Source organism: Primulina tabacum, chromosome 3, assembly GCF_025594145.1.
Source record: "Primulina tabacum isolate GXHZ01 chromosome 3, ASM2559414v2, whole genome shotgun sequence".
NCBI lineage: Eukaryota > Viridiplantae > Streptophyta > Magnoliopsida > Lamiales > Gesneriaceae > Primulina > Primulina tabacum.
Genome location: NC_134552.1, coordinates 13,938,511 through 14,010,599, shown reverse-complemented (window position 1 = coordinate 14,010,599; position 72,089 = coordinate 13,938,511). Strand labels below are relative to the sequence as shown.

At 35.2% G+C, this 72,089-nt stretch overlaps 4 protein-coding genes across 4 annotated transcripts in view; 3 read left to right on the top strand and 1 right to left on the bottom strand.

Annotated features, from left to right (window-relative positions):
- Positions 1-1,126, bottom strand: part of LOC142538459 (uncharacterized) — a 1,224-nt gene extending 98 nt beyond the window's left edge. The window contains exon 1 of the mRNA XM_075643775.1: positions 1-1,126. This exon is cut by the window's left edge and continues 98 nt beyond it. Coding sequence (XP_075499890.1) covers positions 1-1,126 — 1,126 coding nt within the window.
- Positions 1,127-4,416: 3,290 nt separating this feature from the next.
- Positions 4,417-4,776, top strand: LOC142538458 (cysteine proteinase inhibitor 1-like). The gene has a single exon (XM_075643774.1). It carries the CDS (start codon positions 4,417-4,419, stop codon positions 4,774-4,776), a length of 360 nt encoding a protein of 119 aa, XP_075499889.1.
- A 40,893-nt stretch (positions 4,777-45,669) lies between these two features.
- On the top strand, positions 45,670-46,029 carry LOC142538457 (cysteine proteinase inhibitor 1-like). Its single transcript, XM_075643773.1, has one exon. It carries the CDS (start codon positions 45,670-45,672, stop codon positions 46,027-46,029), a length of 360 nt encoding a protein of 119 aa, XP_075499888.1.
- Positions 46,030-54,179: 8,150 nt separating this feature from the next.
- LOC142538456 (cysteine proteinase inhibitor 1-like) lies at positions 54,180-54,539 on the top strand. The gene has a single exon (XM_075643772.1). It carries the CDS (start codon positions 54,180-54,182, stop codon positions 54,537-54,539), a length of 360 nt encoding a protein of 119 aa, XP_075499887.1.
- Positions 54,540-72,089: the final 17,550 nt, after the last annotated feature.

Here is a 72,089-nt window from a genome sequence, read left to right as displayed (position 1 = left end):
GTTTACAGGCCGAAAAGCACACATACAGCCTCTGAAATCTTGGCCCATCTTCTTCATCAGTCAGTTTCAGAATCACAGAAGCATCTTCATCGGACCTTTTCAGTTCAGCACAATAATTTCTTATTCGGCTAAATTGTTCCGCTATGCTACCATCAACTAGCTTCAATGCTTTTTTGCGACCCAAATAAGCTTGTTTATATGTGAGGACTACATTCAACGTAGATTTAACCTCTTCTCTAAACTCTCTGGTACCTAACTTAGGATTTGATTTCAATTTATTCACGAAAGTTTCAACTAACCAGCTTGACTTGATGTTTTTGTTCTTAACATTCCAATAGCAGTTTTTGTGCTCAGATTCAAAAGTCTTTATCTGCCAGCAACTGTCCTTACTCATTGGTGACACATGAATAACCCATTCACATTCTTCATTTTTGCACACGCCTCGAAGCCTACTTTTGTCATTCTTCACAAAGTTAACTACCATCCCTCGTCTGATACAATGACTTTCTATAGCAAACTTTGCCTCTTGTTTTGAATCAAATATCATACCAAGCTTCGAATCAGGATTTTCCGAATATTCATACATTTGGAATTTTTGTGGATCTTCCTCTTCAGAATCAAATGCACTCTCTAACTCATCACTTTTTGCACAATCATCATCTCCTTCATCACCTTGCATTCTCTCAAACAAATCATTGGAAATATCACCATCAATGACTATATTTTTCCCCTTTCCCTTATAATTTTCTCTTTCTTTGAAATCAAATTCACTATCGTTAAATTCTACATCAGCTTCACCATTGATTCCAACCCTTGTTTTCGGTTCAACTTCATTCGGTTTTTCTAAAACACAGGATGCATCTATCTGATTTATTGAAACACATTCAACATGTTCAATATAAATTTCCACTTCATAGTTTTTGGGGACATGGTTCCTAATTTCAACCACATCAGCATCACTTTCCAAATATCTACCATCGGTCAAAGATTTACCAATTTTGTGCCAAAATCTGAACCTATCTTTGTCCAGGCATCCTAATTCCTTAGCATAACCCCATAGTTCAATCAATCCTATCTTATCCATGTCCACAAAATCAAAGAATTCAGTACTCCCACCTTTGTACATTTTCCTCTAGCGATTGGTTTCCATTGAACCGTTGTAGTACAATTTAATTGTAACAAGAGTGGGTTCTCGCATCCAGCCTAACAAACAGAATATTAACATCCCGTAAATGGGATAAATCTCAATAAATTTATCCACAAAGTCATCACATTTAAAAAGGAAACATTATCGTAATTCGGGGTGAATTCAATTGAAAATTTACTTCTTCGAGCCATTACCGCCTTCCACTTAAGCGAAACTACCAATATACTATTTCGAAAAAAAAAAGTAACATGAAAATTTGAGTCAACAACTGCAACAAATTAATCAAGGACAGCTTGCTTACTTCTTATGCGCTGAATTCTTTCTTATCGAGCTGAAAGCTTGCCATTACCGTATTAGGTGCTGAAAGCTTGCCATTACCGTCTTAGGGGCTGAAAGCTTACTTCTTACGGGCTGAAAACTTGCCATTACCGTATCCAAGCATTCGCACTCAGCTTTCCTGCCATCGTTTTATTTGGGGAGTTAGGGTTGGTGTAGGGGTAATGGCAAGTACACTGATTTGGGGGGGATGAGGATTCTTTGATTTGGGGATTTAGGGTTCTCGTGGGGGCTGGCAAGTAATCTGATTTGGGGAGAAATCGAATGCCTTCTTAAATAAAAGATCACGTGACATGCACATGATGTGGGTCAACGTTAATATTAACGTCTAGTTAACGACAGCGACCAATTCGGGAAGATTTTAAATACATGAAGGATTAATTAAGCAGTCAATAAAAAAGAGGTACTGAAATGGGAAAAAGCCGTAAACAATAAGGACGAAAATGGATATTATCCCGAAATATTTATAAGCTTTGATTCATGATCAAATCAAAAATCCTACTTGGATCACGATACTTTGTTTTCATTATTTACAAAATTTCATATATAAATTTTTACTCTTGAAAATATCATGCATAATTAATTTATTATCAACTTATGATTATTCAAATATACACACACACACACACACACACACATATATATATATATGTATCTATATATTATTTATTTTTAAATTAAGTGACTTTTATTTAATCACTCAATTAATTAATTAGTAGATTCTAGATTCTTCTAGAATATTTCATGGGAATTTTGCACTTAGTAGTCACCACTATTAATATTATTATTTAATTAGTATATTTTAAATTTCCTCAATAAATAATTGTGAACTCGTTATAACCTTGATCGACGATCAGACAACGTAAATGTGTCGAGGGTATAAATCACATTCATATAATGAAAAATGAAAATTTCGAATATTAAAATTTACACTAATCTTTTTTTAGGCCTGTGACAGTTTTGTGAACTCATTCACTAAAATACGCAATTCCACTATCCTTACAAAATAAGCAATTAATCTAATTTCCGCAACTTCCAATAATAGAATCAACTTATAAACTTATTTATAAATAATATGTTTGATATTCATCAAATTACAGTCGCCAAATTCAACTCCTTGAACTTAATTATCTCAACGAGAACACAAAATCCAATACTTATGTGATTCTCAGTAGTTAGGAGATGCAGTTAGTCATGAGTTCACAACATTATATGATTCAAAATAATATTTATTCTTATCCGAGCTTACCCTAGTTAGGCTCATTCTTTTCATCAACCTCTTGGTTAATAATGTTACAGCTCAAGTCTGATTGCATTCATCGGTTCATGGTAAGAACGTTAGTAGCATCGCCCCCACGATCCCCTATGTATCATTGATAGTGACTACAAGAACCTTAATAAATTCGATAACTGATGTAATGTATTTTTTGAGTAATAACAGTGACATAAGATGTGCAACTAGGAAAATATTTTTCCTTAAAACACATGTCTTGCTTTGACCAAAGATTCATTACACTATTAACTCATCAGATCACATATGATATCTCCAAGAGTAGGCAAACGATAAATCCTTGACTACAATGTATTGACTCTTACGTATTTCGAAACTACATCCAACCTCGCCACATGATGACCTAAATGGAGTCGGTAAACGGATCAAAGTACATGCTAGTACGTAGAGCTTCTACGCGATGTCCTGGGTCTAAAGAATAATGGTGCACTACCATAACCGCGAACTATTCCACTCGATAAGTGATAACCACTTGAACAGTTTAAGAGAGTTGTTCAGCATCATTATATGATAATCCACCCGTTTAGAAAATACGTTACACTTCTTAATGAGTTTCATGATCTTACAGTTGCAAAGCAGATCTCATTATGTTTATAGTATATTCAAAGACCTTATCTATACAGCTTGCATAGATAGATAGATAACATAAATGTCATAATTGGATAAAATAGCAAAATATTGTTAAAATAAAAAAAATTTTTACACAAGAGTCAATAAAACTCAAGTCACAAGTTGGTTCGCTAGACACCTACTGTAACAGAATGCTTAATTCTCAATATAGCTCGAAAAATTATTTGAACATATTCGAAATAGTCTCGAATTCAATAATTTTAAATATGGATTAAACTATATAGAACTAGTATGAGTCGTTTGCGCCCTGATGGATAGGTTTTATTGATCGAGTGTAAATTGCAAGTTGATTTGGTGTCTAGAATTAGAAATTTTAAAAGAAACTTTGAAAAAAAAAATGGAGGTATTTTAAGTAAATAATTTTTTAATCAAAGTTTTTATTCAATACAAAAAAAAAAAAGCAAAATCAATATAATTATCTACTAAACAAAATCATCAATTCCATATATATGTGAAAGATTAATGAGTAGGTCTCTTGTGAAACGGTCTCACGAATATTTATTTGTGAAACGAGTCAATCCTACCGATATTCACAATAAAAAGTAATACTCTTAGCATAAAAAGTAATATTTTTTCATGGATGACCCAAATAAGTGATATGTCTCACAAAATACGACCCGTGAGACCGTCTCTCACAATTTTTTGTCAAGATTAATTATGAAAAGCACAATAAATAAAACCTTTAAAATCTCTAAATTTTCTGTGTGTGTGTGTGTCTAATTATACTTAACTTACGAAAATATTACATGCATCTCTAGATTTAAAGCCTTTAAAATCTCTAGATTACATAGATATATATATACACACACACGTAACTTACGAATATATTACATGCATATGGGTAAATCTGAAGTCAACCAACCAAAAAATGAGCCAAAATATATCAAATGAGACGCATGCAAAGCAGTTGTGTTGCTATATAAACACAAAGCATTACTCTCCATTTCCTCACCAACAAGAAAGAAACTAAGACGAGGCAACATATATATATATCTTCACAGAATAAGAAAAGATGGAACTCAAATCTTGCCCTCTTCTCTCCGCGGTCCTCCTGGTCCTGGTGGCTTCGTTTCATTACCAAGTCTCCGCCTCCTTCGTCGGCATTTGGAAGCCAATCGAGGACCTGAACTCACCGCTTGTGTTGGAGATCATCAGATTCGCCGTGTCGGAGCACAACAAAAAGGACGGTGCGAAGTTGCAGTTTGTGAAGGTGGTGAAGGGCGAAAAACAAGTTGTGGAAGGTTTTAATTACAAATTGGTCATCACCGCGAATGATGGAGCCTCTGGAAACGCGCCGGGAAACTACGAGGCTGTTGTGTGGGACAAGCCTTGGGCGCATTTCAGGCAACTCACGTCATTTACCAAAGTTTGAAGGGAGATGATGTGCAACGCTCGTGTCTCCTGAATAAGGATGTTTTTTTTTTCAATAAGACGTATGAAATGAAGACTTGAGAGAATCTAGATTTTCTTTTATCACCATATTAATATATATAATTGGATTTATCCAGCCTTTTGAATTCCATCTTTTTCTTTTTTCTTTTATTCTTTGGAAATAATTCTATCTTTTTCTACAATCGTTGGAGTAATTCATTTTCACAGTGGTGAATATAATCCCCTTTTAGCTTGTATTATTTTATATTTTAATTTTGAAATACTCATGTACTTTATTTCGACAAAATTTGATATTTCATCATATATTTATTTCAAAACACATTTTCTTAAAAGTCAAATAATTTTTTTAAAAATCCATTGAAAGATCGTCTTTTGATTGATGAATTTGAGATGATACGTTTCAAGTTTCTTGACTTGTTTTGATGAACAAACTTGAACTGATATTCGAAATTTCAATATAATTGTAGTGAATTTCAAATACGTCCAAGATATGTCGTCATTTGAAATTTATCTTTCAAACCTTTACCAAATCAAATCATAATCCAAGTGCAAGAATGTGATTCACTTTCAAGACAAATGGTAACATCCAGATAGGATCTGGATCATCATGTGTTAATAGATTTATAGATTTATAAGTAATTCTTCTAGTGTCTTGTATCAAGCCTTTTCGTAAAGTAAGAACTTGTGTGTTTAGTAGTTGAAATCCATAATATAGTCTTTTTTTTTTTGGGATCTTTTAAAATATTTCACATGGTGCTAAACATTATTTATCGATAAAAAGTATGTTTCGTGTGAGACGGTCTCTCGTAGAATTATATCCGTAATATAGATTGACTCGCTCCATATTTATAAAAAAAAAAAAATTTGACAAAAAATAATATTTTTCATAAATCAGGTTGAGTTGGATATCTGTATCACAAAATTGATTTGTTTGACGATCCCGAAATTATTGTCATCATAAATTTTAGATTTTGTATGTCTTATTATGTTTATTTCAGGAACCTCATATGAGACATCATATACAAAACTTTAAATATTTGCAGTATTAACTCCTTTAATAATAATGTACACTTTTTTTCATGTCCTTTTGGATATTTTGTCATGGAACATGAATTATGTTTATTTTGTTTTCTCAGAATGTATCTTTGATCTTAATGTTGCTAGTTCATATTTATTTAATTATTTTTTATAATTAACTTGATTTCCTAAATTTTTTTATTAAAATTAACATATTATATTAAAATATAATATCACAATAATTTATTTCATACAATAATTGATTAGAGATAAGCATTGTATTTAGAGGAATTAAGAATTTGTTTAGATGGATTTATGTATTTTGGGACAAGTGAAACATAAAAATTACAGCTGATATATCAGGACATAAAATTTTCTCCCCTAATATTCTCAAATCTGGTTTATTTTTATATAAAAAAACTCAAATATAAAATTATGAATATGTCTATTGTGGAGTAGAATATATGTGAGACGAGTCGACCTGACTCATATTTTCAATTAAAAATAATTGTTAGAGTGTATTAATCATAATTGCTTGTTAGAGTAATCAAAACGCGATGCTTGAGCTTCTGTACGCTTTAAAATATTTGAGTTGCACCGTTACTATCAGCTACAACTTTTGACAAACGTTAATTCCTACAATTAGTATTAGAGCCAAACACCAATTTCTACAATTAGTATTAGACGCAAGATAATGAATTTGATTCTCATTTATTGTAAGGAGTGCAATTATTGGTGTTAAAGTGCGGAAGAAATGAATTTCTGGGAATACATTTTTGTTTATGCATTAGTCTTTACAGAGACAAACACCACCTATTTATAGCAGCTAGACCAAAGGAAGAAACGTAATAAGGCAAAACACGTTTATTGTGATGATCTAACTCTGACTACTAACACTAGCTAACACACCCCCGCAAGCTTGGTATAAATTGCAAAGACCAAGCTTGGACAACAGAAAAGCATGTTGTAATATTAAAACTCATTATTTATAGGTCTTATTGTCTACTTATCCATATTTATTTTTATCTTACATAAATAAATACATTTCAATTTTATTTATACAATTTTAATGATTATTACTTAAAACAAATATTATTATTATTTTAAAATTAATTTATTACTTAAAATTAATTTATCCTATTTTACGAATGTAATTTATGTAAAATTAAAATATTATTATTAATTTGAAATGTAGGAGCACAACATAGGAAAAAAATCACACTTGCATAAAATTAAAAATAAACTGTCCAAAACATGTAAAATATTAACAAGTATTGTTATTGTATTATGCTCAAATTTGCTCAACTAAGTCGATACGAAGTTGATGATGCACTTGACTGTCACGTAATTCAGAATTTGTCCAAAGATAATCATGAAATCCTCGTTTTGAGCCTTTGACGGGTTGTACGATTGTCTTCTTTATTTAGGTCTACATCTAGACTCGTATCTTGGTTGGATGAGGTTTTCTTTGCCCCCGACTCATAGGTCCTCGCCCTCTTCATGCTAACAAGATGATCAACGGACTATAGAATAAACATTAATGGACGACCTTTTACGATTCTCGACACTTGCTCGATATTAAATATAATGATATATATATCATTATATATATATATATATATATGTCACGCCCCGAAACTCGGGATTGACACCGGCGTTGTTTAACAATCACACAATCGAAACAACAAGCCTTTCGTAGCACAGTATAAACCGAATCAGTTTATATATCATAATCTCCACGAAATAAACATTGTCTTTACAATAACGAAATCCAACGAAATAGTAAATAATGCGGAAGCGTCTTACAATTATTAAATCATAAATTCGAACATAACTACTACTGGTCTCGTAAATCACCATCCCCAGAACTATTCGGACTTCTCTTCCTCAACCTGTTCTTCGGACTTATCTGGGAAGGGTTGTAAGGGGATGAGTATTTTGGGAATACTCAGTAAATGGGAGACTTTGAACACAACATAACCAATTTAATAACATTTTCAAAACATATCATAAACGTACATCATGCTTTTCATAAACGTAACGTAAATTTCATAACATAATAGCACTGCGATTTTTCACCTTTAACGGTTTACTGACGTCAGACCCTAAGTTTTAATCCTCTAAGGGGACGAGGCCATAAAACAGTTATATCCCACTGTTAAGGGCCATATGTTGGAATTCCACCAATTTTCAGGGAATCCTCACAGTGTCAAACATAAACGTAATAACTTTCGTAAAAATGTATAGACAAAACGACGGTATTCGACCGTATTTTTAAACCACAAAATCGAAATTTTCATGTGCATAAAACAAAATTTAACACAGCCCACTTACAGTGTTTGGATGTACTTAAAAAAACGTGGAGTGAACGGCTTGGTTTGGATCACTTCGCGCTCCTCGTCCGGGTAGCGCTCTGGATCGATTTCTTTGACGATTTTCGGGACGATTTTTGTGCAGTATTTTGGCTAGGTAGAGTTGCTGAATTTTTCGAAAATTTGCAGCAAGGACTTTCGAAAATTAGGTGTGGGGAATGACTAGGGTTGATGCACTATTTATAGGGGAGGAGGGTGGAGCTAAATTTGGCACTAAAATCATACCAAAAATTCATGTCAAATCTCCTAATATTGACTCCAAATATCCTTGCCATTGCTGATGATTTCTCTTCCTAATTCGTGAGATATAAATCCTTGATTGATATGAATATCCGAGATTTTCTTTATCTTGTTTCCTTGCATCTTGTATGATATACTAATTTGTAATATTTCCTACCCCAAAATTCGAAATTTGCTTGGCAATAAAGATTTCAACATAGGCCATCTTATTCTAATACAATAAAAAGAATCTTATGCTAATAAAATTTCCTTCCAAATTTTAATTACATTATTGCAAGATTTTCGGTTCTCACATCCCTCCCTCCTTATGAGAAGTTTCGTCCTCGAAACTGGAGTTGGCCTGGTCTCCAAATAGTTAGGGATATTCCTTTCCCTTACAATCTACTACCACATTGTTTCTTGCTAACCAATCCATTCCTAAGATGATATCGAAATCGACCATGATCAACTGTATCAGGTCGGCTCTAAAAATCTAATTACCAATACTGATTTTTCAATCTCTGTAAATTTCGTCAGTTTCAATGGCTCTACTAGTAGGCGTGGCTAGTTGGAAAGGTTCGGTTAGCTTATCGGGCTTACGTCCTAACTTCTTATCAAATCTCTTAGATATACAAGAATGTGTAGCGCCACAGTCAAATAACACATAAGCAGACACTTGCTGAAAAATATGGTACCTGACACAACATCGCTTGCATCATCTGCCTCCTCCTGCATTATGGCAAACACCCTGGCATTTGGTTTGTTCTCCCGTGGTTTATTGGCATTCGCCCCTGAGCTCGACCCGTCTCTTTTACCTGGTCCAGTTGTTTTGTTGCTGGCGGCTGGACAATCTGTCATACGGTGTCCTGGTTTTCCGCATCCAAAGCAGACGCCGCTGGCTCTACGACATTTTCCCAGGTGTCGTAAGTGGCAAGTTGGGCAAGGCTTAATGGCTTGGTAGTTGGTGGCGGGTGAAGGCCCCTTAGGTGGTTTGCCGGAGTGGTTCGGTTTCTTGAACGACTGACTGCCATGAGAGGACTGATCATTCATAGGCCTTTTGTTCCTAATTTCCTTCTCTCTGCGCTGGATATCAGTTTCAGCTCGGATGGCTGCGCCCATCAAGTCTGAGAAGTTCGCAGGTTCGTAGACTGCCAAAGCCGACTGTATTCTGCTGTTCAAACCCTTTTTGAAGCGGTGTAATTTTAGAACTTCGTCCGCCATGATTGCCGGAGCATAAGATCCTAAGGCGTTGAACTGGGAGGTGTATTCTACAACTGACATATCCGGAGTTTGAGTGAAGTTTTCAAACTCACTCAGTTTCTGCAGTCTGACCTCGGCTGGATAATACTGTTTCAGAAAGGCTTCTCGAAATCGCTGCCAAGTCATTGGTCCTGCAGCTGTCATGGCTGGCGAGATTGCTTCCCACCATTTTCCTGCTTTATCTTCCAGGAACGGCACAGTCACGTTCACTTTCAGTGCCTCGGGAACTTCCAATAGGCGATGTTGAGTCTCTACACCTTTCAGCCAACTCTGGCTAACTTCAGGGTCAGCGGCTCCACTGAAGGTTGGACACCTATTCTTGTGGAGTGACTCATAGTGGAACTTGATTCCATTTGGTGGTGGAGGTGGTGGTGGCTGATTGGCGTTCGGGTTTTCCAACCCTTGCAGTGTTGTCGCCACAATAGTGGCTATGGCCATAAGATCAGCTTGGCTTAAGTTGACTGCCGGCGGGGGTCCATTTCCTTGCTCGTTCTCCTGTCCGCCTTCACGGTTGATATTAGCATAACGCGGGTTGCGGTTCTGTCTTGGGGGTCTGCCGGCCATTTCCTACATATTGCAAGTTCTAAGAATTTGTTGTACGAGTAAAGTTCATACAATAGGTTGTGCTGAAATAAATTGAAATCAATGAACCAAATAGAACAAATTTTTATTGATTTCTAAAAGAAAGAATATGACCAATCTAAAGGAAATAAAAGTCGTACCGAATAAAATAGCAACAACGGAAAAAGAAAGGTAAAATAAAACTCCTAGAACAAAATCACTAAGACAGAATAAAATATCAGGATAGAGTAAGATACTGAAAATTAAAATTTTTTGAAAATTTCGAAAAATGGAAAGTTTTGAGATAGGCATATGGATTCGAAGAGTATGTCGAGAGGATTTCAGATCAGTTGACGGAACCGAATTCGAAGTTTCCTACGAAAAATCGAAGGACACATGCAGGCGGGTTGACTCGTTGACTCGTCCGAGTTGACTCGCCGGGTTGACTAGCCGGAGTATGGTCGGAGGAAAGGCGTGCGTCGGCGAAGAGGTCAGCATCATAGAACCGGTGGTGGCACGGCCAGAATCGGTCGGAAAACTACCTAATTGGCCGGAACTCGCTCGAACTCGGTTAACTCACTTGAAATTGGGCGTTTTCGATTAGTTGATCCGATCTCAAAATTGATTGTTGGAAAACGTTACCCATGGATAGTATAATGTTTGGGTAAAAGGAATTGAAAATCGGAGTAGGATTGATAGGGTAATTGGACGAAATAAGATTCGGCGTTAGGGTTCGTACGCCAAATCCGTAGATCCGAAATTCCGGTTGCACCCGAGCACGAAATCTGAAATTGTTTGAGGGCTTTTGTTTGTCTCGTCGAGGCGGTCCTAGATCTGGTCTCCGATCAAAGAAATACTACCGGAAACGGCCGGAATCGGCGAAAAATGCGGCGGATCGCGCTAAGGGCCTGTTTGGCCGGAATTCCCGATTTTTTTTTTTTTAAATCGATTTTTTTTCCCACTCGGATTATGAACCTGGCGGCTCTGATACCACTTGTAACGCCCCAGATTCGACGACTGTCCTCATTGTATCAAGACGTGTCTTTTCCAGCGTGCTTATGTCCTCACTCACACGTACCCTGGGAAACTTCCCAGGAGGTCACCCATCCCAAAATTTCCCCAAATCAAGCACGCTTAACTTTGGAGTTCTTATGTGATGAGCTACCGAAAAGAAGATGCACCTTCGTGATATGAGTAGTACAAATCAAATCTTTTAAGCCCTCTTTAACTGTACAGTCTATTACATTGAACAGTCTCGGAATCCCTCTCATTCCCGTGTGGGTCGGTTCATTCATGTTCCCTCCACCTAGAAGCCTGCCAGGAGCCGCTCATTGTCCGTGCAACTGATGGCACCGGCGATCACCCCCCGCCCTCTTCGGCCCCGGGCCTCACATGCCCACCAGCTTCCGCTTGGTTCGTCCCCGAACCACACCGTACTAAGAGAGGTCGGCTCTGATACCACTTGAATGTTACGTCCCGAAACTCGGGATTGACACCGGCGTTGTTTAACAATCACACAATCGAAACAACAAGCCTTTCGTAGCACAGTATAAATCGAACCAGTTTATATATCATAATCTCCACGAAATAAACATTGTCTTTACAATAACGAAATCCAACGAAATAGTAAATAATGCAGAAGCGTCTTACAATTATTAAATCATAAATTCGAACATAACTACTACTGGTCTCGTGAATCACCATCCCCAGAACTGTTCGGACTCCTCTTCCTCAACCTGTTCTTCGGACTTATCTGGGAAGGGTTGTAAGGGGGTGAGTATTTTGGGAATACTCAGTAAATGAGGGACTTTGAACACAACATAACCAATTTAATAACATTTTCAAAACATATCATAAACGTACATCATGCTTTTCATAAACGTAACGTAAATTTCATAACATAATAACACTGCGATTTTTCACCTTTAACGGTTTACTGACGTCAGTCCCTAAGTTTTAATCCTCTAAGGGGGCGAGGCCATAAAACAGTTCTATCCCACTGTTAAGGGCCATATGTTGGAATTCCACCAATTTTCAGGGAATCCTCACAGTGTCAAACATAAACGTAATAACTTTCGTAAAAACGTATAGACAAAACGACTATACTCGACCGTATTTTTAAACCACAAAACCGAAATTTTCATGTGCATAAAACAAAATTTAAAACAGCCCACTTACAGTGTTTGGATGTACTTAAAAAAACGTGGAGTGAACGGCTTGGTTTGGATCACTTCGCGCTCCTCGTCCGGGTAGCGCTCCGGCTCGATTTCTTTGACGATTTTCGGGACGATTTTTGTGCAGTATTTTGGCTAGGGAGAGTTGCTGAATTTTTCGAAAATTTGCAGCAAGGACTTTCGAAAATTAGGTGTGGGGAATGACTAGGGTTGATGCACTATTTATAGGGGAGGAGGGTGGAGCTAAATTTGGCACTAAAATCATACCAAAAATTCATGTCAAATCTCCTAATATTGACTCCAAATATCCTTGCCATTGATGATGATTTCTCTTCCTAATTCGTGAGATATAAATCCTTGATTTATATGAATATCCGAGATTTTCTTTATCTTGTTTCCTTGCATCTTGTATGATATACTAATTTGTAATATTTCTATCCCAAAATTCGAAATTTGCTTGGCAATAAAGATTTCAACATGACCATCTTATTCTAATACAATAAAAAGAATCTTATGCTAATAAAATTTCCTTCTAAATTTTAATTACATTATTGCAAGATTTTCGGTTCTCACAATATATATATATATATATTCTCAACACTTGCTCGATATTAAATATAATGATATATATAATGGACATGAGACATTCTCATTACAACAAATATTTCATTCTACTCGATGTACGAATGCTCGTTATTACATCATCATTTTGTATTCTGATGGATATATTTTATTATAATTTTTTTATATATTTATATTAATTTTTTTTATATATTTATTTTAAAAATGTGTTTCGGTAATCCAGCAAACATAGGATACCAAACATTATGATGTGTTTCGGTAATCCAGCAAAATATTCTCCAAATCACATTCTAAAATAAGCTCCCTATAAATAGAGAAGTAAGCCATGCACATACCACCAATCCCCAATAAATAACAAACTTTGATTCATTAGCTCAAAAAAATGGCTAACAAGTCACTCACTTTGATTTTGGTTCTCTGCTTCGTATTCGTATTCATCTCCGCCTATGCACGTCCCTCCACCAACATGCTCCGAGGCCTAAAACCCGTAGCTACCGATACCCAAACCCCGAGTTCTAAGGACCCGGGCTCTCACTTCAACGTCGCTTTAGACCCTAAGGATCCCAAGGTTGTAGAACTTGGAAAATTTTCTATCGATGAAGAAAACAAGAAAGCCGAGTCCAAGTTGAACTTTGGTGGTGTTCTCAAGGCTGTGTACGGCAGACATGGTGATGCGCAAATGTACGCACTTGTTATCGGTGCATCGGACGCCACCGGCTCCAACGAGTACTATGCGTACGTGTCGGTCGACCAAGATTCTAAAGAACTCGTTGCCTTCATAAAAAAAATTAAATTGATGTTGCCAAAAGTATTAATTAAGAAAAATGAGTCAGTCGTTTACGACATTTCTGTAGTATAAGTTATTGAATAATGTAATATGCATGAAGCCTTGCATGAGTTTTTTTTAATGTAAAATTCGTGCAAATAATAATTATGCAGTAATTATACAATAATATATATAAAATGTGTTTCTGTTAATTTAGAGCATTTTATATTTGTTTAGTTGTCTAACTAATTCCTTTTTCTGATTATATATTAATGTGTGTGATTATTTTATTATTGAGTAGGTCTCTTATGAAACGGTCTCACGAATATTTATCTGTGAGACGGGTCAACTCTGCCGACATTCACAATAAAAGGTAATACTCTTAGCATAAAAAGTAAAATTTTTTCATGGATAACTCAAATATGAGATCCGTCTCACAAAATACGACTCGTAAGACCGTCTCCCACAAGTTTTTGTATTTATTATTTGGTTGGCTGCTCAACGCGCTTGAGAAACAAGGAAACTGAAAAAAAAAATTGTATATTTTAACAAATATGTAATTTGTTGGAATCATTTTTTGGGGGTTAATCACTAATCAATTGTCCTCCCCAGAGATCAATAAATTTGAAAAAAAAAAAGGTTATTTCACTTAAGTCTCGGTTGAAAAAGTTTGTCTGTGTGTGTATAATCTCTAAAATTATAAAAATATGATATCGTTGATTTTAATTTCTTTCCTTAGAATATATTTTATAATCATTTCTACATCTCTTAAAAACTATTATTTTATTAAAACCTCAAAATATATTCCTGATTGCATCAAATCTTAATTCAACATATTATATTTTGAATTTTTTTGGATCTAATCTCTCAAAACAAATAGCTTATCATTTATCCAAATGGACCGAATTTAGGGTTGCAAGAGAATCGATTCAACTTGAAAAATATTTGATTCATATTTAAAATTATCGAATTTGGGCTAAACTCGAACATATTCCAATTTTTTTTTAACCGAAGTTGAATTCAAATTATTTTGTTTGATAGTTGACGAATTTTACTACTTTATTAATATAATATAATTATATACTAAACAAATATATTTCCAAATTTTTTAGTATTTATTTTCGACGGATAGTTCAAATATCTCACGAAACATATTCCCATGCTTCAAGTGAAACTTGAACTACTACAATTAATCGAGGAAAACAATTTAAAATTCCAAACGTTGTCAAATATTACAAGTTTTCTGGTTCTATCCTGTAGCCTGGTGCATATATTATGTGCTCTACGGCTCTACCAGCCAAAGTTTCGTCGATCAATCTCAAACCTGATATTTCAGCAATATCTTTCTGAAGTTTAAGCATCTCAATTTGTTGATCACCTACAACCAGTGACGGAGCCAGAAATATGGCTCTGTCCGGCCTAGCATTTTAAACTCTAAAATCTTTTAATATTCTAAATTGATCTACCCGGATTAATATCATATTATTCCAAAATTATACAAAATGTACATATAAATTTTTTTAAAAAAATTGAGCCACCTGAGCTAAAGCCTGAGTATATTAGAGTGTAGCTCCGCCCTTGCCTACAACCACCTGCACAACCTCGTCAAATAATCTCCTCTCACTCTATCCTCAATTATTTCCACCATTGTAACGTCCCGAAAATCGGAAAGTCCACGTGAACCACATGCATGCAAATTATTAAATTCTTTTAAAGCATAAAATGTATTTTTATTTTATTAAATTGTGTTTAATTATTTTTATGCATTTTATGCATAATTCATGCATGGTAGAATTTATTCCATACATTTTATAAGTTCCTGCATTAAGATTTTTAAGTTGCATTTCGCTCTCGAACGAGGAACGGAGACCGGGAAATTTTAAAGAAAATTATTTTTATTACACGATTAATTTTTATTAATTAATATAAGAAGTTTTAAATGTATTCAAGAATTGGGATTTATTGGGTATTTTTACCCGCATGATTTTAATTTTTAACGGTGTGAAAATTTTATCGAATCGGGGGACTTTTTGAGGGTTCGGCTAATATTTTCAAAATCTTTCCAACACGAAATATTTTTCGGGATTGTGTTTGGATTTAATGACCCTATTTTTAAGCTTATTGGACATAAAACTTGTTTTTAAAATTTTTAATTAACAAGTAGGTCCCCTTTACTTATTAATTAATTACCTAGGCTCCACTAAACTTATTATAAGCCACCCCAACAGCCGACATCCCTTCATTCAGATCTATTCCCTCGGTTTCCTTCATCAACAACCTCTAGGTGCATTGGTTTCGCTTGTTCTTGCAAATAAATCAATCTGACGCTTCTCTGTTGCGTTTCTCTTCAACCTTTTCGCATAAAAGATCAACAGGCATGCTTTGTATCTCCTTTTCTCGCATCATACACGTTGTATATTGATGTTTGTGTTCATGCATAAAGATTTCCGATCCAAGCATGTTTTTGAAAGAATTTCGGGTTCCATGTGTTTTTCTTGCACTCTTTTTGTGTTACTCACGTTTTTTTCTGAATTCTTGGGCAAGGGGCTGCGGTTCTTGAGAGTTTGGAGGCTGCTGGTGGTGTCAAGTTGTTGTCATGGGGTTTAGAAAATTTGCTGGAAGTATACGAGTGAAGGGACGTGAGGTGGGTTCTTCGGGGGTGGCTCGATCTTTGGTGTTTCCGCGTCCAGGTTTCAACCAGCATTTCAGGGACCTCGCCAAGGCTTAGACCAGACCCTGGTGGGTCTGAGACAAGGCTTGGAAGGTCTTGGCTCGTGCTGGAACCACCCCAAGTGCTGTGGATCGAGAAGGTAGAGGATTTGCTTCGGTTTAGCCATTTTGGGAGAGAATAGCGGTTTGTAGGTGCTGCAGCTTTCTTGGGATGATTTGCGTGGGTTCAGTAAGTGTAGGGACGTCCTAAGATGGGCTAAAGAGGGACGAGTTGGACAAGGGTTTGTAGTGAAGGTAGGTGCTAGATTTTTCAGCAGCAGGGCGGAAGTGGTCCGAAGGTTTAAGAGCTTGGTTTTGGGGTTTTTAGGATCTTTTAGATGTTTATTAAGTGTGGTAAAAAGTTGGGAAAGTTTTGGCTAAGTTTCGGTTCGATTCGGTTTAAAACCGGGACCAGGGTCCAAGTTTTAAAACAATTCGGTTAAGTTATGAAATGAGCTCAAGTTTACGTCTAGTAATGCTTATAAATATGTTTTGGGATATTTTTAGGAGTTTGGTAAGGTTCGGATCAAAATAATGAGTTTTAGATTTATCCGGGATTTAATCGTCGCACGAAACATTAATTAAAGGATTAATGGAAACGTCTAGATTTAAGCTTAATAAAATTATGAGAAATTATATTTAAGCTCAAATAATTATTAGAAGTCTAAGTTTTTAATTTGGGAATTTTATGCTAAGGTTTGGTTTAATTCGGGATTAAAACGCATTAATAGGTTATATTTAAAGATTAATTTAAAAGTCATAGATTTAAGCCAAATAAAAATATGGGAAAGTTCTTGTAAGCTTAAATAATTATTTGGGACGTGTTAGAGATAATGGAATTAAGAAAATGTCAAAGAAGTGAAATTTTACGTCTAGCGGCAAAATGGTAATTTTTGGGTTTCCAAAGGCGAAATGGACATTTTGCACCCAAGGTGAGATTTTGGTCATGGCAGCGCCCTGAGCACATTTTATCACGTTTTAAATGGTTATGCATCATGTTTATGAATTTTTATGAAATTATAATAAATACGGTGCATGCTTGGTTTAAAGGAAAAATTACGTATATGCATGATTTTATTAAGTGATGAATATGATGACACGTTTTGAAGGAAGTGATTTAGTTGTAACTAACACGATGATATGATTGGAGATATCGTGAGGGAAAAGGCCCCAGAGGGAGCCCGACGATCGTATTTCCATTGACATGATATTATAGGCCCGGGCTCAGTGGGCGGGTAATGCCGTCGCTGATGACCCTCGCCGTCGGGTACCGCGGTTACACGTAGATGGATCCATCGACTGACATGATGACATGATGGTACGAAAGTCACAGCTAATGAACGGAATTCAAATTAAGATTTTAACACGTATATGTTGATACGATGATACATGCTATGATTATTATCATGTTTTGAAAGGATACGACATGTTTACGTATATGATGACATGCTTTGATACGATATGATTTTACACGACACGTTTACGTATATGATAACATGAGATGACATGTTTTGACACGTATATGATGATATGAGATGACATGATTTGACACGACATGATTTTATACGACATGTTTATGTTCATGTTTTAAAGTTCATGAAAGGTATGTTGGCATTATGATTTTACACAACACGTTTACGTTATGCTTTTAAGTTCATGAAAGATATGTTGATTATGATATTTTTCACTGATGTGTGCTATGTATATGTACTTGTTATTCCTGGTACAGGCGTGTTGAGTCTTTAGACTCACTAGGCGTGTGTGATGCAGGTGAGCTAAATGGTAAGGAGACTGGAGGTGCCGAACTCTGAGTAGGCAGACTTGGTGGGGTGACACGACCCGAGGACTACATGTTTTCCGCATTTCGATTTATGAGATTGAGAGGAGATGAATATTTTCATACGTTGATGATTTTAAGAATTTTATACATTTATGTTCACGTATGATTTTGGATGATGGTAGTTATTTTAAACTACATTAATTTTATTGCCAATTAAAAGATTATTTTAAATGTTATTTTTAAATGCGAGTTTTATAAAAAAAAAAATAAAAACTCCGCACTTTATAAAACGAGTGAGACGTGACAATAGTTGTCTTTCAAACACCTCCTGCATCTAAATGGCTACGATAGGGACATGGCTATCTTTCAAAGACTCCAAAATGTCTTTCTCGCTTAGATCGCACTAGAGATATAAAAGAACTTTGCGTCGAGACTGGATCATCAGAATTTCATAAATCTGACGGTCTTGCAGCGGTGACCAGGCGACGTGCGGTGGAACGGGTGGTGGCCAAAATTTTCCTTATGATGGAGAGGGAAGAAAATTTTGTCTGCTAAAGTATGTGTGTGAAAACTTGTCTTATTTCATATAACACTTAATGAAATATTTATAAGCTTTGATTCATGATCAAATCAAAAATCCTACTTGGATCACGATACTTTGTTTTCATTATTTACAAAATTTCATTTATAAATTTTTACTCTTGAAAATATTATGCCTAATTAAATTATTATCAACTTATAATAATCATTCAAATATAAACACACACACACACACACACACATATATATATATGTATATATCTATATATTTATTTATTTTTTAAAATTAAGTGACTTTTATTTAATCACTCAATTAATTAATTAGTAGATTCTAGATTCTTCTAGAATATTTTATGGGAATTTTGCACTTAATAGTCACCACTATTAATATTATTATTTAATTAGTATATTTTAAATTTCCACAATTAATTCTCAATATAGCTCGAAAAAGTATTTGAACATATTCGAAATAGTCTCAGATTCAATAATTTTAAATATGGATTAAACTATATAGAACTAGTATGAGTCGTTTGCGCCCTGATGGATAGGTTTTATTGATCGAGTGTAAATTGCAAGTTCATTTGGTGTCTAAGATTAGAAATTTTAAAAGAAACTTTGAAAAAAAATTGAGGTATTTTAAGTCAATAATTTTTTAACCGAAGTTTATATTCAATACAAAAAAAAGAAGCAAAATCAATATAATTATCTACTAATAAACAAAATCATCAATTCCATATATATGTGAAAGATTAATGAGTAGGTCTATTGTGAGATGGTCTCATGAGTATTTATTTGTGAGACGGGTCAATCCTACCGATATTCACAATAAAAAGTAATACTTTTAGCATAAAAAACAATATTTTGATGACCCAAATAAGATATCTGTCTCACAAAATACGACCCGTGAGACCGTCTCTAGATTTAAAGCCTTTAAACTCGTAATATTATACGTAACTTACGAATATATTACATGCATCTCTAGATTTAAAGCCTTTAAAATCTCTAGATATTAACAACTTACGAATATATTACATGCATCTCTAGATTTAAAGCCTTTAAAATCTCTAGATTACATATATATACACACACGTAACTTACGAATATATTACATGCATATGGGTAAATCTGAAGTCAACCAACCAAAAAATGAGCCAAAATATATCAAATGAGACGCATGCAAAGCAGTTGTGTTGCTATATAAACACAAAGCATTACTCTCCATTTCCTCACCAACAAGAAAGAAACTAAGACGAGGCAACATATATATATATATATCTTCACAGAATAAGAAAAGATGGAACTCAAATCTTGCCCTCTTCTCTCCGCGGTCCTCCTGGTCCTGGTGGCTTCGTTTCATTACCAAGTCTCCGCCTCCTTCGTCGGCATTTGGAAGCCAATCGAGGACCTGAACTCACCGCTTGTGTTGGAGATCGTCAGATTCGCCGTGTCGGAGCACAACAAAAAGGACGGCGCGAAGTTGCAGTTTGTGAAGGTGGTGAAGGGCGAAAAAGAAGTTGTGGAAGGTTTTAATTACAAATTGGTCATCACCGCGAATGATGGAGCCTCAGGAAACGCGCCGGGAAACTACGAGGCTGTTGTGTGGGACAAGCCTTGGGCGCATTTCAGGCAACTCACGTCATTTACCAAAGTTTGAAGGGAGATGATGATGTGCAACGCTCGTGTCTCCTGAATAAAGATGTTTTTTTTTAATAAGATGTATGTAATGAGACTTGAGAGAATCTAGATTTTCTTTTTTCACCATATCAATATAATTGGATTTATCCAGCCTTTTGAATTCCATCTTTTTCTTTTTTATTTTATTTTTTGGAAATAATGCTATGATCTTTTTCTACAATCGTTGGAGTAATTCATTTCACAGTGGTGAATATAATCCCATTTTAGCTCGTATTATTTTATATTTTGATTTTGAAATACTCATGTACTTTATTTCGATAAATTTTGATATTTCATCATATATTTATTTCAAAACACATTTTTTTAAAAGTCAAATAATTTTGTTAAAAATCCATTGAAAGATTGTCATTGATTGATGAATTTGAGATGATACATTTCAAGTTTCTTGACTTGTTTAATTGAACAAACTTGAAATGATTTTCGAAATTTAAATATAATCGTAATGAATTTCAAATACGTCCATAATATAGTCTTTTTCTGGGATCTTTTAAAATATTTCACATGGTGCTAAACGTTATTTATCGTTAAAAAGTATGTTTCGTGTGAGACGGTTTCTCGTAAAATTATATCCGTAAGATAGATTGACTCGCTCCATATTTATAAAAAAAAATATTTTTGACAAAAAAATAATATTTTTCATAAATCAGGTTGAGTTGGATATCTTTCTCACAAAATTGATTTGTGTGACGATCCCGAAATTATTGTCATCATAAATTTTAGATTTTGTATGTCTTATTATATTTATTTCAGGAACCTCATATGAGACATCATATACAAAACTTTAAATATTTGCAGTATTAACTCCTTTAATAATAATGTACAATTTTTTTCATGTCCTTTTGGATATTTTGTCATGGAACATGAATTATGTTTATTTTGTTTTTTCAGAATGTATCTTTGATCTTAATGTTGCTAGTTCTTATTTATTTAATTATTTTTTATAATTAACTTGATTTCCTAATTTTTTTTATTAAAATTAACGTATTATATTAAAATATAATATCACAATAATTTATTTCATACAATAATTGATTAGAGATAAGCATTGTATTCAGAGGAATTAAGAATTTGTTCAGATGGATTTATGTATTTTGGTACAAGTGAAACATAAAAATTACAGCTGATATATTAGGACATAAAATTTTCTCCCCTAAAATTATCAAATCTGTTTTATTTTTATGTAAAAAAACTCAAATATAAAATTATGAATATGTCTATTGTGGAGTAGAATATATGTGAGACGAGTCGACCTGACTCATATTTTCAATTAAAAATAATTGTTAGAGTGTACTAATCATAATTGCTTGTTAGAGTAATCAAAACGAGATGCTTGAGCTTCTGTACGCTTTAAAATATTTGAGTTGCACCGTTACTATCAGGTACAACTTTTGACAAACGTTAATTCCTACAGTTAGTATTAGAGCCAAACACTAATTTCTACACTTAGTATTAGACCCAAGATAATGAGTTTGATTCTCATTTATTGCAAGGAGTGCAATTATTGGTGTTAAAGTGCGGAAAAAATGAATTTCTGGGAATACATTTTTGTTTATGCATTAGTCTTTACAGAGACAAACACCACCTATTTATAGTAGCTAGACCAAAGGAAGAAACGTAATAAGGCAAAACACGTTTATTGTGATGACCCAACTCTTACTGCTAACACTAGCTAACAACCCCCCCGGCAAGCTTCGTATAAATTGCAAAGACCAAGCTTGGACAACAGAAAATCATATTGTTCTCTGCCCAAACTCTTGATGAAGACATCGGCTAGTTGATTATCGGTAGAAACGTGAACGGGCCGAATATGTCAAGGCCCGAAACTCAAGGTTGACACCGGCGTTGTTTAACAATCACACAATGGAAAACAACCAGCCTCGTAGCACAGTATAAACCAAAACCAGTTTATATATCATAATTCAAATGAAATAACAAATGTCTTTACAATACCGAAATCCCAAAACGACATACTTAAATGCGAAACCGTAAAACTGAATAATCATAATAAACCTTAAACTTAATATAAAATCTTGATTGTTCACCAGCCCCAAAACTGGTCTGATTCCTCTTCCTCGAGTTCCTCCTCGGGTTTATCTGTGAAGGGTTGTAAGGGGTGTGAGTATTTTGGGAATAATCAACAAGTGGTGGTGTATCGAGCACAATAACACAACATGCACAATTTCGAAGATTTAAACATTTAACACATGACTTGCATACATAATCCATAGCACATGCATAACATTGACCAGCACTGAGATTCATCTACTTTCTATGGTTTACTGACGTCAGTAGATAATACCAATATTGGTGTCCACAATATGAACAGAGACATCTTCATATTTCAGCTCTTCCCACATGTTACCTTTGATCATGAGCGGTTTAATTTTCACAACATGACGGGTTCGTGATGTATTTCCTTAGTGTGGACTTGTAAAATACATTGTGGATTCTAGATGTATCTGGTGGCCATGTTATTCTGTAAGCCAATGTGCCAATCTTTCCAGATTTTTGAATAGTCCTACGTACCGAGGTTTCACTTTTTCAGCCTTTTGCAGAGAGTGATGTTATGTTATCTTACCCATGGTTTTCGACTCAAATCATCGGCTATCTTATTTGCCTTGCTGGCATGGTAGCTTATTGTCAAGTAACAATCCTTGAGTAACTCTATCCACCGTCTTTGTCTCATTTTTAATTCTTTTTGAATGAACAAATATTTGAGACTTGGTGGCCAGTGAGTGAATATTTCACACTTGGCACCATGGAGGTAGTGCTTCAAAATTTTCAAAGCAAAGACCACAGTTGTCAACTCGAGATTGTGAGTAGGGTAGTTTTGCTCATGCAGCTTTAGTTGACTAGCCTGTCTTCCATGAGTACGCCTCTGAGATCTTTCTTTGATGCTTTGCTGTAGATGATAAAATCCTTGTCCTTAGTAGATAATACCAACATTGGTGTAGATGCTAACTTCTTCTTTAATGTTTGAAAGCTCTTTCACATATTTCACTTTAGTTGAATTCATAGTTCTTTTGTGCAAGTCTCGTCGGTGATACGACTGCCGAAGAGAAGCCCTCGACGAATTTCAGCTAATAGCCTGGTAATTCAAAGAAGCTTCTAATTTCAGTTGCATTCTTATGTCTCGGCTAATCTAGATTTGCCTTTAATTTCTTTGTTCCACTGATATTCTTGATTTCGATCTCGTATGAACTAATTCTGAATTCTAACATTGGGGTGTCTTCTGCTCTGACCTTTAGCTGATGATAGCATGTTCTTAGGTCGAGCTTGGAGAAGACTGTAGCTCATTTAAGTTGATCGAAAAGACCGTCTATTATTGGAAGAATATATTTATTTTTGATTGTGATCTTATTGAGTTCTATATAATCTATACACAATCTCATACTTCTATATTTCTTCCTTACAAATAGGACTGTAGCTCGCCAGGGGGATGCACTTGGCCTAATATGCTTTTTGTCTAACAACTCTTGAAGTTGTTCTTTTAGCTCCTTGAGTTCATCTGGAGCCATTTGATACAGTGTATTGGAGATTAGTACATCATTAGTACAAAATTTATCTCGAACTCTACTTCTTAGTCCGAGAAGATTCCAAGAAGCCTTTCTGGAAAAACGTATGAAAATTTTCGTAATACTGGAATATCTTCCAACTTCAGCTTATCTCCTTCTTGCACTTTATTCACCATTGCTAGGTAAACTTCTTCTCTCGATATTATAGCTTTCCAAGTCAGGGTAACAGAAAAAATGTATTTCTGTTCCTTGGCATCGCCATAGTACCTGATTTCTTCTTGATTCAGGGTTTAGAGTTTGGCATTCTTACTATGACCATCTACTATTGCTCTTAGATAAACAGTTCATCCTTAGGATAACGTCGAAATCTACCGGAGTGAGTTGAATCAAGTCGACACTAAACATATGCGAATTGATACTAATTTTATCTTATTTTAAATTATCCTGATTACAATCTCAAAAATTAAAACCCATATAGAATATTGAACTTAACTCAATATCATAGCTTATTGACTTAAATCCCGAAAATTATAACCTAGTCGTTACCTCAAATAATTATTTTTTTAATAAATCTTACTTCCATCAAGACAATGAGCCTATCACGCTCTAACACAAAAGATTTAATTGAATGTCATTCTCTTTGAACCATTTTTAGTACCATAAAAAGTCAAAACTTATTGTACTATACTTTCCTTGATACCAATCAATATCTCATAACTTATTTTATTTATCTTAGGTCGTAGCCTACTTGTTATCCCAAAACAATATAAATTCCTTAACATGAGGATATTGTCTCACAAGATATTCCAAGGTCCTAAATATTTAAAGCTAGTGCTTAACATTCCTAATAACCCAAACTTAATGCCCACACAGTAAATTGTTAACACAAAATCAACTTCTCTATTGGAATACCCAAAACTTATTATATAATTCTTATATCAGATATTCTCATGTTAGTTTTTCATAATTAACTTATCATTCTCGAGTCAAATATTTAATCTTAAATTGAAAGCTTATGTCAATATATATCTTATATGTATATTCCCAACAATATAGACAAATACTAATTGTCCTCATAATAAAATTTCGACAAGTAGTTCAAGAAACACGTTGAACGAGATTTTTGAGAAAGTTTCCATAAGTAGAAAGTTTGGACATTGACCCATTGATAGAAAGAATACGTCGAGAGGATTCTAGAACAGTCGACGAAATTAAATTCTGAGTTTACTACGAAAAGTTATAAATTCTACGAAACTTTTTCTAAAATAACAAAAACGCGATTTCAAATATCTAAATAAAGGAATTTAGTGTTTTCAGACCACGCCTCACAACAAAGTTGTAATATTACTCGTTGGTCGTTCCGAAGGGGACTGCATCAGCATTTCGCCATAATCTGAAATTTTTTTCTTCCCAACTGGATTATGAACCTGGCGGCTCTGATACCACTCAAATGTCACGCCCTGAAACTCAGGGTTGACACCGGCGTTGTTTAACAATCACACAATCGAAAACAACCAGCCTCGTAGCACAGTATAAACCAAAACCAATTTATATATCATAATTCAAATGAAATAACAAATGTCTTTACAATACAGAAATCCTAAAACGACAGACTTAAATGCGGAAACGTAAAACTGAATAATCATAATAAAACTTAAACTTAATATAAAATCTTGATTGTTCACCAGCCCCAAAACTGGTCTGATTCCTCTTCCTCGAGTTCCTCCTCGGGTTTATCTGAGAAGGGTTGTAAGAGGGGTGAGTATTTTGGGAATACTCAGCAAGTGGGGGCGTATCGAGCACAATAACACAACATGCATAATTTCGAAGATTTAAACATTTAACACATGACTTGCATACATAATCCATAGCACATGCATAACATTGACCAGCACTGAGATTCATCTACTTTCTATGGTTTATTGACGTCAGTCCCTAATTTTTACTCCTCTAAGGGGGCGAGGCCGTATAGCGGTTATATCCTCCATCGCGTAAGGGTACGTCATGGTTGGGATTCCCACCCATATACAGTCGACTCTTCATAGTGCTTAAAACAGTATGACAATCAACACAAGAAAAGAGTAGAAAAAGAACATGTACTCGACTATATTTTCAAAAATACACGAAGGATGCATAATCGAAATTAATTTTTAAAACAGCCCACTTACCTAGACTGGAAGAAAACGTGAAAAACTCGAAAACCATAGAAGAATCATGCATCGAGAACGCAACATCACATCTACCGAAAAATCAGCCGCCTTGTAAAATTTCTTGCACCTTATTGAACCGTTGGATCGGCTCAAAGTTTTACAGTACGTTCACAAGTACGTTAAATAAATTATGAACGGTGGAGATCGGGTTTGGATGTCGTTTTAACCTGCTTATGGACGAAAAACCGTAGGTATGCTGTTTCTTGCCTAAAATATGAGCAGTTTTCTTGCGAATGATATAAACGAAAAACTAACCGTTGGATTTTTGCTGAAATTTGGATATGTTATTCAAAACATATGAAAGCATATTCTGAACGGTGGAGATTGGATTCCGAGCACCTGAGCGAGAGAAACGAATTTCTGAACTTGGACAGAACTTTGATGACTGCAGCAAAATTTTGGAGAGGAATTTTGAAATTTGAGATAGAAAATTCAAAAATTTGAGGTATAAATTATGAATGAGAGCTTCTTCTATTATAGAGGTGAGGTGAAAATCCTACCATAATTCGATTGATATTCTTTCCAAAATTTGGAGATAATTATTTCATAATTATCGAGATGCTCCTTCCATACATATTGATATGCTTCCTTGTTGAGAAAAGTTGCCTTGTTTGTAATATTTCCTTCCAATTAGGTGGATATACAACCTTAATTTACTGTGTATCTTGCACTGAATTTCGAATTCCGTGTATTTATTGGCTTTGAAGATTTTCTGCATACCATGTATTATTTATATTTTCGAATTTATTATAACTCGAAAATAAATTCTTATACATGTCTATATTTAATTAATTACATGCCCAAAAATCTAGGTACTCACAGAATAATCCCAGCTTGATTTTCTCTCTAATCAAATTAACTCTTCGACAAGAATAAGAGTAGGTCTCTTGTGAGACGGTCTCACGAATCTTTATCTGTGAGATGAGTTAATCCAACCGATATTCACAATAAAAAGTAATACTCTTAGTATAAAAAGTAATACTTTTTCATTGATGACCCGAATTAGAGATCTGTCTCACAAAATACGATCTGTGAGACCGTCTCACACAAGTTTTTGTCCAAGAAATAATTATTACACCCATATACCTGCATTCTCAATAATGCTTTTAATCCTAAATAATAATAATACATTTTTAAAATTACAATATTCTATTTATATAGCTTATGTTTGCTATTATTTGGTGTACACGTGTAGGTAATTGTTAACGAAGTTCAGTAACCGAAGTCTGGATTGTCATATTTCAAAATGCAATGATTTTTAGGAAAATTGGTGTGCATAAACGTGTTGAATCTAAAAAAAAAACTCTTGTGAAACGGTCGTATAGATCAATTTTATTAGACATATATTCTATTTGGTTTCTGATATAATTTTTCTATTACAAAATAAAATTTTAAGGAAAAATTCTATGTATATAAATTAACTTTATTCATATTACAATTGACTTTATTGTCCCAATTACTCGATCACATTACAAGTAAGTGTGAATTGCTAATATCCGATTTTTGAATAAAATAATATTCCTTGGAATTATCTAAAGCTTGTATATGGTATACAAACAACATATGACTTTCGAATTGGCGAATTTCAAATGATATTTTAGAATATTGATTTATGTAATTGAAAAAATCCGTAACATCGATTTAAAAAATATTATTAAACAATCATTTATTTTTATTATGCATTTATTTATTTATTATTATAATTTGATTATTAACTTGTAATTTCATATATTATTATTATTATCACCGCCATATCAAAAGCATGATGTCCAAATGTCACATACTCATTATATTAACACATTCAATATCTCACGTTCATTGCAATATTAAAACTCATTATTTATAGGTCTTATTGTCTACTTATCCATATTTATTTTTATCTTACATAAATAAATACATTTCAATTTTATTTACACAATTTAAATGATTATTACTTAAAACAAATATTATTATTATTTTAAAATATATTTATTACTTAAAATTAATTTATCCTATTTTACGAATGTAATTTATGTAAAATTAAAATTTTATTATTAATTTGAAATGTAGGAGCACAACATAGGAAAAAAATCACACTTGCATAAAATTAAAAATAAACTGTCCAAAACATGTAAAATATTAATTCAAGTATTGTTGTTGTATTATGTTCAAATTTGCTCAACTAAGTCGATACGAAGTTGATGATGCACTTGACTATCACGTAATTCAGAATTTGTCCAAAGATAATCATGAAATCCTCGTTTTGAGCCTTTGACGGGTGTACGATTGTCTTCTTTATTTAGGTCTACATCTAGACTCGTATCTTGGTTGGACGAGGTTTTTCTTTGCCCCCGACTCAGAGGTCCTCGCCTTCTTCATGCCAACAAGATGATCAACGGACTATAGAATAAACATTAATGGACGACCTTTTACGATTCTCGACACTTGCTCGATATTAAATATAATGATATATATATAGAGCAATGATACCCTGCACACCTGTGGGCGCCTGCCTACGTGGCACGCCCACAACCACACAAAATTTTTTATTTTGTTTTTTTTTAAAAAAGCTGACCAATCATGCACCGCCACGTAGGCGGTGCTCATGATACCCTGCACACCTGGTGTGCAGGGTAACAAATTCGTATATATATATATCATTATATATATATATATATATACACATCATCATTTAGTATTCTGATGGATATATTTTATTATAATTTTTTTATATATTTATATTAATTTTTTTATATATTTATTTTAAAAATGTGTTTCGGTAATCCAGCAAACATAGGATACCAAACATTATGATGTGTTTCGGTAATCCAGCAAAATATTCTCCAAATCACATTCTAAAATAAGCTCCCTATAAATAGAGAAGTAAGCCATGCACATACCACCAATCCCCAATAAATAACAAACTTTGATTCATTAGCTCAAAAAAATGGCTAACAAGTCACTCACTTTGATTTTGGTTCTCTGCTTCGTATTCGTATTCATCTCCGCCTATGCACGTCCCTCCACCAACATGCTCCGAGGCCTAAAACCCGTAGCTACCGATACCCAAACCCCGAGTTCTAAGGACCCGGGCTCTCACTTCAACGTCGCTTTAGACCCTAAGGATCCCAAGGTTGTAGAACTTGGAAAATTTTCTATCGATGAAGAAAACAAGAAAGCCGAGTCCAAGTTGAACTTTGGTGGTGTTCTCAAGGCTGTGTACGGCAGACATGGCGATGCGCAAATGTACGCACTTGTTATCGGTGCATCGGACGCCACCGGCTCCAACGAGTACTATGCGTACGTGTCGGTCGACCAAGATTCTAAAGAACTCGTTGCCTTCATAAAAAAAATTAAATTGATGTTGCCAAAAGTATTAATTAAGAAAAATGAGTCAGTCGTTTACGACATTTCTGTAGTATAAGTTATTGAATAATGTAATATGCATGAAGCCTTGCATGAGTTTTTTTTAATGTAAAATTCGTGCAAATAATAATTATGCAGTAATTATACAATAATATATATAAAATGTGTTTCTGTTAATTTAGAGCATTTTATATTTGTTTAGTTGTCTAACTAATTCCTTTTTCTGATTATATATTAATGTGTGTGATTATTTTATTATTGAGTAGGTCTCTTATGAAACGGTCTCACGAATATTTATCTGTGAGACGGGTCAACTCTGCCGACATTCACAATAAAAGGTAATACTCTTAGCATAAAAAGTAAAATTTTTTCATGGATAACTCAAATATGAGATCCGTCTCACAAAATATGACTCGTAAGACCGTCTCCCACAAGTTTTTGTATTTATTATTTGGTTGGCTGCTCAACGCGCTTGAGAAACAAGGAAACTGAAAAAAAAAATTGTATATTTTAACAAATATGTAATTTGTTGGAATCCTTTTTTGGGGGTTAATCACTAATCAATTGTCCTCCCCAGAGATCAATAAATTTGAAAAAATAATGGTTATTTAACTTAAGTCTCGGTTGAAAAAGTTTGTCTGTGTGTGTATAATCTCTAAAATTATAAAAATATGATATCGTTGATTTTAATTTCTTTATTTAGAATATATTTTATAATCATTTCTGCATCTCTTAAAAACTATTATTTTATTAAAACCTCAAAATATATTCCTGATTGCATCAAATCTTAATTCAATATATTATATTTTGAATTTTTTTGAATCTAATATTCCAAAACAAATAGCTTATCATTTATCCAAATGGACCGAATTTAGGGTTGCAAGAGAATCGAGTCAACTTGAAAAATATTTGATTCATATTTAAGATTATCGAATTTGGGCTAAACTCGAACATGCTCCAACTTTTTTTAGCCGAAGTTGAATTCAAATTATTTTGTTTGATAGGTAATGAACTTTACTATTTTATTAATATAATATAATTATATAGTAAACAAATATATTTCCAAATTTTTTAGTATTAATTTTCGACGGATAGTTCAAATATCTCACAAAACATATTCCCATGCTTCAAATCAAACTTGAACTACTACAATTAATCGAGGAAAAAAAATTAAAATTCCAAACGTTGTCAATATTACAAGTTTTCTGGTTCTATCATGTAGCCTGGTGCATATATTATGTGCTCTACGGCTCTACCAGCCAAGGTTTCGTCGATCAATCTCAAGCCTGATATTTCAGCAATTTCTTTCTAAAGTTTAAGCATCTCAATTTGTTGACCTACAACCAGTGACGGAGCCAGAAATATGGCTCTGTCCGGCCTAGAATTTTAAACTCTAGAATCTTTTAATATTTTAAATTGATCTACCCGGATTAATATCATATTATTCCAAAATTATACAAAATGTACATATAATTTTTTAAAAAAAAATTGAGCCATCCGAGCAAAAGCCCGAGTATATTAGTGTGTAACTCCGCCCTTGCCTACAACCACCTGCACAACCTCGTCAAATAATCTCCTCTCACTCTATCCTCAATTATTTCCACCATAGTTGTCTTTCAAACACCTCCCGCATCGCAAATGGCTACGATAGGGACATGGCTATCTTTCAAAGACTCCAAAATGTCTTTCTCGCTTAGATCGCACTAGAGGTATAAAAGAACATTGCGGCGAGACTGGATCATCGGAATTTCATAAATCTGACGGTCTTGCAGCGGTGACGAGACGATGTGCGGTGGAACGGGTGGTGGCCAAAATTTTCCTTATGATGGAGAGGGAAGAAAATTTTTTCTGCAAAAATATGTGTGTGAAAACTTGTCTTATTTCATATAACACTTAATGAAATATTTAGGGATAATACCCATTTTCGTCCTTATTGTTTACTGATTTTTCCATTTCAGTACCTCTTCATTATTGACTGCTTAAGTAATCCTTCATGTATTTAAAATCTTCCCGAATTGGTCCCTGTCGTTAACTAGACGTTAATATTAATGTTGACCCACATCATGTGCATGTCACGTGATCTTTTATTTAAGACGGCATTCGATTTCTCCTTAAATCAGATTATTTGCCAGCCCCCACGACAACCCTAAATCCCCAAATCAAAGAATCCTAATTCGAAACCCACGGGAAACTGGAAAAAAATTCAGCAATTCCAGATTCAATCTACTACAACATCTGCAATGGTGAAGGCTTTTCATTATTTTCCATGGTTTTGCTGTAGTTTCACGATTAGTATGTTCGTAGCATTCTTATTTTGTGATCTTATATGTCATTTTGAAGTGGATATGAGTTGATCCTAAATCGTTAATGGAATATATATATGTATGTACTGAATCGTTAATGGCATATATATATGTATGTACTGTATCTCAATATTTTTGAGTATAAATTTCGAAGGTGGGTTAGCACTATCTTTCTAATTTGTTAGGCACAACATGGTATCATAATTATAATACTTAGATTTATTTTATTTGGTGTAGTTTTATGTAATTCTCCTACATATGTATATTTACTTTTTGATTTTTTTTGCGAAATTTTTTAACAGATTAGTAGAATGATCACTAATTTAGTGTGTATTTTGTTGACTTCCCTTCGTTTTCGTATGTATGATTATTTTTTCTAAATTTGAAAATTCTTATTTATTGTAGGGAAAAACATATGTTGTATTTGTTGGACGAAAACCCGGTGTTTACGACAATTGGGAGGAGGCTCAAGTGCAAGTGAGTAAATAGCAGGTCTACAAGACTCTTTAAAGCCGTGTTTACAGGCCGAAAAGCACACATACAGCCTCTGAAATCTTGGCCCATCATCTTCATCAGTCAGTTTCAGAATCACAGAACCATCTTCATCGGACCATTTCAGTTCAGCACAATAATTTCTTATTCGGCTAATGTGGGGCCCTTAGCTCAAATCGTTATTACAATGCACTTTGATTAGGGTTAACTAAATACAGCGAAAAATGAGTTTAAAATTTCTTTACAATGAGCCCGAAATATTTCTTCTATAATTTAAATACTAAAAATAGTATTTAATCTCACATCATAAATATGCCCACACGAAATCATAACCAATCATATACAAACAACTCATATTCTCGGGACATACCCCGATATATAAATACATATACATATATACTGGGAACAAAACATAAACCTCAACTCAAGTGTGACTCCCTGCAGAAGTACCCTCTCCGGTCTCCTGATATCCTGGAGTACCTGCCATTGTCCACACACAAAGACAACAACAGCCCCCCCTTGGGGGTGAGCAAAGCTCCGTATGGAACAACCATCATATATACCACAAGTATCTAAACAATGATATATGGTATGCAATGCATGTATGTCGTGGAGGTATCGGGTCAAATGCCCATCCACTGAGCACATGTCAGAATCAAACGAATCGCTATCAAATCAATGCTCGAGCTGGCACACCGGCCTCAATAAGGGATACTCGTATGATAGCGTCGACGAAGCGCCATCAAATCCCAAATCTCATATCAATCGTCGGGGCCACAAATGTCTATGTTTTAAGGGTCATGTGATACCAAACATAGCATTGTGTTCACAAACCCCAGAATCCAATCAAATCATATCAGGGTATCCAAGGATCATAGCTCAACGTGCATGTCATGTATCGATGTATGCATCAAACAATGTGTGTTAACAAAACATTTATTTTATACATCGATATTCCAATCACAATGTCATGTATGCCACATAAACTCCACAATTAAGGCATATAGACATGTATTCTCGTTCCAATCAATCAAACCAATCCAACATATATCATATAATACAGATACCTGTCGTATGTTACCCGGTCGCAACATACCTCAATTTTTCGTTTCCAGTTGATGTGGCCTGAAGATATCGGTATAATACTTTATCTACATCAATAACATACTCATTCCAATCAATAACATAATCCAAAATCATTAATATGAGTTTCAAATATAATTTGAAACTTCAAAAATTCATATTAAATCAAAATCATATCATAATTCAATTCCGACTTCAAAACTTAGTTTCTTGTCGGTTATTCTACCACATAAAGGAATCTCGACTTCAAATACATGCTATTTCAGCACTTTCATATTTAGAGGTACTGAAACTAGAAGAAAATTACCTCAAAAGGAAGCTCTCGACGCGAGGATTCCGAATATATAATTTGTTTCAAGTTTGGACAACGTTTCGAGGTGATTTCGTACGAAAGAAATCGAATTCCCTCTTTCTCTCTCGAAGCTTCAGCAAGGGATAAAGAAAATACAGGCAAAATTCATTCTTATCAGCTTTATAACGTGTGCTACAGAAGCATTCACGCATATGCGCGACCAAACTCGCGCATATGCGCGCATAGTTCTGCCCGCGCGTGCAGTTCTGCGCGGGTGCGCGCCTTGCTCTGTCCGAAACGCTATTTTAGGTTTCGAATTAGCAAAAATGGTAAATAGGAAAGTTGTAGACTATGTCTTGGCTTTCATTTGCCACTGACCTCACTCAATTTGGATATTGGATGCGAGAGTTATGCTCATTCTCCCAAACTGTGTCATTGTAGGAACTACAACACACACGATACACTTCGGGATGATTTTGCCCATATTTTCAAATGGATTTGGACAAAACTCAATTCATGAAAGTTTTAGTATTATGTATTATCTTTCCAATGAAATTGGCCTTATGTCATTTGGACCAATACTCTGTTAATTATGCTAAAAACTGTAACATGTGTCACTTTTCTGTTGCGGTTCATCACATGTTTCAAATACAAATCAATTTCTAATACAATCTTTCATCCTCACCACCTATTTTCTCACTTTCATTGTCATGATATACATCATATACATAATCACATGACAATTTCATGAATTATCGATAATCAACATAGGATTTACGATAATACGATACACGGTCCTTACATTTCTCCCCTACTTAAAAGATTTCGTCCTCGAAATCTCAAGGGTCCATATATACATAACATTGGCAAACATATAGTACGCCACCAATTATAGTACATATCAAAACTAAAATCAGTAAATGGATCACTATACATTGAATACAATGGAACAGGTGGAATAGAATCAAACAAGTGTGGATATGATTCTCGCATCTTGCTCTCCAATTCCCATGTTGATTCTTCCACACCATGTCGTGTCCATTGTACTCGAACTAAAGGAATCGATTTGTTACGTAATATCTTTTCCTTTCGATCCATAATGCGAACAGGTTGTTCAACATAGGAAAGAGAATGATCAAGTTCAACCTCGTCAGGTGCAAGCACATGTGATTGATCCGGTTCATATTTTCTCAACATAGAAACATGAAATACATCATGAATAGCAGATAAAGCTGGTGGTAATGCCAATCGATACGCAAGATCACCAACTCGATCCAGAATCTCGTATGGACCAACATATCGAGGAGATAATTTCCCTCGCATGCCGAATCGAACAGTGCCTCTAAAGGGAGATATTTTCAAAAACACTCTGTCACCTTTTTGGAATTCCAAGGGTCGTCTTCGTTTGTTCGCATAACTCGTTTGACGATCCTGAGCAGCTTTCATCCGCTACCGAATCAACTGAACCTTATCGTTCATTTCTTGTATCATTTCAGGTCCAGTCAATTGTCTTTCACCAATTTCATCCCAGAATAATGGTGATCTACATCGTCTCCCATATAGAGCTTCAAATGGTGCCATACCGATACTCGTCTGAAAGCTATTATTATAAGAAAATTCAACTAATGGTAAGGCATCTTGCCATCCCATTCTGAAGTCCATCACAACAGCACGCAACATATCCTCTAACGTTTGAATCGTACGCTCAGTCTGGCCATCAGTTTGAGGATGATAAGCAGTACTCATAGCCAAACGCGTACCCATCGCTTCCTGAAAACTACCCCAGAATTTAGAAGCAAATCTGGGATCACGATCAGATACAATTGAGACTGGCACACCATGCAGCCTCACAACATTCTCAATGTATAAACGGGCCATTCTCTTATAAGGATAAGTCCGTTCATACGGAATGAAATGCGCAGATTTCGAAAGACGATCAATAATGACCCAAATAGCATCACAGCCCTTGGGCGAACGAGGTAAATGAGTCACAAAATCCATAGCAATATGTTCCCAATTCCATTTCGGGATTTCAAGACTATGGAGTAATCCTCCAGGTTTTATTCTCTCGGCTTTCACTTGCTGGCAGACAAGAAATTTTGAAATAAACTCAGCAATGTTCTTCTTCATACGTTTCCACCAGAATTGAGGTCTCAATGTCAAATACATCTTTCGGCCTCCAGGGTGAATATTGTATTTGCTACAATGTGCTTCTCGAAGAAGGGCATATTTCAAATCAAAATCATTAGGAACTACCAGCCGACCATTAAGTCGTAAAGAACCATCAGAAGAAATCTGAAATCCAGACTGATGTCCAGCATATACAAGTTCTTTCGACTTTTGGATCTGAGCATCGCTTCGTTGGGCCTTTCGTATTTTCGATATCAAGTTCGGCTCAATTTGCAATGCTGAGACAGTGACAGAATTCCAATTCGAGTGAAAAGTCCAACCAGAAGTACATATATCCTCATGTACCTTGGCGACACAAACAGAAGCTAACACAGAATCATGTACTTTACGACTAAGGGCATCCGCAGTAACATTCACCGATCCAGGGTGATATTGAATCTCACAATCAAAATCCTTCAGGAGATCCATCCACCTGCGTTGCCTCATATTCAAATCAGATTGAGAAAAGAGATATTTCAGACTCTTATGGTCCGAATAGATAACAAACTTTTCTCCGTACAAGTAATGTCGCCAAATCTTCAAAGCAAACACAATGACGGCCAATTCGAGATCATGAACAGGATAACGTGTTTCATGAGATTTCAATTGACGAGACGCATAAGCAACCACTTTGCCATGTTGCATCAGAACACAGCCCAAACCTTTACCAGACGCATCTGTACATACCACAAATCCTCCGGTACCTGAGGGAATAGTAAGCACATGTGCTGTGGTTAATCTCGTCTTTAATTCAAGAAAACTAGCTTCACATTCATCTGACCAAATGAATCGCTGATTCTTCTGTGTTAGTTGAGTAATAGGTTTAGTTATTTTCGAAAATCCTTCAATAAAACGACGATAATATCCAGCCAAACCCATGAAGCTACGGATCTCAGGAACATTCGTAGGTCTCGGCCAATTCAATACAGCTTCTACCTTCGCAGGATCAACAGATATGCCATGTCTCAAAATGACGTGGCCCAAAAAATACCACCTTGTCCATCCAAAATTCGCATTTGGACAATTTGGCGTATAAATGACTAATATGAAGAGTTTGAAGTACCAGTCTCAATTGTTCAGCATGCTCCTTTTTCGATTTCGAATACACAGGAATATCATCGATAAACACAATAACGAACTGGTCAAGATAATCTCGGAAGACACGATTCATTAAATCCATAAAAACAGCAGGAGCATTCGTGAGACCGAAAGGCATAACCAAGAATTCATAATGGCCATACCTCGTACGAAAAGCAGTTTTGGGCACATCTTCGTCTCGAACTCGTACTTGATGATACCTAGAACGAAGATCAATTTTCGAGTATACAGAAGTACCTTGAAGTTGATCAAACAAATCATCAATACGAGGAAGTGGGTACTTGTTTTTCACAGTAGCCTGATCAGTTGTCTATAGTCGATACACATTCGCCTAGTACCATCTTTCTTTCGAAAAAATAAAACTGGAGCTCCCCAAGGTGATACACTCGGTCGAATATATCCCTTATCGAGAAGATCCTGTAATTGTTCTTTCAATTCTTTCAATTCCAGAGGTGCCATGCGATAGGGAGCTTTAGATATGGGAGCAGTCCCCGGCATAAGATCAATACTAAACTCAACTTCTCGATGAGGAGGAAAATCAGGAATCTCATCGGGAAATACATCTGGAAACTCTTTCGCAACAGGAATCTCAGATAAAGAAGGTTCCTTTTTAGAGACATCAATAGCGTCGATAAGATAACCCTCATCTCCGCTAGTCAGAAGTCGAGACATTTCTAAGGAAGATACCAATGGAATTTTGGCTTGGGAACCCTTGCCATAAAAATTCCACTTGGGTCCATCAATCGGTCGAAATCGAACCACTCCATGACAACAATCAACAATAGCTCGATTTGTCGTCAAGATATCCATGCCAACAATACAATCAAAGTCATGCATTGGGAGGACAATCAAATTCAGAAATACCATATTATCCTCATATATCAATACACAATTATGCACAACTTTCCCAGACAAAATAATCTTCCCTGCTGGCGTGGCTATCGACAAAGTATCATACAACGGGGTACACTCAATATCATGAGATGCAACCAAGGCATGAGATATGAATGAATGAGATGCTCCTGTATCAAATAAAACACGTGCAGGATAATCGCAAAGCATGCAAATACCTGCAATCACGCCACCAGGAGCTTCTCTCGCCTGATCCTCGGTCATGGCGTACACTCTCACTTGAGGAGGAACTTGGGCACTCTGACCACCCTGTCCTCGATATCGTGGGACACTCGACTGCTGAAAGGATGGAGCATGAACAGTAGGTTTCATCATACTGGGGCCACCTCTAAATCCTCCAAGTCGTACCCCTGTTTAGACATACTCGAGAGAAATGGCCTTCCTGCCCACACTGATAACAAGTACCAAACATACCTCGACACTGCTCGATAGTATGTTTACCCCCACAATGGCTACAATAAGGAACAATCACAGGACTCCTTCTCTGGGATCCACTAGAACTCGAAGAAGACGAAGAAACTGAATCGGTCTTCTTGAACTTCTTACCTCTCGGCTGCAAAGTAGGCTGCTGAGCTGACACTAGAGGTGGAGGAGTATACTGTGGACCTCCTCGCCTAAGTCCAGCCTCGGCTGCCTTGGCTCGTTCAATTGCCTCTGCGTAGCTGGTAGGCAATCCAGAAACAACATAAGTATATATAGCAGGATGCAATCCATTCACAAACCTGTTATATTTTGCCTTCGCATTCTCAGCTACGTGAGGTGCATACTTCAATAGAGTAGAAAATTTTGAAGCATATTCTGCAACAGTCATCGTTCCCTGCTGCAGATTATTAAATTCATTCTCCTGAGCAGTATAATAAGAAGGAGGGGAATACTGCTCCAAAAACTGGGCCTTGAAGACATCCCATGTGACTTCAATCCCGGCCTCTTTCAATCCAATCTCAGCGGCTTCCCACCAAGATTTTGCTCGGTCTTTCAATTGATACAAAGCAAGTTTCAATCTCCGAGCCTTGGAATACTCAACAATATTAAACAAGTGCTCGATATCTTTCAACCAGGCCTCTGCTCTTTCAGCACTCTCAGTGCCAAAGAACCTTGGTGGTTTCAAATCCTGGAATCGAGCCATCACTACATCCATGGACAATCCTTCAAATTGTCCAACTATCCTCTCAGTACTGCTACTCGCAGTTTCATTTGTGGGATCCATCTACAATCAAAATATGAATATCACAAATCCATATCAATTTCACATCATTATCATCTCATATCATCAATCTCATCAATAACTTACTCAAATCAAATCAAGTAAGAGCAAGTAATACAAATAGATCAAACACAAGCGCACAATTCATTTGTGCCTATTCAAGTGTACACAAGACTCAATCGAGCATTCCCAGCTATGCTCTGATACCACTCTGTATGGGGCTCTTAGCTCCTAATCGTTATTACAATGCACTTTGATTAGGGTTAACTAAATACAGCGGAAAACGAGTTTAAATTTTTTTTACAATGAGCCCGAAATATTTCTTCTATAATTTAAATACTAAAAATAGTATTTAATTTCACATCATAAACATGCCCACACGAAATCATAACCAATCATATACAAACAACTCATATTCTCGGGACATGCCCGGTATATAAATACACACATATATACTGGGAACAAAACATAAACATCAAATCAACTGTGACTCCCTCCAGAAGTACCCTCTCCAGTCTCCTGATATCCTGGAGTACCTGCCATTGTCCACACACAAAGACAACAATAGCCCCCCTTGGGGTGAGCAAAGCTCCGTATGGAACAACCATCATATATACCACAAGTATCTAAACAATGATATATGGTATGCAATGCATGTATGTCGTGGAGGTATCGGGTCAAATGCCCATCCACTGAGCACATGTCAGAATCAAACGAATCGCTATCAAATCAATGCTCGAGCTAGCACACCGGCCTCAATAAGGGATACTCGTATGATAGCATCGACGAAGCGCCATCAAATCCCAAATCTCATATCAATCGTCGGGGCCACAAATGTCTATGTTTTAAGGGTCATGTAATACCAAACATAGCATTGTGTTCACAAACCCCAGAATCCAATCAAATCATATCAGGGTATCCAAGGATCATAGCTCAACGTGCATGTCATGTATCGATGTATGCATCAAACAATGTGTGTTAACAAAACATTTATTTTATACATCGATATTCCAATCACAATGTCATGTATGCCACATAAACTCACAATTAAGGCATATAGACATGTATTCTCGTTCCAATCAATCAAACTAATCCAACATATATCATATAATACTGATACATGTCGTATGTTACCCGGTCGCAACATACCTCAATTCTTCGTTTCCAGTTGATGTAGCCTGAAGATATCGGTATAATACTTTATCTACATCAATAACATACTCATTCCAATCAATAACATAATCCAAAATCATTAATATGAGTTTCAAATATCATTTGAAATTTCAAAAATTCATATTAAATCAAAATCATATCATAATTCAATTCCGACTTCAAAACTTAGTTTCTTGTCGGTTATTCTACCACATATAGAAATCTTGACTTCAAATACATGCTATTTCAGCACTTTCATATTTAGAGGTACTGAAACTAGAAGAAAATTACCTCAAAAGGAAGCTCTCGACGCGAGGATTCCGAATATATAATTTGTTTCAAGTTTGGACAACGTTTCGAGGTGATTTCGTACGAAAGAAATCGAATTCCCTCTTTCTCTCTCGAAGCTTCAGCAAGGGATAAAGAAAATAAAGGCAAAATTCATTCTTATCAGCTTTATAACGTGTGCTACAGAAGCATTCGCGCATATGCGTGACCAAACTCGCGCATATGCGCGCATAGTTCTGCCCGCGCGTGCAGTTCTGCCCGAGCGTGCAGTTCTGCCCGCGCGTGCAGTTCTGCCCGCGCGTGCAGTTCTGCCCGCGCGTGCAGTTTTGCGCGGGTGCGCGCCTTGCTTTGTCCGAAACGCTATTTTAGGTTTCGAATTAGCAAAAATGGTAAACAGGAAAGTTGTAGACTATGTCTTGGCTTTCATTTGCCACTGACCTCACTCAATTTGGATATTGCATGCGAGAGTTATGCTCATTCTCCCAAACTGTGTCATTGTAGGAACTACAACGCACACGATACATTTCGGGATGATTTTGCCCATATTTCCAAATGGATTTGGACAAAACTCAAAACATAAAAGTTTTAGTATTATGTATTATCTTTTCAAAGAAATTGGCCTCATGTCATTTGGACCAATACTCTGTTAATTATGCTAAAAACCGTAACATGTGTCACTTTTCTGTTGCGGTTCATCACATGTTTCAAATACAAATCAATTTCTAATACAATCTTTCATCCTCACCACCTATTTTCTCACTTTCATTGTCATGATATACATCATATACATAATCACATGACAATTTCATGAATTATCGATAATCAACATAGGATTTACGATAATACGATACACGGTCCTTACAGCTAAATTGTTCCGCTATGCTACCATCAACTAGCTTCAATGCTTTTTTGCGACCCAAATAAGTTTGTTTATATGTGAGGGCTACATTCAACGTAGATTTAACCTCTTCTCTAAACTCTCTGGTACCTAACTTAGGATTTGATTTCAATTTATTCACGAAAGTTTCACCTAACCAGCTTGACTTGATGATTTTGTTCTTAACATTCCAATAGCAGTTTTTGTGCTCAGATTCAAAAGTCTTTATCTGCTAGCAACTGTCCTTACTCATTGGTGACACATGAATAACCCATTCACATCCTTCATTTTTGCACACGCCTCGAAGCCTACTTTTGTCATTCTTCACAAAGTTAACTATCATCCCTCGTCTGATACAATGACTTTCTATAGCAAACTTTGCCTCTTTTTTTGAATCAAATATCATACCAAGCTTCAAATCAGGATTTTCCGAATATTCATACATTTGGAATTTTTGTGGATCTTCCTCTTCAGAATCAAATGCACTCTCTAACTCATCACTTTTTGCACAATCATCATCTCCTTCATCACCTTGCATTCTTTCAAACAAATCATTGGAAATATCACCATCAATGACTATATTTTTCCCCTTTCCCTTATAATTTTCTTCTTCTTCGAAATCAAATTCACTATCGTTAAATTCTACATCAGCTTCACCATTGATTCCAACCCTTGTTTTCGGTTCAACTTCATTCGGTTTTTCTAAAACACAGGATGCATCTATCTGATTTATTGAAACACATTCATCATGTTCAATATAAATTTCCACTTCATAGTTTTTGGGGACATGGTTCCTAATTTCAACCACATCAGCATCACTTTCCAAATATCTACCATCGGTCAAAGATTTACCGATTTTGTGCCAAAATCTGAACCTATCTTTGTCCAGGCATCCTAATTCCTTAGCATAACCCCATAGTTCAATCAAGCCTATCTTATCCATGTCCACAAAATCAAAGAATTCAGTACTCCCACCTTTGTACATTTTCCTCTTGCGATTGGTTTCCATTGAACCGTTGTAGTACAATTTAATTGTAACAAGAGTGGGTTCTCGCATCCAGCCTAACAAACAGAATATTAACATCTCGTAAATGTGATAAATCTCAATAAATTTATCCACAAAGTCATCACATTTAAAAAGGAAACATTACCGTAATTCGGGTGAATTCAATTGAAAATTTACTTCTTCGAGCCATTACCGCCTTCTACTTAAGCGAAACAACCAATATACTATTTCGAAAAAAAATAAGTAACATGAAAATTTGAGTCAGCAACTGCAACAAATTAATCAAGGACAGCTTGCTTACTTCTTATGCGCTGAATTCTTTCTTATCGAGCTGAAAGCTTGCCATTACCGTATTAGGTGCTGAAAGCTTGCCATTACCGTCTTAGGGGATGAAAGCTTATTTCTTACGGGCTGAAAACTTGCCATTACCGTATCCAAGCATTCGCACTCAGCTTTCCTGCCATCGCTTTATTTGGGGAGTTACGGTTGGCGTAGGGGTAATGGCAAGTACACTGATTTGGGGGGGATGAGGATTCTTTGATTTGGGGATTTAGGGTTCTCGTGGGGGCTGGCAAATAATCTGATTTGGGGAGAAATCGAATGCCTTCTTAAATAAAAGATCACGTGACATGCACATGATGTGGGTCAACGTTAATATTAACGTCTAGTCAACGACAGGGACCAATTCGGGAAGATTTTAAATACATGAAGGATTAATTAAGCAGTCAATAAAAAAGAGGTACTGAAATGGGAAAAGCCGTAAACAATAAGGACGAAAATGAGTATTATCCCGAAATATTTATAAGCTTTGATTCATGATCAAATCAAAAATCCTACTTGGATCACGATACTTTGTTTTCATTATTTACAAAATTTCATATATAAATTTTTACTCTTGAAAATATCATGCATAATTAATTTATTATCAACTTATGATTATTCAAATATAAACACACACACACATATATATATATATGTATCTATATATTTATTTATTTTTAAATTAAGTGACTTTTATTTAATCACTCAATTAATTAATTAGTAGATTCTAGATTCTTCTAGAATATTTCATGGGAATTTTGCACTTAGTAGTCACCACTATTAATATTATTATTTAATTAGTATATTTTAAATTTCCTCAATAAATAATTGTGAACTCGTTATAATCTTGATCGACGATCAGACAACGTAAATGTGTCGAGGGTATAAATCACGTTCATATAATGAAAAATCAAAAGTTCGAATATTAAAATTTACACTAATCTTTTTTCGGCATGTGACAGTTTTGTGAACTCATTCACCAAAATAGGCAATTCCACTATCCTTACAAAATAAGCAATTAATCTAATTTCCGCAACTTCCAATAATAGAATCAACTTATAAACTTATTTATAAATAATATGTTTGATATTCATCAAATTACAGTCGCCAAATTCAACTCCTTGAACTTAATTATCTCAACGAGAACACAAAATCCAATACTTATGTGATTCTCAATAGTTAGGAGATACAATTAGTCATGAGTTCACAACATTATATGATTCAAAATAATATTTATTCTTATCCGAGCTTACCCTAGTTAGGCTCATTCTTTTCATCAACCTCTTGATTAATAATGTTACAGCTCAAGTCTGATTGCATTAATCGGTTCATGGTAAGAACGTTAGTAGCATCGCCCCCACGATCCCCTAGGTATCACTGATAGTGACTACAAGAACCTTAATAAATTCGATAATGATGTAATGTATTTTTTGAGTAATAACAGTGACATAAGATGTGCAACTAGGAAAATATTTTTCCTTAAAACACATGTCTTGCTTAGACCAAAGATTCATTGCACTATTAACTCATCAGATCACATATGATATCTCCACGAGTAGGCAAACGATAAATCCTTGACTACAATGTATTGACTCTTACGTATTTCGAAACTACATCCAACCTCGCCACATGATGACCTAAATGGAGTCGGTAAACGGATCAAAGTACATGCTAGTACGTAGAGCTTCTACGCGATGTCCTGGGTCTAAAGAATAATGGTGCACTACCATAACCGCGAACTATTCCACTCGATAAGTGATAACCACTTGGACAGTTTAAGAGAGTTGTTCAGCATCATTATATGATAATCCACCCGTTTAGAAAATACGTTACACTTCTTAATGAGTTTCATGATCTTACGTTGCAAAGCAGATCTCATTATGTTTATAGTATATTCAAAGACCTTATCTATACAGCTTGCATAGATAGATAGATAACATAAATGTCATAATTGGATAAAATAGCAAAATATTGTTAAAATAAAAATTTTTTTTACACAAGAGTCAATAAAACTCAAGTCACAAGTTGGTTCGCTGGACACCTACTGTAACAGAATGCTTAATTCTCAATATAGCTCGAAAAATTATTTGAACATATTCGAAATAGTCTCGAATTCAATAATTTTAAATATGGATTAAACTATATAGAACTAGTATGAGTCGTTTGCGCCCTGATGGATAGGTTTTATTGATCGAGTGTAAATTGCAAGTTGATTTGGTGTCTAGAATTAGAAATTTTAAAAGAAACTTTGAAAAAAAAATGGAGGTATTTTAAGTCAATAATTTTTTAATCAAAGTTTTTATTCAATACAAAAAAAAAAAGCAAAATCAATATAATTATCTACTAAACAAAATCATCAATTCCATATATATGTGAAAGATTAATGAGTAGGTCTCCTGTGAAACGGTCTCACGAATATTTATTTGTGAGACGGGTCAATCCTACCGATATTCACAATAAAAAGTAATACTTTTAGCATAAAAAGCAATATTTTTTCATGGATGACCCAAATAAGATATCTGTCTCACAAAATACGACCCGTGAGACCGTCTCTCACAATTTTTTGTCAAGATTAATTATGAAAAGCACAATAAATAAAACCTTTAAAATCTCTAAATTTCTTGTGTGTGTGTGTAATTATACTTAACTTACGAATATATTACATGCATCTCTAGATTTAAAGCCTTTAAAATCTCTAGATTACATAGATATATATATACACACACACGTAACTTACGAATATATTACATGCATATGGGTAAATCTGAAGTCAACCAACCAAAAAATGAGCCAAAATATATCAAATGAGACGCATGCAAAGCAGTTGTGTTGCTATATAAACACAAAGCATTACTCTCCATTTCCTCACCAACAAGAAAGAAACTAAGACGAGGCAACATATATATATATATCTTCACAGAATAAGAAAAGATGGAACTCAAATCTTGCCCTCTTCTCTCCGCGGTCCTCCTGGTCCTGGTGGCTTCGTTTCATTACCAAGTCTCCGCCTCCTTCGTCGGCATTTGGAAGCCAATCGAGGACCTGAACTCACCGCTTGTGTTGGAGATCGTCAGATTCGCCGTGTCGGAGCACAACAAAAAGGACGGTGCGAAGTTGCAGTTTGTGAAGGTGGTGAAGGGCGAAAAACAAGTTGTGGAAGGTTTTAATTACAAATTGGTCATCACCGCGAATGATGGAGCCTCTGGAAAGGCGCCGGGAAACTACGAGGCTGTTGTGTGGGACAAGCCTTGGGCGCATTTCAGGCAACTCACGTCATTTACCAAAGTTTGAAGGGAGATGATGTGCAACGCTCGTGTCTCCTGAATAAGGATGTTTTTTTTTTCAATAAGACGTATGAAATGAAGACTTGAGAGAATCTGGATTTTCTTTTATCACCATATTAATATATATAATTTTATTTATCCAGCCTTTTGAATTCCATCTTTTTCTTTTTTCTTTTATTCTTTGGAAATAATTCTATCTTTTTCTACAATCGTTGGAGTAATTCATTTTCACAGTGGTGAATATAATTCCCTTTTAGCTCGTATTATTTTAAATTTTTATTTTGAAATACTCATGTACTTTATTTCGACAAATTTTGATATTTCATCATATATTTATTTCAAAAAAAAGTCAAATAATTTTTTTAAAAATCCATTGAAAGATTGTCTTTTGATTGATGAATTTGAGATGATACATTTCAAGTTTCTTGACTTGTTTTGATGAACAAACTTGAAATGATATTCGAAATTTCAATATAATTGTAGTGAATTTCAAATACGTCCAAGATCTGTCGTCATTTGAAATTTATCTTTCAAACCTTTACCAAATTAAATCATAATCCAAGTGCAACCTTAACGAATGTGATTCACTTTCAAGACAAATGGTAACATCCAGATAGGATCTGGATCATGTGTTAATAGATTTATAGATTTATAAGTAATTCTTCTAGTGTCTTGTATCAAGCCTTTTCGTAAAGTAAGAACTTGTGTGTTTAGTAGTTGAAATCCATAATATAGTCTTTTTTTTTGGGATCTTTTAAAATATTTCACATGGTGCTAAACATTATTTATCGTTAAAAAGTATGTTTCGTGTGAGACGGTCTCTCGTAGAATTATATCCGTAAGATAGAATGACTCGCTCCATATTTATAAAAAAAAAAATTTTGACAAAAAATAATATTTTTCATAAATCAGGTTGAGTTGGATATCTGTATCACAAAATTGATTTGTGTGACGATCGCGTAATTATTGTCATCATAAATTTTAGATTTTGTATGTCTTATTATATTTATTTCGGGAACCTCATATGAGACATCATATACAAAACTTTAAATATTTGCAGTATTAACTCCTTTAATAATAATGTACACTTTTTTTCATGTCCTTTTGGATATTTTGTCATGGAACATGAATTATGTTTATTTTGTTTTTTCAGAATGTATCTTTGATCTTAATGTTGCTAGTTCATATTTATTTTATTATTTTTTATATTTAACATGATTTCCTAATTTTTTTTTATTAAAATTAACATATTATATTAAAATATAATATCACAATAATTTATTTCATACAATAATTGATTAGAGATAAGCATTGTATTTAGAGGAATTAAGAATTTGTTTAGATGGATTTATGTATTTTGGGACAAGTGAAACATAAAAATTACAGCTGATATATCAGGACATAAAATTTTCTCCCCTAATATTCTCAAATCTGGTTTATTTTTATATAAAAAAACTCAAATATAAAATTATGAATATGTCTATTGTGGAGTAGAATATATGTGAGACGAGTCGACCTGACTCATATTTTCAATTAAAAATAATTGTTAGAGTGTATTAATCATAATTGCTTGTTAGAGTAATCAAAACGCGATGCTTGAGATTCTGTACGCTTTAAAATATTTGAGTTGCACCGTTACTATCAGCTACAACTTTTGACAAACGTTAATTCCTACAATTAGTATTAGAGCCAAACACTAATTTCTAAAATTAGTATTAGACGCAAGATAATGAGTTTGATTCTCATTTATTGCAAGGAGTGCAATTATTTGTGTTAAAGTGCGGAAGAAATGAATTTCTGGGAATACATTTTTGTTTATGCATTAGTCTTTACAGAGACAAACACCACCTATTTATAGCAGCTAGACCAAAGGAAGAAACGTAATAAGGCAAAACACGTTTATTGTGATGATCTAACTCTTACTACTAACACTAGCTAACACACCCCCGCAAGCTTGGTATAAATTGCAAAGACCAAGCCTGGACAACAGAAAAGCATGTTGTTCTCTGCCCAAACTCTTGGTGAAGACATCGGCTAGTTGATTATCGATAGAAACGTGAACGGGCCGAATAATCCCCAGCTTGATTTTCTCTCTAATCAAATTAACTCTTTGACAAGAATAAGAGTAGATCTCTTGTGAGACGGTCTCACGAATATTTATCTGTGAGATGAGTTAATTCTACTGATATTCACAATAAAAAGTAATACTCTTAGTATAAAAAGTAATATTTTTTAATTGATGACCCGAATAAGAGATCTGTCTCACAAAATACGATATGTGAGATTGTCTCACACAAGTTTTTGTCCAAGAAATAATTATTACACCCATATACCTGCATTCTCAATAATTCTTTTAATCCTAAATAATAATAATACATTTTTAAAATTACAATATTCTATTTATATCGCTTATGTTTGCTATTATTTGGTGTACACGTGTAGGTAATTATTAACGAAGTTCAGTAACCCAAGTCTGGATTGTCATATTTCAAAATGCAATGATTTTTAGGAAAATTGGTGTGGCATAAACGTGTTGAATCTAAAAAAAAAACTCTTGTGAAACGGTCGTATAGATCAATTTTATTAGACATATATTCTATTTGGTTTCTGATATAATTTTTCTATTACAAAATAAAATTTTAAGGAAAAATTATATGTATATAAATTACCTTTATTCAAATTACAATTGACTTTATTGTCCCAATTACTCGATCACGTTACAAGTAAGTGTGAATTGCTAATATCCGATTTTTGAATAAAATAATATTCCTTGGAATTATCTAAAGCTTGTATATGGTATACAAACAACATATGACTTTCGAATTGGCGAATTTCAAATGATATTTTAGAATATTGATTTATGTAATCGAAAAAATCCGTAACATCGATTTAAAAAATATTATTAAACAATCATTTATTTTTATTATACATTTATTTATTTATTATTATCATTTGATTATTAACTTGTAATTTCATATATTATTATTATTATCACCGCCATATCAAAAGCATGATGTCCAAATGTCACATACTCATTATATTAACACATTCAATATATCACGTTCATTGTAATATTAAAACTCATTATTTATAGGTCTTATTGTCTACTAATCCATATTTATTTTTATCTTACATAAATAAATACATTTCAATTTTATTTATACAATTTTAATGATTATTACTTAAAACAAATATTATTATTATTTTAAAATATATTTATTACTTAAAATTAATTTATCCTATTTTACGAATGTAATTTATGTAAAATTAAAATATTATTATTAATTTGAAATGTAGGAGCACAACATAGGAAAAAAATCACATTTGCATAAAATTAAAAATAAACTGTCCAAAACATATAAAATATTAATTCAAGTATTGTTGTTTATTATGTTCAAATTTGCTCAACTAAGTCGATACGAAGTTGATGATGCACTTGACTGTCACGTAATTCAGAATTTGTCCAAAGATAATCATGAAATCCTCGTTTTGAGCCTTTGACGGGTTGTACGATTGTCTTCTTTATTTAGGTCTACATCTAGACTCGTATCTTGGTTGGATGAGGTTTTTCTTTGCCCCCGACTCAGAGGTCCTCGCCTTCTTCATGCCAACAAGATGATCAACGGACTATAGAATAAACATTAATGGACGACCTTTTACGATTCTCGACACTTGCTCGATATTAAATATAATTATATATATATAGAGCAATGATACCCTGCACACATGTGGGCGCCTGCCTACGTGGCACGCCCACAACCACACAAAATTTTTTGTTTTGTTTTTTTTAAAAAAAGCTGACCAATCATGCACCGCCACGTAGGCGGTGCTCATGATAACAAATTCGTATATATATATATCATTATATATATATATATATATATATATTGCTCGATATTAAATATAATGATATATATAATGGACATGAGACATTCTCATTACAACAAATATTTCATTCTACTCGATGTACGAATGCTCGTTATTACATCATCATTTAGTATTCTGATGGATATATTTTATTATAATTTTTTTATATTATTATATTAATTTTTTTTATATATTTATTTTAAAAATGTGTTTCGGTAATCCAGCAAACATAGGATACCAAACATTATGATGTGTTTCGGTAATCCAGCAAAATATTCTCCAAATCACATTCTAAAATAAGCTCCCTATAAATAGAGAAGTAAGCCATGCACATACCACCAATCCCCAATAAATAACAAACTTTGATTCATTAGCTCAAAAAAATGGCTAACAAGTCACTCACTTTGATTTTGGTTCTCTGCTTCGTATTCGTATTCATCTCCGCCTATGCACGTCCCTCCACCAACATGCTCCGAGGCCTAAAACCCGTAGCTACCGATACCCAAACCCCGAGTTCTAAGGACCCGGGCTCTCACTTCAACGTCGCTTTAGACCCTAAGGATCCCAAGGTTGTAGAACTTGGAAAATTTTCTATCGATGAAGAAAACAAGAAAGCCGAGTCCAAGTTGAACTTTGGTGGTGTTCTCAAGGCTGTGTACGGCAGACATGGCGATGCGCAAATGTACGCACTTGTTATCGGTGCATCGGACGCCACCGGCTCCAACGAGTACTATGCGTACGTGTCGGTCGACCAAGATTCTAAAGAACTCGTTGCCTGCATTAAAAAAAATTAAATTGATGTTGCCAAAAGTATTAATTATTTCTGTAGTATAAGTTATTGAATAATGTAATATGCATGAAGCCTTGCATGAGTTTTTTTTAATGTAAAATTCGTGCAAATAATAATTATGCAGTAATTATACAATAATATATATAAAATGTGTTTCTGTTAATTTAGAGCACTTTATATTTGTTTAGTTGTCTAACTAATTCTTTTTTCTCATTATATATTAATGTGTGTGATTATTTTATTATTGAGTATGTCTCCTGTGAGACGGTCTCACGAATCTTTATATGTGATACGGGTCAACCCTACCGATATTCACAATAAAAAATAATACTCTCAGCATAAAAAGTAATATTTTTTAATGGATAACTCAAATATGATATCCGTCTCACAAAATACGACTCGTGACTCACACAAGTTTTTGTCTTTATTAATTGGTTGGCTGCTCAACGCGTTTGAGAAACAAGGAAACTGAAAAAAAAAAAATTTATTATTTTAACAAATATGTAATTTGTTGGAATCATTTTTTGGGGGTTAATCACTAATCAATTGTCCTCCCCAGAGATCAATAAATTTGAAAAAAAAAGGTTATTTCACTTAAGTCTCGGTTGAAAAAGTTTGTCTGTGTTTGTATAATCTCTAAAATTATAAAAATATGATATCGTTGATTTTAATTTCTTTCCTTAGAATATATTTTATAATCATTTCTGCATCTCTTAAAAACTATTATTTTATTAAAACCTCAAAATATATTCCTGATTGCATCAATCTTATCATATCACTCGTTTTGTACAAGTATTATTTATCTCGATCAATCAAATTATTAATTATTTATTTCACATCAATCAAATTCGTAATAATTTATCTCACATCAATCAAATCAATAATATAAAATTATGATATTACCCTTAATAAATAATATTATTAATATTCTATTAATATTTTCAACAATGACAAAATAGTAATATTATATTATCTCAAATTTAATCAATCAAATCAATTAAATGAAACACTATATTAACTATCATTTTCTATTTATTTTATTATTACAAAATATTATTTATCTTCATACTATATATCTCATATCATGAACCAAACGGTACCTAAAATTATAAAAATAATTTCTTTCCTTAGAATATATTTTATAATCATTTCTACATCTCTTAAAAACTATTATTTTATTATTAAAATCTAAAATATATTCCTGATTGCATCAAATCTTAATTCAATATATGGTATTTTGAATTTTTTTGGATCTAATCTCCCAAGACAAATAGCTTATCATTTATCCAAATGGACCAAATTTAGGGTTGCAAGAAAATCGAGTCAACTTGAAAAATATTTGATTCATATTTAAAATTATCGAATTTGGGCGAAACTCGAACATGCTCCAATTTATTTTTAGCCGAAGCCAAATTATTTTGTTTGATAGTTAACGAACTTTAATATTTTTTTAAATATAATATGATTATATACTAAACAAATATATTTCCTTATTTTTTAGTATTTATTTTCGACAGATAGTTCAAATATGTCACAAAACATATTCCCATGCTTCAAGTCAAACTTGAACTACTACAATTAATCGAGGAAAAAAATTTAAAATTCCAAACGTTGTCAAATATTACAAGTTTTCTGGTTCTATCATGTAGCCTGGTGCATATATTATGTGCTCTACGGCTCTACCAGCCAAGGTTTCGTCGATCAATCTCAAACCTGATATTTCAGCAATATCTTTCTGAAGTTTAAGCATCTCAATTTGTTGACCTACAACCAGTGGCGTCTGTCCGACCTAGAATTTTAAACTCTACAATCTTTTAATATTTTAAAGTGATATACCCGTACTAATATCATATTATGCCAAAATTATACAAAATGTACATATAAATTTTTTTTAAAAAAGTTGAGCCACCTGAGCTAAAGCTCGAGTATATTAGAGTGTAGCTCCTCCCTTTCCTACAACCACCTGCACAACCTCGTCAAATAATCTCCTCTCACTCTATCCTCAATTATTTCCACCATAGTTGTCTTTCATACACCTCCTGCATCGCAAATGGCTACGATAGGGACATGGCTATCTTTCAAAGACTCCAAAATGTCTTTCTCGCTTAGATCGCACTAGAGATATAAAAGAACTTTTCATCGAGACTGGATCATCGGAATTTCATAAATCTGACGGTCTTGCAGCGGTGACGAGACGGCGTCCGGTGGAACGGGTGGTGGCCAAAATTTTCCTTATGATGGAGAGGGAAGGAAATTTTGTCTGCTAAAATATGTGTGTGAAAACTTGTCTTATTTCATATAACACTTAATGAAATATTTATAAGCTTTGATTCATGATCAAATCAAAAATCATACTTGGATCACGATACTTTGTTTTCATTATTTACAAAATTTCATATATAAATTTTTACTCTTGAAAATATTATGCATAATTAAATTATTATCAACTTATGATAATTCAAATATAAACACACACACACACACACACATATATATATATGTATGTATGTATCTATATATTTATTTATTTTTTAAATTAAGTGACTTTTATTTAATCACTCAATTAATTAATTAGTAGATTCTAGATTCTTCTAGAATATTTTATGGGAATTTTGCACTTAATAGTCACCACTATTAATATTATTATTTAATTAGTATATTTTAAATTTCCATAATTAATTCTCAATATAGCTCGAAAAATTATTTGAACATATTCGAAATATTCTCAGATTCATTAATTTTAAATATGGATTAAACTATATAGAACTAGTATGAGTCGTTTGCGCCCTGATGGATAGGTTTTATTGATCGAGTGTAAATTGCAAGTTCATTTGGTGTCTAAGATTAGAAATTTTAAAAGAAACTTTGAAAAAAAAAAAATTGAGGTATTTTAAGTCAATAATTTTTTAACCGAAGTTTATATCCAATACAAAAAAAAGAAGCAAAATCAATATAATTATCTACTAATAAACAAAATCATCAATTCCATATATGTGAAAGATTAATGAGTAGGTCTATTGTGAGATGGTCTCATTAGTATTTATTTGTGAGACGGGTCAATCCTACCGATATTCACAATAAAAAGTAATACTTTTAGCATAAAAAACAATATTTTTTCATGGATGACCCAAATAAGATATCTGTCTCACAAAATACGACCCGTGAGACCGTCTCTAGATTTAAAGCCTTTAAACTCGTAATATTATACGTAACTTACGAATATATTACATGCATCTCTAGATTTAAAGCCTTTAAAATCTCTAGATTACATAGATATATATACACACACACACGTAACTTACGAATATATTACATGCATATGGGTAAATCTGAAGTCAACCAACCAAAAAATGAGCCAAAATATATCAAACGAGACGCATGCAAAGCAGTTGTGTTGCTATATAAACACAAAGCATTACTCTCCATTTCCTCACCAACAAGAAAGAAACTAAGACGAGGCAACATATATATATATATATATCTTCACAGAATAAGAAAAGATGGAACTCAAATCTTGCCCTCTTCTCTCCGCGGTCCTCCTGGTCCTGGTGGCTTCGTTTCATTACCAAGTCTCCGCCTCCTTCGTCGGCATTTGGAAGCCAATCGAGGACCTGAACTCACCGCTTGTGTTGGAGATCGTCAGATTCGCCGTGTCGGAGCACAACAAAAAGGACGGTGCGAAGTTGCAGTTTGTGAAGGTGGTGAAGGGCGAAAAACAAGTTGTGGAAGGTTTTAATTACAAATTGGTCATCACCGCGAATGATGGAGCCTCTGGAAACGCGCCGGGAAACTACGAGGCTGTTGTGTGGGACAAGCCTTGGGCGCATTTCAGGCAACTCACGTCATTTACCAAAGTTTGAAGGGAGATGATGCGCAACGCTCGTGTCTCCTGAATAAGGATGTTTTTTTTTTCAATAAGACGTATGAAATGAAGACTTGAGAGAATCTGGATTTTCTTTTTTCACCATATTAATATATATAATTGTATTTATCCAGCCTTTTGAATTCCATCTTTTTCTTTTTTCTTTTATTTTTTGGAAATAATTCTATCTTTTTCTACGATCGTTGGACTAATTCATTTTCACAGTGGTGAATATAATCCCCTTTTAGCTCGTATTATTTTATATTTTGATTTTGAAATACTCATGTACTTTATTTCGACAAATTTTGATATTTCATCATATATTTATTTCAAAACACAATTTTTTAAAAGTCAAATAATTTTTTTAAAAATCCATTGAAAGATTGTCTTTTGATTGATGAATTTGAGATGATACGTTTCAAGTTTCTTGACTTGTTTTGATGAACAAACTTGAAATGATATTCGAAATTTCAATATAATTATAGTGAATTTCAAATACGTCCAAGATCTGTCGTCATTTGAAATTTATCTTTCAAACCTTTACCAAATTAAATCATAATCCAAGTGCAACCTTAACGAATGTGATTCACTTTCAAGACAAATGTTAACATCCAGATAGGATCTGGATCATCATGTGTTAATAGATTTATAAGTAATTCTTCTAGTGTCTTGTATCAAGCCTTTTCGTAAAGTAAGAACTTGTGTGTTTAGTAGTTGAAATCCATAATATAGTCTTTTTTTTTGGGATCTTTTAAAATATTCCACATGGTGCTAAACGTTATTTATCGTTAAAAAGTATGTTTTGTAACGAGCCCTTTTTTCTTTTGATTTTGAAGACGGCTGGAATTTATTGATAATTACTTTGCCAGGTTCTAGGGGGCCTGTTTCGGCTATTTATTTGAGACGGTCTCTCGTAGAATTATAACCGTAAGATAGATTGACTCGCTCCATATTTATAAAAAAAATAATATTTTTGACAAAAATAATATTTTTCATAAATCAGGTTGAGTTGGATATCTGTATCAAAAATTGATTTGTGTGACGATCCCGAAATTATTGTCATCATAAATTTTAGATTTTGTAAGTCTTATTATATTTATTTCAGGAACCTCATATGAGACATCATTTACAAAACTTTAAATATTTGCAGTATTAACTCCTTTAATAATAATGTACACTTTTTTTCATGTCCTTTTGGATATTTTGTCATGGAACATGAATTATGTTTATTTTGTTTTTTCAGAATGTATCTTTGATCTTAATGTTGCTAGTTCATATTTATTTAATTATTTTTTATAATTAACTTGATTTCCTAAATTTTTTATAAAAATTAACATATTATATTAAAATATAATATCACAATAATTTATTTCATACAATAATTGATTAGAGATAAGCATTGTATTTAGAGGAATTAAGAATTTGTTTAGATGGATTTATGTATTTTGGGACAAATGAAACATAAAAATTACAGCTGATATATCAGGACATAAAATTTTCTCCCCTAATATTCTAAAATTTGGTTTATTTTTATATAAAAAAAACTCAAATATAAAATTATGAATATGTCTATTGTGGAATAGAAAATATGTGAGACGAGTCACCTGACTCATCTTTTCAATTAAAAATAATTGTTAGAGTGTATGTGAGAACCCGAATTTCCAGCATTTCCAGCATTTCAGTAGCAATGCAAAATTTCCAGCAGAAGATAATATTTCAGAAGCTGGTACTTTTCCAGCAGATTAGAATCCAGCAGCAGACATCAGATAAAAATCCAGCAGCAGAAGATTAGAATCCAGCAAACAGTTACTGATTCAGTTAGACTTGTAACTGAAGCATTAACATGGAATAAAGGCTGTTAATGACAGATTATGGTCATTAATAGGGAGGCTAACAGTCAGAATTTGGCCTATAAATAACACCCTCAAGTCTATGAGATTGTTGTTACACAATTCTTGAGTTATCACTTGAAAATTTAGCTAAGAGAGGGTATTTTAGAGATGTAAAAACTAGTAGCAAGGCAACCAGATTTCCAGCAGACTTCAACCGAAACTCTAGCAAATTACGGTAAGTGGGCTTATATATAAATATCTTGAAATCTGTTTGATAATTCTGTTTTAAAGTTCAGTTTCTGTATGTTTGATTTCTGATATATGATTTTGAAGCACTAAAACTCCCTAGTGAACTAATGATAGGAATATATATTCTGAACATTTCTGAATTCTGATTCTGATTCTGGCCTCACCCCTTAGAGGAGAGAACATATAGGGGACTGATATCGGTTTAGCCATGAAATTCACTAACGTGCTCAGTGCTTACTAATTCTTATTTTTGTTCTGAAACCTGTGATTTCTGAATTCTGATTTTGTTCTGAAAATAAGAGTTTTCTGCATATTACTGTTTTACTGTCCTGTTGAAAACGATTTCGAAAATTGGGAGTTATTCCGGCCCTGCTTACTGAGTGACAATCATATCACTCACCCCTAAACCCATCTCAGATAAGAACGAGGAAGAAATATTAAAAGAAGAAGAGCAGATCCAGTTCTGGGGCTGGTGAAGAAGATTATTGTTTTCAGTTTATGTTTATGTTAATTCCGCTGTATCTGTTAAGACATTGTTATGTCTGGTTTTACATTTTCGTTGTAAAACATAAGTATTCGAGTTGTAACAGACAATTGATTTATTTCGTATTATGAATAAAGACTGGTTTCTGAATTCTGTACTCTGAGGCTGGTTGTTTTCGAATGTAAATTTGAGAGCAACGTCGGTGCCAACCAACCCCCGTCCCGGGGCGTGACATTGAAGTGGTATCAGAGCAAACCAGGTTTCATAATCTGGGGAGGAGGAACTAGAAATAATAAGTTCTAATAGACTTCTGAAAATAAGTTCCGAAAACTACTGTAATAAACTACTGAAAATAAACTACTGTAATAGACTACTGAAATGATAGACTGACTAAGTACAGTTAGAAAAATCAGTAGGGAAACAAATCAAAATACAGTAGAGCTCTGAGTGTTTCAGCAGTATGTATTAAAAAAAAAATTCAGTAGACCCAAAATCAGTAGCCCGAGACCAGAACCAGTAGATGGAAACCAGTAGGTCTGAATGCAGAAGACGGGGTCAGTAGACTCGGAATGCAGCAGACTGGTTCTAACAGTGCTGGAAAGCAGCAGACAATGCTGGAAAAGCAGCAGACTGATATCAGTAGCATCAGAATTGCAGTAGACCGCGAATTCCAGTAAGCGCATGCAGTAGACCTTGCAAATGGCATGAAAGTTGAGGTGTTTTTCGCACAAACTTCAAACGGCCATAACTTTTGATCCAGGAGGAATTTTTACTATTAAAAGTATGCGTTGGAAATCTCTCGACGAACCCCAAAATCCTTCTTTAAGATAGTGATATCATCATTTCCGTAAAATTTTCCAATTTTTTGAAATTTTGAGGAATTTTCATTTCCAAACGGCTTAGCATTTTTACACCAAACTTGGTACCATTCATGTTCTTGCTGTGAAGGATTTTTGGTAAATTTTTCACGCCATTCTAAGACCGAAAAATTTTTGAGTTATTTTCTCTACTAAATATTATAGGCATACTGATTCTGTTCATTCCAGTAATTGTCTATAGTTCGACTTGTATTCTTGATATCGTTTCTGAACCTTCACTCTCATGTTTTGGATGTAGATATGACTGACCAGAGTAGCTACATTAAGAGCTTAGAAAAGAAGATAGAAAAACTCAAGGAGCATAACTACTGCCTAGATCTGGACAAAGACGAGTTAGAGTGTCGAGCAGAACACTTGAGGTGTGATGTTCAACGATATGCTCACTATCTGCATGAAGTAGAAGAGAGGAATAGGAAGACTCAAGAAGAGTTTGAGACCTCTCAAGAGACTGTTGCAGAGTTCATCGAGTTACGTGATACATTAGTTGAGAAGATCCAAATACTTAAGGATCAAAATCACCAACTCGTTCACCAGCATAACCAGTATAGAGAACATACTGATGCTCAGATTCAAGAGCTGCGGGACACTGTCGAAGTTCTTAGCGACCAGAATGCTATTCTGCATGGTCATATTGAACATCTGGAAGCAGTAGTAGCCAATCACGAAGAAGAATCCGAGGAGGATCCCGAAGAAGAAGTTGAAGAGGATCCTATGGATTTGGAATTAGGAGAAGTGATAGATTAGAACATCAGTAGTTGTTTTCTTTATAATGACACTTGTTCCATTTGCATTTCTGTTCTAATTTTCGAAGTTCAGTTGTAATTGCACTTTTGTGGAAATCAATAAAATTTATTCTATCCATTGGTTTCATATTTAAATTTTGAGCAATTACTCTATCATCGTTCTTCCTTTGTTTAGTCTCTATTCTGCCATCAACCTTAGAACTTTCATAATTGTAGGAAATGGACGGACGACCTGTGAGAAACAACCGTAACCCTCGTTACAATAACCGCAACAATAACCGTAATGATGAAGATGCACAACAACCACCACAACCACCACCAGCAGTTGGCCTCAGTCAAGTGGACTTGATGGCTATAGCCACGATTGTGGCAACCACGCTACAAGGGTTGGTGAACCCTAATGCTAACCAGCCACCGCCACCACCTCCAGTTCAGAATGGGACTAAGCAGCACTATGAGGCTCTCCGAAGAGCAAGAGTCCCAAACTTTATGGAAGTTCTGATCCCGAGGTCAGACAGAATTGGATGAAGGAGGTGGAGAACCATCTTCGATTACTTGAGGTTCCACAAGGGATCAAGGTAGATGTGATTACACCTTTTCTTGTGGATAGAGCAACCAAGTGCCAAACTTGCGGATTCACACACACTGGTGAATGTCATAGGAATTCTGGAGCTTGTTTCCGTTGTGGAAAGTGAAAGGAGATCGGTTTAGGTGCTCGAAAGGCAACGGAAGCTCAAAATTTCGGTTTTTGCAAGAGAAATTCGAGCACCACATGTACTATGTGTGTAGCAAATACAAAAACACAATATGTCATACATAGGGTGTTATGAAATTTTACCTATCAATCTCAAAGATTGATGTAATGGCTCCAACCAAGTTGTAAACAACTTGGCTCTTCAAAGGCAAGACAAATCTACGAGCTCTCCTCTTTTGAGCACTCCTTGCTCAAATATTAAGCTTACCACCAACTAGGTAGATCTCCTTTTATTTTGCACTAGAAAAATAAAAGGATTTTTCAAAGAGAAGAGTATGAATTCCTCAACAACTTGAAGAACAAAATTTTTGGAGAGAATGATGCTCAAATTTCGGCCATTAGCTTGTGTAGAAGAGAAGGAGGAGACTTTTCTTAGTTGTGAAAAAAGTAAAAAGCAAAAAGGTACATGTGCATGCCATGCAATTAACTAAAAAGATGTCTCCAGTCATTCACCTTCCAAGCATGCATTTTACTTGGGCTTGTAACAATTACAAGGCCCATGAACTTTTATTTAAATATTCTCAAACACATTTGAGATCATTTAACCTTTACTTGATATTACTCAAGTCCACTAGTTTAATAATTATTTCTAATTGGGCTCTACTAGGCCCAATGCTATTTACTTAATCCAACACTTGAATTAATTTAATTATTTGGACTTTACTAGGTCCACTAGTGTTTAATTAATTCAATACTTGAATTAATTTAATTTAGTCCATAATAATGTTTATGAAAATCACAATTTTCAAATACATTATTCATTTTGCCAACTTTTAATTTAGGAACACTTCAACAAATTAAAAGTTACATTTCCCTCATATAAGTCATACTTCTATTTTTCCTTACGCTTATAAACTCCTTTATAAGCCGTTCAACACATTGAACTATTTTACTTCTCAACGGGATCTAGAAAGCTAGTACTTGTGTGGCCCTCAATGGTTCATTGATACAACTAGCCGTGGGTTTACATCTCCATGTGATTCGGACTAAACATGTCCTTATATGAGCATACCCCAATTGCTCCATTCTTACTTATCAACTCCTTGATAACAAGAACGTCAGAACTCAAGTCTGATAGTACCCAACCAATCATGTTAAACGCCTTGCAGCATCGCTTACATGATTCCCTAGGTATCAAATGATATTGCCTGCAAGAACCATTCAATTATGGTTAGCTTACACTACGGTCCCTTCATCTCATATATCCCGATCGATTCGACAACCATTGGTATATCGAGAGTTGTCAATGAATCGATACTATGTATCATGTCGTAGTTGCATCGATGGTGTAATCTATGAAACTTCTTTCATAATTACCATCATACTCTGATCAGATATTTCAAACTACATATACATGAGATCATATAGGATATCCATACCCGAAGGTAAGCGGTGAATCCCCGACTACAATGCATCGACTCCTATATGTTTCGACAAAACACCCAACCTTGCCACCTGATGACCCCATGAGAGTCGGTAAACAAGTCAAAGTGTAATGCTAGCACATAGAGTCTCAATGTTGTCCCGGGTCATAAGGACTAATGGTGTACAACCATAAACTAGGACGTTTCCACTCGATAAGTGAGAACCACTTGGAAAGTTCTTTATGGAGGGTTGTTCAGTGCACTCTACCAGGAGCACCTATCTGCATGCTCGGACATCACAATGTCCCCTACCAATGAAACATGGTACTCATATCGCAGATACTAGTCTCGAACTCGAGCGGCCTATATCCTTCTTAGCGGCGGCTGAATCGACTAGGAATTGTTTAGAATATACAGTATTCCAAATATGAGTTTCATGATACTCATCATATGAGCATCTCATATTCTTTCTACTATTTGTATATTCAAGGACTTTATCTATGCAACTAGCATGGGTATACAGATAAAGATGTGCCAAAACAATAATTTCAAATATTATTAAAATAAATATTGTTTATACATAGAGTTTAAACATGAACCATCGGCCAACACTTGGCTCGACGGGCACCTACTCTAACAGAAATATGGATCATCGCATTGCTCAATGTCCTCTCCCAGATCCAAGGAATGGACCAGCAGGAGGAACAACTCCAAACAAGCATAAGGAGAACAAGCCAAATGCTCGAGTTTATGCTATCACTCAAGAAGAGGCCGAAAACTCAAATGATGTCGCAGCTGGTACCATTCGAATCAATAATATACCTGCTTATGTGTTATTTGAATGTGGTGGTACGCATTCATTCATGTCTAAGAGATTTGCCAAGAAGTTAGGAGCTAAGCCTGACAACTTAGAAGAACCATATAGAGTAGCAACTCCTGCAAACCGAATTTTAGAAACTCGCACTCTATATCGGGATATTAGTGTTCTCATAGAAGATCAGAATTTCAAGGCAAACCTGATTCAATTAAACATGGTGGAATTCGATGTAATTCTTGGAATGGATTGGTTAGCCAAGAATCATGCTTTAGTAGACTGTCATGGAAAGACGGTAACCATCCAAGCTCCACGCCAAGAGAAACTTTTATTTCATGGTAAGACAAAAGAACGAAAGACTCTTCTTTCTGCTTCTCAAACTTGGAAAGCCATGAAAAGTGGGGAAGAAGTTTACCTAGCTATGTTAAGCGAGGTAAAGAAAGAAACCACACTTACGCTAGAAGAGATTCCGGTAGCACAAGAATTTCCGGATGTCTTTCCTGAAGAATTCCCTGGCGAACTTCCCGACCGCGAGGTGGAATTTGAGATTAATTTAGTGCCCAATGCTATACCAATCTCAAAAGCACCATACCGAATGGCTCCGGCAGAGTTGAAAGAACTCAAAGAGCAACTTCAAGAATTGTTGGATAAGAAGCAAATCCGACCAAGCACATCTCCGTGGGGAGCTCCTGTCCTATTTGTAAAGAAGAAGGACGGAAGCATGAGAATGTGTATTGATTACAGAGAGCTGAATAAGATCACAATCAAAAACAAGTATCCGCTTCCCAGGATAGATGACTTGTTTGACCAACTCAAAGGAGCTTCAGTCTTTTCCAAGCTCGACTTAAGGTCAGGCTACCACCAACTGAAGGTCAAGACAGACGATATTCCGAAGACAGCCTTCAGAACAAGGTATGGACATTATGAGTTCATGGTGATGCCGTTCGGGTTAACAAACGCTCCAGCAGTATTCATGGATCTCATGAACAGGGTGTTCAAACCATTTCTTGACAAGTTTGTTGTGATGTTCATCGACGATATTCTGGTATATTCGTCAAGTGAGGAAGACCACAAAGAACATCTTCGTCTCACCCTCCAGACTCTGAGAGAAAAAGAACTTTACGCCAAGTTCAAGAAATGCGAATTCTGGCTAGATAGCGTCGCATTCTTGGGACACATAATATCAGCAGCAGGAGTATATGTAGACCCTAAGAAAGTAGAGGCAATCTCAGATTGGCCTAGACCAAAGAATGTGACAGAAATTCGAAGCTTCTTGAGACTAGCAGGCTATTATCGAAAATTTGTTGAATGATTCTCTTCAATAGCAATACCCCTCACCAAACTAACACAAAAGAACTCTAAATTTCAATGGAGTGAAGATTGTGAGAAAAGCTTCGAGACTTTGAAGAGGAAGCTTACCTCTACGCCAGTGTTGGTATTACCTATGGAAGGCAAAGACTTCACCATCTACAGTGATGCGTCTCAAGGAGGTTTAGGATGTGTACTCATGCAAGAGGGAAGGGTGATTGCATACGCGTCAAGGCAGTTGAAGCCGTATGAACAGAATTACCCAACACACGACCTCGAACTAGCTGCAGTGGTATTCGCACTAAAAATTTGAAGACATTATCTTTATGGAGCCAAGTGCGAGATTTTCACCGATCATCAAAGTCTCAAGTATTTGTTCACTCAGAAAGAACTAAATATGAGACAAATACGGTGGATTGAACTCATGAAGGATTACGATTTGACGATAAACTACCATCCAGGCAAAGCCAACAAGGTAGAAGATGCTTTAAGTCGAAAGAATATGAGTAAGGTGATCCTGACATCAGTTTTAGCACAACCATATCTTCGAGAGACAATCAAGATAAGTCAGGATAGAGATTCTTCTTTGGTGAAACTAAAAGAGCAAGTTAAAGAAGGAAAATCACCAGATTTTGAGACGGATAACAAAAGAATCTTGTGGATGAAAGGACGATTGTGCGTACCAGACATCGATAACCTTTGACAAGAAGTAATGTCTGAGGCACATAAGTTGAAATTTTCAGTCCATCCTGGCAGTACCAAGATGTACAGAGACTTGAAGAAAAGTTTTTGGTGAAGTGGAATGAAGAAAGACGTGGCAATGTTTGTTTTCAAGTGTCACGTGTGCCAGCAAGTCAAGGCAGAGCACCAAAGACCTGGAGGACTTCGGCAACCTCTAGAAATTCCAGAATGGAAATGGGAACATATCTCCATGGACTTTTTGTCGGGTTACCAAAGTCTAGACAACGTCATGACGGCATCTGGGTAATCGTAGATAGACTCACGAAATCTGCGCATTTCTTACCTATCCGCATGAACTATAATTTGGACAAGCTTGCCACATTGTCCATGAATGAGATCGTACGATTGCATGGAGTTCCAGCTAGCATATTATGAGACAGAGATCCTAGGTTTACCTCTCGATTTTGGATGAGCTTTCAACAAGCTATGGGGACAAAAGTTACTCTTAGTACAGCATATCACCCTCAAACCGATGGCCAAACAGAGAGGACAATTCAAACTTTAAAAGATATGCTGAGAGCATGTGCTCTGGACTTCAGTGGTAATTGGAGCAAACATCTGCCCTTAATCGAGTTCGCGTACAATAATAGTTACCACAACCGCATTGGAATGGCACCATACGAAGCTCTGTATAGACGAAAGTTTCGATCACCACTGTATTGGAATGAGGTAGGGGAAAAAGCAATTGTTGGACCCGAAATGATCCAAGAAACAGTGGATAAATTCGCTTTGATCAAAGAGAGATTAAAAGCTGCACAAGATCGACATAAAAGCTGGGCTGATCAGAAAAGACGACCCGTGGAATTTGAAGTTGGAGAAAAGGCATATGTGAAAGTGTCACCCATGAAGGATGTTATCCGATTCAATAAGGCTGAAAAACTGAATCCCAGATACGTCGGACCATTTGAAATTCTTGAGAAAGTGGGAACACTTGCTTATAGATTAGCACTTCCATCCGACATGTCAAGAATTCACAATGTATTCCACGTTTCGCAGCTGAGGAGATATATTTCCGATCCTAGTCATATTCTTGAAGCTGGACCACTGTTAGTTGAGGGAAATTTGAATGAAGGGCTAAAATATGAAGAGATTCCAATTCGAATTATGGATAACAAAGACCAAGTACTGAGGACACAAATTATTCCATATGTCAAAGTACTATTCCAGCAGCAGACAGCAGATAAAAATCCAGCAGCAGAAGATTAGAATCCAGCAAACAGTTACTGATTCAGCTTAGACTTGTAACTGAAGCATTAACATGGAATAAAGGCTGTTAATGGCAGATTATGGTCATTAATAGGGAGGCTAACAGTCAGAATTTGGCCTATAAATAACACCCTCAAGTCTCTGAGATTGTTGTTACACAATTCTTGAGTTAGCTGTAAAAACCAGTAGCAAGGCAACCAGATTTCCAGCAGACTTCAACCGAAACTCTAGCAAATTACGGTAAGTGGGCTTATATATAAATATCTTGAAATCCGTTTGATAATTCTGTTTTAAAGTTTAGTTTCTGTATGTTTGATTTCTGATATATGATTTTGAAGCACTGAAACTCCCTAGTGAACCAATGATAGGAATATATGTTCTGAACATTTCTGAATTCTGATTCGGATTCTGGCCTCACCCCTTAGAAGAGAGAACATATAAGGGACTGATATCGGTTTAGCCATGAAATTCACTAACGTACTCAGTGCTTACTAATTCTTATTTCTGTTCTGAAACCCGTGATTTCTGAATTCTGATTTATGTTCTGAAAATAAGAGTTTTCTGCATATTACTGTTTTAATGTCCTGTTGAAAACGATTTCGAAAATTGGGAGTTTTTCCCGCCCCTGCTTACTGAGTGACAATCATATCACTCACCAACCAAACTTATATCAGATAAGAACGAGGAAGAAAAATTAAAAGAAGAAGAGCAGATCCAGTTCTGGGGCTGGTGAAAAAGATTGTTGTTTTCAGTTTATGTTAATTCCGCTGTATCTGTTAAAACACTGTTATTTCTGGTTTTACATTTTCGCTGTAAAACATTAGTATTCGAGTTATAACAGACAATTGATTTATTTCGTATTATGAATAAAATACTGGTTTATGAATTCTGTACTCTGAGGCTGGTTGTTTTCGAATGTAAATTTGAGAGCAACGCCGGTGTCAACCAACCCCCGTCCCGGGGCGTGACAATGTATTAATCATAATTGCTTGTTAGAGTAATCAAAACGCGATACTTGAGCTTCTGTACGATTTAAAATATTTGAGTTGCACCGTTACTATCAGCAACAACTTTTGACAAACGTTAATTCCTACAATTAGTATTAGAGCCAAACACTAATTTCTACAATTAGTATTAGACGCAAGATAATGAGTTTGATTCTCATTTATTGCAAGGAGTGCAATTATTGGTGTTAAAGTGCGGAAGAAATGAATTCTGGGAATACATTTTTGTTTATGCATTAGTCTTTACAGAGACAAACACCACCTATTTATAGTAGCAAGACCAAAGGAAGAAACGTAATATGGCAAAACATGTTTATTGTGATGATCCAACTCTTACTACTAACACTAGCTAACACACCCCCGCAAGCTTGGTATAAATTGCAAAGACCAAGCTTGGACAACAGAAAAGCATGTTGTTCTCTGCCCAAACTCTTGGTGAAGACATCGGCTAATTGATTATCGATAGAAACGTGAACGGGCCGAATAATCCCCAGCTTGATTTTCTCTCTAATCAAACTAACTCTTTGATAAGAATAAGAGTAGATCTCTTATGAGACGGTCTCACGAATCTTTATCTGTGAGATGAGTTAATCCTACCGATATTAACAATAAAAAGTAATACTCTTAGTATAAAAAGTAATATTTTTCATTGATGAACCGAATAAGAGATCTGTCTCACAAAATACGATCTGTGAGATCGTCTCACACAAGTTTTTGTCCAAGAAATAATTATTACACCCATATACCTGCATTCTCAATAATTCTTTTAATCCTAAATAATGATAATACATTTTTAAAATTACAATATTCTATTTATATCGCTTATGTTTGCTATTATTTGGTGTACTCGTTTATGTAATTGTTAACGAAGTTCAGTAACCGAAGTTTGGATTGTCGTATTTCAAAATGCAATGATTTTTAGGAAAATTGGCGAATTTCAAATGATATTTTAGAATATTGATTTATGTAATTGAAAAAATCCGTAACATCGATTTAAAAAATATTATTATACATTTATTTATTTATTATTATCATTTGATTATTAACTTGTAATTTCATATATTATTATTATTATCACCGCCATATCAAAAGCATGATGTCCAAATGTCACATACTCATTATATTAACACATTCAATATATCACGTTCATTGTAATATTAAAACTCATTATTTATAGGTATTATTGTCTACTTATCCATATTTATTTTTATCTTACATAAATAAATACATTTCAATTTTATTTACACAATTTAAATGATTATTACTTAAAACAAATATTATTATTATTTTAAAATATATTTATTACTTAAAATTAATTTATCCTATTTTACGAATGTAATTTATGTAAAATTAAAATATTATTATTAATTTGAAATGTAGGAGCACAACATAGGAAAAAAATCACACTTGCATAAAATTAAAAATAAACTGTCCAAAACATGTAAAATATTAATTCAAGTATTGTTGTTGTATTATGCTCAAATTTGCTCAATTAAGTCGATACGAAGTTAGTGATAAACTTGATTGTCACGTAATTCAGAATTTGTCCAAAGATAATCATGAAATACTCGTTTTGAGCCTTTGACGGGTTGTACGATTGTCTTCTTTATTTAGGTCTACATCTAGACTCGTATCTTGGTTGGATGAGGTTTTTCTTTGCCCCCGACTCAGAGGTCCTCGCCTTCTTCATGCCAACAAGATGATCAACGGACTATAGAATAAACATTAATGGACGACCTTTTACGATTCTCGACACTTGCTCGATATTAAATATAATGATATATATATAGAGCAATGATATCCTGCACACATGTGGGCGCCTGCCTACGTGGCACGCCCACAACCACACAAAATTTTTTGTTTTTTTTTTTTTAAAAAAAGCTGACCAATCATGCACCGCCACGTAGGCGGTGCTCATGATAACAAATTCGTATATATATATATCATGTAGAACCCGTAAATCAGTAGACGTATAAGCCATGCATAATTCTAGATTTTTAAATTTAATTGACTTCATTGCATGATTATTTTAAATGCATTTGTTTGAAGTTAATTATTTCATTATTTCAGTTCAGTAGATTGATTTTTAGCATTTCAGTATTTTCAGTGAGGCCGGACCGGAGTTGGAGTTTTGAGATAGAATTTAAGATTTGAGAAATATTTCCAGAAGTTAATTTAGCTAGCAAGTAAGTTCATTTAAGTTAAAAAAGAAGTTTAAGGAATTATTTAAGTTAGTTGAGGATTTTAATTTAATTATTGGAGGTGATTAAGAAATGAGCTCATTTAAGTTACTTAATTAAGGGGTTAGCTCACTAAATTATTTAAAGGATTAGTAAGGCTTTCAAGGATTATTAGTTGACTAGATAATCAACATTTCCCTTTATTTTATCATGCATTTTTCGGCCACCCTTAGTGCTAGAAGATTCATTTTCCAACTCACCAACTTTGACCAATTCTTTGCATGTAATTAGTAGGATAATTCTAGGATTTTTGGGAGCACAATTTAATTAAATAAATGGACATATCCTAGACTAGAATCAAGCCAATATTCGGCCACCTTATCCCCAAGAAGACTTGATATCAAACAACAATTCAAATTCAAAAGGAGGGTGGACTTAGTCTTGATTCATTCCTTATATCTTGCACCCTTTCTCCTCACCTTCCTAACCATTTTTCCCCCCCTCTCTTTTTCGAAAATTCAGAGTGAATTCACACTCATTTTCAGTAGAAAAATCGTGAGTCTTAGCTAGAGGGAAGGCAAGAAAAATCGAGAGCAAGAAAGGTAGACAAGAAGCGCTCCACCTCCTCCGTGCCGCGTCGTCGTCGTTTCGTTCGTTTTCTTTCGAAACGAAACCAGGCATGTCTAGATTTCTTTCAAACCTCAATCAAGTCATATTATCATTTATTTTTCAGTACATGATCATGTTTTAGCAAGCAAAAACCGAGATACATGTCAAAATATTTTTGGAACACACATGCAGAATTTTCGGCTCTTCATGGCAAGCTTCACGTTTTTCTGAGTTTTGATGGTTTCAGGTATTGGATCGACTCCAGGCTCCCAAGGCGGCTTGTATACATGTAGTAGGATGCATTAGGACCATGTTGGTCCATTCAAACCAGCCCCATACTTGCTGGAAAACCGAAATGACAGCAAGTTCCCCATAGGTGCAGAAATGTGATTCGAAATTTCAGTTTTGTGTCAAGGGTTGTGGATCTGATCTTGGCTGCCCCAAGGGCCTTTAGCCATGGTTGGATCACTTCCCTAGCATGTCTAAGACGTGACTAAGTTGCCCTTTTGGTGGCTTGGTCCATGGCTCATCGGTTTTTAAATAATCAACAAGAACAGCCCCTTTCCCCATTCGGCCCTTCCATTTTCAGCATATGGTTCGTTCCTTTTGTGGCTTGGTGTGGATCTTGGTTGGCCTATGGCCTTTAGCCACGGTTCATATCATGCTCCTAGATGTCTAGATCGTGCCATGGTCAATCAAATGGCCACTGGAACGACGCAAGACATCGATCATAGCATAAACACTACACACGCATGCACGTTGCTCTCGGTTGGACCCTTCGGTTAAGATTTGGTGTGATGCGGATTGTGGCTGGCCTAGGGCCCTTAGCCATGGTTCAAATCATTCCTTGGGATGTTGGTAAGAGTCTCTGGTCGGTGGTTCACGCCCCAATGGCCGATAGCCTCGAAAACGACACAAGGAAAAACAAGTGCGCAGCTGCTGTATCTTTTGACAGCAAGTATGCTGCTGTTCAGAAGCGTCGTTTGAGTTCTTGGTTGGCTTTTAGCCCATGGCCTTGGACTGGACAGTGCCTCATTGAGTTGGGAAGGTCATGTTTTTGACCGTTTGTCATTTGGATCATTTTTGAGGTCGTACGAGAATTTACGGTGCAATGTGCCAAATTGACTCTCGAAAGAGCGTTTCGTGTTTTGGCCTCCATTCCACCTAGATTTCGACCCTATCATTTTAGGAACATTATTTTATGATTTTTCAGCGTATTTTAATCATGACTATATGTCGGTTCAGTGTCGGTTCAGGTTGGCTCGGAGTCATGATTAAATGCGAAGTCATTAGGCGTCATAGTCGCATCTTTTGAACGTAAATTGCATAGTTGGTCATGTTTAAGCTATTGCATATTTTTCATGGCACAGTTAGGTTGCAGCGAGCCTGGGGGACGATCCAATCCAATCCAGTTGGTAAAATTACAGGAATTTTCATTATGCCAGTTAATTATTTTACGTGCATTAAACAGAAAATGATTATTTTTGAGATTTATGCGATATGGCTTGTGGTTCATTCACTATGTGGGAGTGTTATTTTATACGGTCGCCAGTGACCGATCAGTTCAGTATGGTACCACCCGGTCGCCAGTGACCGGCCAGCTCAGTTCAGTTTCAGCCTCCCCGGTAGCCAGTTACCGATCAGTTCAGCTTAGTGCAGTGGCCACAGGCGTAAAACATAATCTCAACAGAAAATTTTACCAGATATTTCAGTACAGGCTCTAAGGAGCAAATATTTTTACAGTGAATTCCAGTTCAGTTATGCACGTATTATAATTGCTCTGTACAGATTATTTTCAGTATGCCTCAGGACAGGATATTTCATCTCATGCATATTTTAAATTCAGATTTTTACTCGTTACCTGCGATTTATGCATGCTGAGTCTTTAGGCTCACTAGACTTGATTGTTGTAGGTACTGATGAGGCCAGGGCCGAGGGCGGGGACCAGTGAGCCAGCTTGGGTCGGCAGTAGTGGCACCCGAGGACCTCAGTGCAGCAGTTGTTATGTTTTTCCGCAAACAATTTTATCAGTTGTTGGATATTTTTAAATTGTGATTTTTGGCAAACTTTGATTTTCTTCCGCTGCAATATTTTGAAATATGGAACTTGATTCACCAGTGATTTTATGAATGAGGCCATTTAAGTTCTTTTAAAAAGAAAATTTTTAATTTTCCGCAAATTTTCAAGCAAGTAGTTCTAGGTCCTTTCTCAGTTGGTATCAGAGCGGTGGTTCTGTATAGGGTTTCACTACTACTGACCGCGAGAAGCTCACGAAGCCACGCCTTTGGTCTGTAAGTTTTTTTTTTTCAGTTCAGCATTTTGTTCAGCATTTCAGTTATAGCATGAATTATTTTGTCAGCATGCTTCCAGATTTTCAGTATTTCAGAGTTCATTTAAAATAAATTATGGAATTATGCATGTTAGTTACGTATGGGTTATGTTGGAACAGTATGCCCCCTAGACGCATTTTAGAGCGCAACAGAGAGGTGGAGCCTCGCCGAGAGGACAGAGAGGAGCATAGACCGGAGGGAGACCTACCACCTCCTCCACCGCCCCCACCGGACATGAGTGCCCAGATGTTAGCTGGGATGGCACAGTTCTTCGCACAGTTTGCGGGGGGCAATGCCGCAGCCGTAGCCGCAGCCGCAGCCAGGCCGACAGGGCCCGAGGCTGTTTATGAACGATTCATGAAGATGCGCCCGAAGGAATTCTCTGGGGCATCTGACCCCATGGTTGCCGAGGGATGGATCAAATCCCTCGAGGTTATCTTCGATTTTATGGAGCTGGGAGATGCAGATCGAGTCCGATGTGCCACCTACCTGTTCACTGGAGACGCCCGCTTATGGTGGGAAGGAGCTTCGGTAGCCCTGACATTGGCTACACTTTCTTGGACCCGCTTTACGGAGGTTTTCTACTCCAAGTATTTTGCTGAGGAGGTTCGCACCAGGCTGACCACCGAGTTCATGAGTCTGAGACAGGGGGATATGTCGGTTACGGAGTTTATCCGTAAGTTCGAGAGGGGCTGTCACTTTGTGCCCCTGATAGCGAATGATGCCAGAGCCAAGCTGACGCACTTCCTGGTGGGTTTACGGCCGATCTTGCGCCGGGATGTTAGGGTATCTGACCCTGCTACTTATGAGGTTGCCGTCTCCAAGGCCTTAGCCGCAGAGCAGGATCTGCGGGATATCGAGAGGGATCGCCAGGGCAAGCGCCCAGTCCAGGCACCGCACCGCCCTCCTCCTCTTCAGCATCAGCAGCAGAATAAGAGGCCTTTTCATGGACCGCCCAGGAACAGAGGCCAGCAGCAGCAGCAGCAGCAGCAGCGGGGACGCCCAGTCCCGAGGACTCAGGAGCACCCAGTCTGTCCCAGGTGCTCACGTCG

Excerpts from the sequence above, each read along its gene's own strand:
- LOC142538458 (XM_075643774.1), top strand. The coding sequence starts at position 4,417 with ATGGAACTCAAATCTTGCCCTCTTCTCTCCGCGGTCCTCCTGGTCCTG.
- LOC142538457 (XM_075643773.1), top strand. The coding sequence starts at position 45,670 with ATGGAACTCAAATCTTGCCCTCTTCTCTCCGCGGTCCTCCTGGTCCTG.
- LOC142538456 (XM_075643772.1), top strand. The coding sequence starts at position 54,180 with ATGGAACTCAAATCTTGCCCTCTTCTCTCCGCGGTCCTCCTGGTCCTG.